The sequence below is a fragment of the Oryza sativa genome, chromosome 11, assembly GCF_034140825.1.
Source record: "Oryza sativa Japonica Group chromosome 11, ASM3414082v1".
In the NCBI taxonomy this organism is placed as follows: Eukaryota; Viridiplantae; Streptophyta; class Magnoliopsida; order Poales; family Poaceae; genus Oryza; species Oryza sativa.
Window position 1 is genome coordinate 3595118 of NC_089045.1, and position 56541 is coordinate 3651658.

A 56541-nucleotide genomic window follows, 5' to 3' on the forward strand; every position below is an offset into this window, starting at 1 on the left:
TAAGGAGGCCACACAAAAGTTTGGTAAAATTTGCTACAGAGTATCCTTCTAAAATTTGCTATAAGTTATACATTAAACGGTAGGAGATTTGCCGTATATATTAGAAGAAATAAAACCAAGAGAGTGCAGAAACGAAAACAACAACAGGCCACAACAAGTCCTGTGACAGAAATTTACAACCCAAGGGAAAAAAAAGACTGTGAACCAGGTTCTATCAACAGCAGTAGAGCCTGGATTGGTTGATTAGGTCTATATTCTCTTTAATTAGAAAGGCCACCTGAAGCTCGCTTTTTGAAGAATCCTGGAAAATCCTCCTATTACGTTCTAACCAAATATTCCACCACGTTGTTAAAAGGACACTCAGAATTTGCTTCCTTCGTGATTTAGGCTTGATCGTGCAGAGGGTGCTCCACCAGTCTTCAATGGAAGCTGCTGTATGTTGATGCGGTGCTTGAATGTCGAACCATCTACTAACATGGTTTCCAAACCAAAATCGTAAAGGGGCACTCTTTTGCTAGATGTGTGGCATCCTCGAAGGCCCCCCCTGCATAAACTACAAATCCAGTAGTTTACAGAAAACATGATTTTCTCTAATGATGTTACAGAGCGACAAATATTTATAGTTTTGCCGTTTGATTTGTTTCTTTTCATACGAGGTGATCATATTTAATTTACATCATGGATCTCCTAGTTCATCGTTCATTAAATTCATATATGAGGCCCCATTACAAATATTCAGACCGCTATGATTGGTGAATTTGTGGATAGATGTATAATGTAAAACAAAACCCGTTTCATATTATAAGTCGTTTAATTTTTTTCTAGTCAACTTTATAAAAAATATAGTATTATTTTTAATCAAAAAACAAACGTATTATCAAAATATATGTAATTTTATATCCAATAAAATTAAATTTGATATTTTAGATGCTGCTAATTTTTTAATAAATTTGATTAAACTTAACAATGTTTGACTAGGAATAATATCGAACGACATATAAATATGAAACGGAGGGAATACCAATCAAGGCCACTGCTATTTTTTTCCTTTCATCTTTAAAACTTTCATCCAAGATTTTATATGAAAAAGTATCCGCTAAGAATGCACGTTCCAAATACCAATCAAAGCGGCGCAAAAAAAAAAGACAGAATTGTAATTCTGGGCTTTACGTGGGCCGTAATTGGACCCGTCGATCCCCTTGACGGAAAACCCAACCGACGCCGCCGCCCGATCCATCGGCGGCCGGCGGCGGCCGGTGGGTGATGCTCGGCGGCGGACACGAGGTCGAGGACTCCTTCGACCCCTGCTTCACCGACGCCCACACCGTGTCGCCTTCCCGCACCTCCACTCCGCGCCTCCTAGCTTCCGCCTCGTCACTCCGCCGGCGGTGTCGCCCTACGCGACCACATCGCCGGTGGGCGGTGGCGTCAAGCTCTGTCAGGGCGGCCGGAGACTCCGCGCTCATCCGGATAACCTGCGGATCGCCGGATCATCTGCAGCATATACAAGGTAAAGTAAAACTACTATCTCCCATTTAATTGCTAGGTTACCTAAATAATTGTTAGTACATATCTGAATGCACTACTCTACGATTACAAGACGAGAAGGACTTATTATCTCATAATTTAATTGCAGGATTATTATTATGGAAAATTACGGGTCTGAGTGGCTGAGATTTTCGTTTCTGATGAATCTCACTGATGTTGAACAATGATCACAGAGCAAGTCGCCTGCTGTCGTGTCGTCGTCTCAGGTTAATCGTATCCCAGAATGGAGTTAACATGGGACCGATCAATCCACCAATTGTTAGAATCATATAAGAATTCCTTTCAAAAAAAAAAACAAAAGAGAGAAAAGAATCATATAAGAATTACTTGTGGAACTGGAAGTATAATAAAACCGTTGGCGTCATGTTGTCAAGGGTAGTATACTGTATACTGGAGACGGAGGCTACATTATTGGCCACTTGGTCATCAGGTGAGATGAACAAACAGGTTAGCTCTACATAGATCAATAATATAATTGCCTAATCAAGACAAAACTATGGACAAAAAGTTAGGTAATCCTCCATTTTCACTGAAGATTAGCCTCCTCTCTGAAGAAAAACTGGTGTTGAGTTGAATTCCATGGGCTGGTAGCTGGTTGAGTTGAAGGCCTTAGCTTGCCATGATAGTGCAGACGCCATGGCTCTTACTGCTACAAAAATGAAGCAGCCGACGATGGCCACGAGGCTGGCTGCAGGCTGCACCCTCTCGCTGGTAACCCCTCACGAATGCATATATTGATTGATCTTTTAATTTGTTTCTATGTTCATCATTTTGTTAGTTCCATGGAATAGTATATAAATGTTGGATCAATCGTCTGCTTTTGGGGATTGTATGGAATGAGCCTAACTATACCTACAGGCTTGTTTCTGTCTGTAAACTTATTGCGTACTAGATACAGATGATTAGAAACACTATATTTCCCTTTTTTGGTGAGATTGTCAGAAATTATTACTTCTGTGTTACCTAGAACTTATTTGTTCAGAATATCAGATAGCTTTGCTAGCTTTCTGGCTTTCGTCCTCCTTTCAGGTCTCTGACACTAGAGACTTTTATTTTCCACCGATTGGTGATCATTTATCTTGCTATAAGCCTTTATGTTTCATCCCTGACTCTTCTGTCTCAATGGCAGTTGGATTGATCAGCCCGTATCAGCAAAGGATTTTTCATGTTGCTGAATCTTGCCAGAGGAAAGGATATCAATTCTGTCTGTGGAGACGAAGTAAATAAGAACAAAAGCTTTCTTGGTACTTTACATTTGTCTATTTGCCAACATTCTCTAACCATCTAAAACAGCTTCTGAAATTTTAGGCTCTTGCATGTTCTTTAAAAAGGATTACTAACCGATATGTATTAATCCCTTTCTCTTTTGTCTATGCATATAAGCAAGACCTAAATTTATTCGTCCAAGGAGCTGGTCATGAAGATCACTGCAATTGGGTTGTTTTTGTTGGTGCTTATAGCGAGCTGTCCTGTCCAAATCTTCTGCAGTTCGTCGTATGGAAACGAGACAGATAAGCTCTCACTGCTTGAGTTCAAAAAGGCAATCAGTCTTGATCCCCAGCAAGCCCTGATTTCTTGGAATGACACCAATCACTTTTGCAGCTGGGAAGGAGTCTTGTGCAGGAAGAAGACACCCCTTCGTGTCATTTCTCTTGACCTTAGCAACCGAGGTTTAGATGGACAAATCTCCCCTTCACTTGCAAACCTAACATTCCTAAAATTTCTTTACCTAGACACAAATTCATTCACAGGAGAGATCCCTCTATCCCTCGGTCACCTGCATCACCTCCAAACCCTCTACTTGAGCAACAACACATTAGAAGGAAGGATACCTGATTTTACAAACTGTTCCAGTCTCGAGATTCTATTGCTCAATGGCAATCACCTAGCTGGACAGTTGAATAATAGCTTTCCTTCTCAGCTTCAAAATCTGATACTTGCAGAAAATAATCTTACTGGAACCATCCCTTCTTCTCTTGCCAATATCACAGGACTAAGAGGACTTAGTTTCATGTCAAACAATATCAAGGGAAACATCCCAAATGAGTTTTCAAAGTTCGTCATGATGGAGCTTCTTGCTGTGAGTGGAAACATGTTGTCAGGAAGGTTTCCACAACCCATCTTAAATCTCTCTACTCTCACTAATCTTTACCTTACTTTGAATCATCTAAGTGGAGAGGTACCATCAGATCTCCTTGACTCTCTACCTAATCTACAAGAACTTCTACTGGGTCACAATTTTTTTCGAGGACATATCCCTCTCTCATTGGGAAATACTTCCAACCTACGTTTACTGGACATATCAAATAACAATTTCACCGGCATTGTACCAAGTTCCATTGGCAAACTAACCAAATTGTCTTTGTTAAATACTGAATTCAATCTACTCCAAGCACACAAAAAGGAAGATTGGGAGTTTATGAACAGTTTAGCCAACTGCTCTAGACTACAAGTTCTTTCGATGGGACATAACCGTCTAGAAGGCCATCTACCAAGTTCGTTAGGGAACTTATCCACTCATCTGTGACAACTTATTTTCTCAGGAAATCAGCTCAGGATTTTTTCCTTCCGGCATAGAACACCTCTCCGACTTGAATTCTTTAGGACTAGATAATAATGAATTAACAGGTTCCCTTCCTGAATGGCTTGAGAATCTTAAAAAGTTACAAAAGTTAACCTTGCAAAACAAAAATTTCCCTTCCTGAATTGCAGTTATTCCGTCATCTGTTTCGAATCTGTCTCAACTAGCAGTTCTCGGACTATATTCTAACAAGTTGGAACGGCACATACCAAGCTTCGTAAACCTGCAAATGCTTCAACTACTAGTCATTTCCAGTAATAATCTTCATGTCAGCATACCAAAAGAGATATTTAGTATTCCATCAATAATTGCAATTGATTTATCTTTCAACAACCTAGATGGGCAACTTCCTACTGAGATTGGAAATGCTAAACAACTCGTATCTTTGGGACTTTCATCCAACAAGTTGTTTGGAGATATTCCTAACAGTTTGGTAAGTTGTGAAAGTTTGGAATACATCGCGTTTGACTCTAATATTCTCAGCGGAGGCATCACCACTTCATTAGGAAGCATGAAAGAGAGGATTAGGCTTTCGACCCAAAACGAGGAAGAATTTTCATTAAAATTTTTTAATTATAATGTATTGCGATCCCAATATTTCATTATATTTCTCATCCTCCAATAGCTATTGTATTACTTTAAAAAAACATCATTACCCGTTGCAATGCAGACATTTTTTTTAGTTTTATAAAAAGAAAAAAAAGGACATGCCTGACCTAGCAAAATAGATTTGTAGCTTGTTGTTGTTGCTGTAGTTAAGTACTAACACTTCTCTCATGCATAGATACATGATGCAACGGACCTCGGGTGCGGTAGACCCCGCGGTCTCAGGCGGTCCACTGTCCAGCAGCGGCGATAAGCCACCAGCCACACATGAAGAATCGGCAGTGGTGTGGAGCTTTGTTTTTCAAAGTCAACGGGAAGTCCTCGCGCCCAAGGACCATTACCAGATATGCCGAGCGCGCAATGTGGCTGTCCAAACCCAAACAAGCCTATCCGGTTGGTTATCAACCAACAATGTGGCGGAGACAATTGGCCAGAACCACTCATGATGGCCGCTCATTTACTCAATGGTGTACAAAACTACTTGACCGAAAGACGCGCACAAAGCTAGCTAGTTTCCTCTGAGATATGAATCTTTGATTCCGTGTAGCTTGGCAGCAACCTCCTGCATGCTGATGCGTTCAATCGGTGTTGTCTTGGTGCAGCAGAGTCCAATATTTAGCACACTGCGCAGGCAGTGTATGCCTTTCTCCTTGACTGCCATTGGTGTTTCTTGGCAAAGGTCCAGCTCGTGTTGCAGCTGGGGATCAACAATCTCTAGTATCCTGTCAGGGAAGTTCATCTCTACATGCTTTGCAATGCTCAATCCATCCATAAACATGTCTTCTGTTGGCCTTCTCCGAATAAATAATTCCAAGAGAACAACTCCAAAGCTGAATACATCTGAGGCAGTTGAAACTTGACCGCCCTCTGAGCATTCTAGAGTTTCATCCAGCAAGAGTTAAGTTCACACAAATCAGCATGTCAGATAATAAAATAAAACTTGCAGCGGTGTAATACAAGAAAAACAAACTAATACCTGATGCGATATATCCAATGGTTCCCTTTATTGCTAGGGAATAAGTTGAGCTTGAATCCCCTAGAGATGGTGTTGAAGAACCGGTCTTGAATCTTGCAAGTCCAAAGTCTGCAACATGAGCAATCATATCATCATCAAGAAGTATGTTGCTAGGCTTCAGATCACAGTGAACAATAGTTCCTTGGTTGTTATGGTGCAGGTACTCCAACGCATCAGATACATCGACCACAATGCTTATCCTCTGAGCCAATGTAATGTGGTTCAGATATGAAGTGTTTTCATCATTTTGTGCTGAGTGTAGTAATGCATGCAAGTCACCTCGTCCCATAAACTCATAAACCAAGGCCTTAAAATCATTTCCTTTTGAATCAATACTTGCACATGCAGTTAGGATAGGAACTAGGTTGCGATGCCGAACATTTCTCAAAGTATTACATTCTGCGATGAAGCTCTTTTGTGCTCCCCTTGTCTCTAGGTTGAATACTTTGACAGCAACCATATTATCATCTTCGAATAATTTTCCTCGATATACATAACTGTATCTTCCTTTGCCTATCAAATTGGATGTTGAGAACCCCCCTGTTGCTCTGAAAATCATATTGTATGAAACTTGGGGCAAATGCCTAGCAAACGAGGGCAAAGATAAAGATTTTCTGTTCTGTTTTCTTCTCCACATAAGCACAGTAAATTTGACCATAGAAATTGACACAATGCTGGCTATTGGGATCACTACTTTCAGTATTATTGATTTCTTGTGCTTAGATGAAACCAAAGCCATGATAGGACATGCTTGTAGGTGTAACTCAGGTGGCCCACCACAAAGGCCCTGATTTCCATCAATCCTGAAAGCTGTTGCATTCTTGAAAATTCCTTTCGTGGGAATCTCGCCCTTAAGATGGTTGAATGACAAATCTAGTTGCTCAAGAAATTGTAAATTGCCAATAGAACCTGGTATTGAACCAGTTAAATTATTGTTTCAGTCACAGTCTAGTCCGCTACACTTTTCTGCTCAACATGTCTCTCTTTGGCCTAGCCCGCAATTGGAGCTATAAGCCCAGCTCGCACATACTGTCGTGTTCAAGCTCTAGAAAGTAGTCCCATGCAATCCCCCCATCAAATTCGGCCAAATCTTTCTCAATTTTTTAAAATTGATTGAGGGCTTTTGATGCACTCGACCACTCTTTTTGTTTTTCCCAAAATTGAAGTGAATCAGTAACACTCGGGATAAAAACATCCAGGGAAGCTCCAGCTGCCGGCCATCATCGGCAACTGTTAAATAGGGGATTGAATTTGGTGAATTAAAGCAGTATTGAAAGGGAAAATCACGAGGAAAACAAAGATGGAGGAGTGAGGAATCGATTTTTACAATCAATTAAAGGAGTAAACGTACGGGGAGGTACATGATGTTGCGGTGGCTGAGGCGCGCTGCGCACGCGGATCAGACCGGAGGAGATCGAACAAAAACCGGGCAACGAAAAAAATGTTCCACGTGAAAAAAAACTGCGAAAAAACTAGACGGCCATTGAAAAAAAAGGGCGACAAAATAAAAAAAAAACGAGCGGAGACGGACCAAACCGTAACTCACGGTATTATGAATATCTAAGAAGTAATTTAATCAAATCTAAAAGTAATTTACATATATGATAAAATTAATTTAAATATATAATAAAATTAATTATATATATGTTTTTTATCAGAACATGACCATGTAACATCTTGCTATAAAAAATTATTTACAACGAATATAATGTATAATCCGATTGTTGATCGGATAAGTTATTTGAAAGAAATTTTATTTGAAGCTTACCTATTAGGAATCTTTTATTTATACTGTTGCATGCTTGCACACTTTGACGTGAGAAAAAGATATATTGCTACATTTTACCATTTATTGGTATAATAGTTGGTTTTGATTAATTAGTGCACATGTACTCGGAGAAAACTACACGTCGGGCGCTCGATCTGGGGGTGGGGAAATCGGGCAGCATGCAAAACTAATTTAAATTGTTTTTTCTCTTAAATTATTTATCCAAATTATGATCCGATTACACCATTAAATTCGTTGCAATTAAATCTTTGAAACAAGATCACACATGGATGTATTTCGACAAAATTTTTTTAGCTTATTATTGAATTATTTTTAAATGTTGCACGTTGTTCCACCAAGTATATCGGAATTGTTTCACTAAGTAGATCGAAAATGTTTCAATCGTTTAAATCGGTCGTTGTTTCACCTATATAAAAACAATGTTTTAGCAAATAGCGAAAGAATGTTTCAGATCACTGCAACATTTGATCCATACATAGTGAAACATTATAAGTACACTAGGTGAAACATTTTTGGTGGAACAAAAATTGAAATGAATTCCCTTAATAAAGGGTTTCCATAATATGTAGGTGATTTGTTGCAAAAGAATGTTTCAATTCACTGCAACATTAGATCTATACATAGTGAAACATTGTGAGTATACTATGTGAAACATTTTTGGTGGAACAAAAAATGAAACGGATCACCTAGTTGGACAACTGAATAATAATTTTCCCCCTAAGCTTCAAGTGCTGACTCTTGCATATAATAATCTTACTGGAACTATCCCTTCTTCCTTTGCCAATATCACAGGACTTAGAAAACTTGATTTCACAGCTAACAATATCAAGGGAAACATCCCAAATGAGTTTTCAAACTTCCTCATGATGGAGATTCTTCTTTTGGGTGGAAATATGTTGACAGGTAGGTTTCCACAAGCCATCTTGAATCTTTCTACTCTCACTAATCTTCACCTTAGTTTTAATCATCTAAGTGGGGAGCTACCATCCAATTTCCTTTACTCTCTACCCAATCTACAAGTACTTGCATTGGACTACAATTTTTTTCAAGGCCATATCCCCAGCTCATTGGGAAACGACTCCAACATACGTGTACTGGACATAACAAGTAATAATTTCACTGGAGTTGTACCAAGTTCCATTGGCAAACTAAGCAAACTGTATTGGTTAAATCTTTAATCCAATCAACTCCAAGCACATAAAAGGGAAGATTGGGAGTTTATGAACAGCTTAGCCAACTGCACTAGGCTACAAAGTTTCTCGATGGCTTATAACCGTCTAGAAGGCCATCTACCGAGTTCGTTAAGCAACTTTTCCGCTCATCTCCAACGACTTCATTTAGGAGGAAATGCAATATCAGAGTCTTTTCCCTCTGGCATAGAACACCTCTCAAACTTGATTGCTTTATCAGTAGGAACTAATGACTTTACTGGTACCCTTCCAGAATGGCTTGGAAATCTTAAACAGTTGCAAATATTAAGTTTATATGACAACTATTTCACAGGGTTTATTCCATCATCCCTTTCGAATCTGTCTCAACTGGTAGCTCTCACACTACAATTTAACAAGCTGGATGGGCAGATACCAAGCTTAGGAAACCAGCTGCAAATGCTTCAAATATTCAATGTTTTGTACAATAATCTTCATGGTGTCATACCAAATGCGATCTTCAGTCTTCCGTCATTAATACAAGTTGACTTATCTTACAACAACCTACATGGACAACTTCCTATTGACATTGGCAATGCAAAACAACTAGTATCTTTAAAGCTTTCATCAAATAAGCTATCTGGAGATATTCTGAATGCTTTGGGTGATTGTGAAAGTCTTGAAGTCATCAGGTTAGATAGAAATAATTTTAGCGGGAGCATCCCCATTTCATTAGGCAACATAAGTAGCCTAAGAGTTCTCAATTTATCTCTCAATAACTTAACAGGGTCAATACCGGTATCTCTTAGCAATCTACAGTATCTTGAGAAACTAAACCTATCATTCAACCATCTTAAGGGCGAAATCCCAGCAAAAGGAATTTTCAAGAATGCTACAGCTTTCCAGATTGATGGAAATCAGGGGCTTTGTGGTGGGCCACCAGCCTTACACCTAACCACATGTCCTATTGTGCCATTAGTATCATCTAAGCACAATAACTTAATTTTACTGAAAGTGATGATCCCACTAGCCTGCATGGTGTCACTTGCTACAGTCATATCTATTATTTTTATTTGGAGGGCAAAACTGAAGAGAGAATCAGTATCGTTGCCATTTTTTGGTAGCAATTTCCCCAGAATTTCATACAATGCTCTTTTCAAAGCAACAGAGGGTTTCTCAACATCCAGTTTAATTGGCAGAGGGAGATATGGTTCTGTCTTTGTAGGGAAACTTTTTCAAGAAAACAACGTTGTTGCTGTGAAAGTTTTCAGCCTAGAGACAAGGGGAGCAGGAAAGAGCTTCATCGCAGAATGTAATGCCTTAAGAAATGTGCGGCATCGCAATATAGTTCCTATCCTCACTGCATGCTCTAGTATTGATTCTAAAGGCAATGATTTCAAAGCTCTAGTGTATGAGTTCATGTCACAAGGGGACTTATATAATTTACTATATACAACAAGACATGATAGCAACTCTTCAAAGTTGAACCACATTTCATTGGCTCAGAGGACAAGCATTGTGCTAGATGTATCAAGTGCATTAGAGTACTTGCACCATAACAACCAAGGAACTATTGTTCACTGTGATCTGAACCCTAGCAACATCCTTCTAGATAAAAATATGATTGCTCATGTTGGAGACTTTGGCCTTGCAAGATTCAAAATCGATTCTTCGTCACCTTCTCTAGGTGATTCAAACTTAACATCTTCACTCGCAACAAGGGGAACCATTGGATATATTGCACCAGGTACTGGTTGGGATTTTATCTTGTTTGGTATATATTGCTACCTATTTTCTTTTTACTATTATGTGACATGCTGATGTGTGCGAACTCAAATATTGCCAATGAAATTGTAGAATGCTCAGAGGGCGGTCAAGTTTCAACTGCCTCAGATGTATTCAGCTTTGGAGTTGTTCTCTTGGAACTATTTATTCGGAGAAGGCCAATAGACGACATGTTTAAGGATGGATTGAGCATTGCAAAGCATGTAGAGATGAACTTCCCTGACAGGATACTAGAGATTGTTGATCCCCAGGTGCAACACGAGCTGGACCTTTGCCAAGAAACACCAATGGCAGTAAAGGAGAAAGGCATACACTGCCTGCGCAGTGTGCTGAATATTGGACTCTGCTGCACCAACCCAACACCGAGTGAACGCATCAGCATGCAGGAGGCGGCTGCCAAGCTACACGGAATCAATGATTCATACCTTAGAGGAAACTAGCTAGGGATCTCTCATAGCATTGTGTTCATCTTTCGGTCAAATAGTTGTGTACACCATTGAGTAAATGAGTGGCCATTGTCCTAGTGAAATACTGAAATGTGGCTTTGTCACCACCTGCGACAAATGTTTATGTTCTAATATACTGTTTGATTTGTTTCTGCTTGATATTAGGTGGCCAATACATCTTGCATCTTCCATAAGTCATTGTATTTCAGACCTCATGTTGGCTTAACAGTACCATAGCTTGTATAGTGAATGACCAAGAACACAAAAAATCACATGATGGAATGCTCATGTCCCGTCCTTTGCATTGTTAGCAGTTGGGGCCTTTGCATAAACATTCATCTGCTTGCTTGTCGTAGTTTATCGTCCACTCGTATAGCTTTGGCAGACACCGGTTACAGCACTTGCAGGTCGAAAGGCTTTGATCCTGCTCGAGGTAACAACGATGGAAGAAACTAGAAACTAGTTAAACTACATTGTGCAAGCATCTGACATGACCATCAGAATTTCCGAGTACTTTGCCCTGAACTGAACTGATAGTTGGCAGATGGCATTGCAGGATGCCTCAGCCGCTCCTCACTCACAGCGTGTCTTGTCCAGCTCTTTGGCTACTAGCAAGATAGCGGTGAATGCCGTGCGCCAGGGGCGGGGACGGGCTTGGCCGCGGCCGTTGCCTCTGTAGAGCACCGCGGTCTTCACTGCCAGAGAGGGTGGACCGGCCTCCACCTACGCGGGCCCTAGACGGCGTTGCCTCCGTAGAGCATCCGGCCTTCAGTGCTAGAGGGGGTGGACCTAACTCCACCTACGCGGGCCCTGGACGGCGTTGCCTCCGTAGAGCACCACGGCCTTTACCGCCAGAGGGGATGGACCAAACTCCACCTCTCATGAGCTCCGGACGGCGCCGCCCCTTTAAGCCACATGGTCTCCACCACCGAGGGACGTCGCCCTATCGAGCGTTGTCATCTGCCACGACTGAGGAGGTCGCCCCACCGTTCACTTGAGCCCCTTCAGTGTGGTCTCCACCGAACGTTGGGGTATCCAACGTAAACCTTCAGGCACACCACAACACCCGAGTAGGGGCTAGAAATTATTTGCTCCCCCCGAATCCCGGAGCCAGCAGATGAGGGGGTACCGTTGGGGAATAACCCCAAGCCTAGCATATACTATTAGAGAGGACCTCCATACTTAGGATGTTGTATAAACTAATATAATAATAGACTAGAACATCCCAATAGCATTGCCCCTCTAATGTAATTGATAAGGGTAACACTATAATTTTCAGTTACATATAAATAAAATGAGCCCTCCAAGTGCAAGGGAGGAGGATCTTCTCGCATGGCATCGAGGGAGGAGTGATCCTCTCTCCCCCATCTTCTCTCCCAAGGATTCAAGCTTGGGCTCTCTCCCACGGAGGAGGGGGGCCCTTGCCATGCATGTTGGACTTTGTTCCAATAATAACGCTGCTTGATCACCAATGACGAGCTGAGCCAAGGTGCAAAGAACTTCGGAGGTGAATGCAATAAGCACAAATGTCATTCATCGGCCTAAACGATGAGCAAACAGTTCGAATGGAGAGGGAAAATCATGTGGGGATATCACGTAAGTGTATAATAATTTAGAAAAATATTGGGGCCCTATTGAAAATTTGTAACTTTTTCTTTCTTTGCGAACACAAAATATGCTAACTTGGAAGTAGAAAGTTTCTATCTATATAAATTTCTTAAGAAATTATTCATAATTCATTCGTGTTACCCTCGAATAGGGATCACAACATCATTAAAAAAAGTAATTCAAAAAATCATTTGTATAATTATGAACAAACTAAAAACAACAAGAGAAACTCAAAATATTATGAATGTATAAGAAGTAATTTAAATCAAATCTAAAAGTAATATATATATATATGATACAATTAATTTAAATATACAATAAAATTAATTACAATATATATTTTTTCATCAGAACATTATCGTATAACATATTGCTATAAAAATTTATTTACAACGAATATAATGATATATTCCAATTGTTGATTGGATAAGTGATTTAAATGAAATTTTATTTGAAGCTTACTTATTAGGAATCTTTTATTTATACTGTTGCATGCTTGCATACTTTGACGTGGGAAAGAGATACATTGCTATATTTTTACCATCTATTGGTATAATAGTTGGTTTTCATTAAGGGTGTGTTTAGTTCTTTGGGTATAAAGTTTTTGAAGTACACAGACACACATTTGAAGTATTAAACGTAGACTAATAACAAAATAAATTACAGATTCCACCTGTAAATTAACTGTGAGACGAATTTATTAAGCCTAATTAATCCATCATTAGTAAATGTTTACTGTAGCATCACATTTTTAAGTCATGACGTAATTAGACTCAGAAGATTCGTCTCGCAATTTACATGCAAACCGTGCAATTATTTTTTTTCACATTTAATGCCGGATGTACGTGTCTAAACAGATGTGACGTTTTTGATAAAATTTTTTTATCTAAACAAGGCCTAATTAGTGCACATATGTGTCTCGAGGTTTTCGCAGGGGCTCGATCCGTGGCGCCGGGGAGTATCGCCTCCGCCATCGTCTACGTTGCCGACAACCAGCTCGGTCGTCGTCCTCGTCAGCGACGTCAGCTCGACTGGAGAAGACTGCTACTCCGCCTCTGCCAAATCGATACCCATCGATGAGACGTATCAGCTACGCCGCGCTGAACCAATAGCCCAAAAACTGAATCGTTTTCCCTGCCTCTGACCTACTCTCTCCGTTAAAAAAAAAATCTAGAATAGGTGTAACATATTATAGAACAACGAATTTGAACAGATGTATAGCTGTGTTTAGTTCAGCGCAAAGTTTGGATTTTGGTTGAAATTGGAGATGATGTGACTGAAAAGTTGTGTGTGTATGACAGGTTGATGTGATGGAAAAGGACTGAAGTTTGGATTCAAACTTTGGATCTAAACACAGCCTATGTCTAGATTCGTAGTACTAGGATGTGTCACATCTAGTACTAGGTTGATTTTTTATGGGACGGAGGGAGTACCATTTTGTCACTCTCTGTGAATTTGGGCCTGTCTAGATCCACTGGCAAAATTTTACACCTGCCACATCAAATGTTTAGACATATGCATGGAGTATTAAATATAAACGAAAAAATAACTAATTACATAGATTGAGTGTAAATTGCGAGACGAATCTTTTAAGCCTAATTGCGCCATGATTTGACAATGTGGTGCTACAGTAAATATTTACTAATGCCGAATTAATTAGGTTTAATAAATTCATCTTGCGGTTTATAGGCGGATTCTATAATTTGTTTTGTTATTATACTATGTTTAATACTTCAAATATGTATCCGCATATTTAATGTGACACGCTAAAACTTTACCCCCTTGATCTAAACACAGCCTTTGTCTCACGGAAGTATATCTGTTGATTGTTGACTACAGTAAAATCGTGGATGGATGTGTGGTTGCTGGTACATCACTCGTTACAGGAGGGGAGGGAGGACTGGAGGAGCTCCTCTGTAGCTCTGCTCCTTTTCAGCACAGGTCGTCTTCACAGGTAAGGCTGTATTAGTTCCACGTTAAAATTGGAAGTTTAAAATAATTGGAACAATGCGATGGAAAAGTTAGAAGTTTATGTGTAGAAAAATTCGATGTGACGGAAAAGTTAAAAGTTTGAAGGAATCTAAACAGGGCCTAAAATGAGCCAAAAGCCTGTCTCACATTGGGTTCAAACTAATGCTGCCTTCTTTTCCGCATATCTAAATGATAATTTTTTCCTTTTTCGTTATTATAATTTTCAAATTATTAAATAGTGTGTTTTTAAAAAACTTGTTTATCTTTAAAAAATTCAAATGAACTCAACTTTAGAGTTTGTAAAAGTTAACGCTTAATCATTGCTGCGCTAATGGCTTATCTCATTTTATGTGCCACCACCAAATCGTATATTCAAACTAGTCCCAAATCACTGGTTTTGAGCCCATCTTTGACTAGTAATGATATAAAAAAAGGGGGAAAAATATGATATCAGAAAATGGTCAGGACTGCCTATCATAGTTTTGGCTTCACATGGTTCTAAGTTTGTTTCTTGCGTCTTCACCGTGTTCGATCCGTTGAAGTTTCTACCAAGTCACATGACCAGCGTTTTGGAAAGACAACAAATATGGAGATGTTTTATTACAGCCTCAAGGAGTTGTAAAATACTATTTTGGGGGAGTTGGGATGGTGACAATTTCTGCAGGCTGAGGGAGACTGGCGCTGATTGGCTCCAGATTGGCCATTGTCATCCCTGTACCAATCACACCCTGCCCAACTCTGCTTGAGGACTCTCCCTTTTGGTTCTTGCAAATTTTCCATGTGGAAGATTTTTCCATAGCAGCAGCGAGGACCTGCTAGAAGGGACAGATTTTCAGATAATGCTTGCATCAACCATGGATAGAGGTTGAGAGGGGTTCTGAAGAGGAACCTATTCCCAAGCAAATGGCTATAAGTAGGTAGCAGCTGACTGGCACCACCTATGTACTGCACTCTGCACCAACTGCCCAGCACAGCGTGTACTCCTTACTTGGTAAGGTACACTTTTCGTCCCTCGTCTAGCTAGTATTCATCGGCATTCTATCTGATTGAGCTTAGTAGGTGCTGTTTGCCAAAATTAGAAGTTTGGTTGAAATTGGAACGATGTGATGGAAAGTTGAAAGTTTATGTGTGTAGGAAAGTTTTGATGTAATAGAAAAGTTGAATGTTTGAAGAAAAAATTTAGAACTAAACTAGGCATTAATATGATTCATGTGGGTTTTGATTGTGCGACTGGTGTAGTGGTGTTCCACATTACACTCTTCATTAGTGCCAATAGGAGTTAGTATAGCCATCCTTCAGGGGTCAATATTTTTCCTTTTAAATTATTTTCTGTAGGAACAACTAAGAAAGCAAGTTTTCGGATAGAGGAAAAGCTGAATATTAATTAATTCTTCCTATCTGTACTTCTTGACACACCAATATTAATATTTTTCGCCAAGATATTTTTAATCACATCCACTATAAATATAGTAGGTGACGATCTTCCATGTTCCTTCAAAAAGAATATCAGTTCATACTTTTTTTTTGAAACGGAAGCCAGGCTAAGCTGGAGTTATATTAAGGAGAATAGATAGTATTTACAATATCACCAACAAAGGTGAAAGAGAGAGAAAACAAGGGAAACAAGGAAGAAAAGCAACAAGGAAAACCTAAAAGAAAGACCTAAGTGGATATTCTCGCGATGTTTTTTTGCCCCACACATGCTCCAAAGTTTGATTTCATCTTGAATTTTGGCGAGTAGTTGCGGCATGGTTTTCTCTTGATTTTGGAAAACCTTCCTGTTTTGTTCACACCATATTTCCCATGCCACCAACATGTGGATTGACTCGAGTGCTTTGGCCTTGCTTTTGCCTCCTTGAGATGTTCTTCTGATCCACCATTCCAACAATACTTCGTTTTCATCGTGTTGGTGTTCTATATCGCTGCAGTTCAGTCTACTCAGGACCCTCTCCTAGATCTGACGCACAAAATTAAGTGCAATCTTTGAAAAGATGTTGGGCGGTTTCAAGGTTCCTGTAGCATAGTTGGCAGAAATAGTTGTTTGGCCATTGTCTGATCTGTAGCCTATCTGCTGTCCAAACTCTATTTTGCAATAGAAGTCATGCAAAGTGTTTGCATTTGGAAGGTGCCCATTGCTTCTAAATCAGTTTTGCAGCCGCTAAGCTTATCCTGCCATTAAACTGTGCTATGTAGGCGGACTTTGCGCTGTATTTTCCATTTGCTGTCCACCGCCAAGTTATGGTGTCCTCAACACCTTCTGTGAGTGCAACGCCGCTATTCCACACGTGGTAGAACACCTCGAAGAATTCCTTGACTAGCTCAACCGTGAGATTGTGCCTAATGTCTAGTATCCATTGGTCATTTGCTAGTCCTTCGTAGACAGTCCTACCTTTCCTTTTGGCATGGTTGTATAAGGCTGGGGCTAACTCCTTCAATGGTTGCTCTCCGATCCAATTTGATTCCCAGAAACTCGCTTTGCGACCTTCACCTATTGTCACCTTGGTGGCGGAGGCAAATAGCCTTTTGTCCATTTCGTCACAAGGGGGAGGTGTTCCTGCCCAAGGTTTGTTTGGGCTCTCCCAACTGAACCATAGCCATCGCACTCTCAAAGCTCGTGCAAATTTCTCTAAGTCCAAGACTCCCAGTCCCCAAGTTTGGTGGGTGCACATACTGTTGGCCAATTTACTTTGCATTTGCCCCCACTAATCTCTTGGTCGCCAGCCCAGAGGAATCTTTTTCTAATTTTGTCCATATCATGCAGGAAATTTTTTGGGGGTTTCAGTGCTATTAGGAAGTATGTTGGTATTGAGGTTAGTACTGAAGAGACAAGGGTCTTCCTTCCCACCTGTTGCAACAATTTCCCTTTCCAACCTGCAAGTCGAGAGTGGAGCTTGTCCATGACTGGTTGGAGATGCGCTCTCTTGATTCTTCCTATTGTCAAAGGTAGTCCTAGATATGTGATGGGGAAACCAGTTCGATTTCCATTGAAATTATTCAGCACGTCCTGAAGATCTATGTTTTCACATCTTATAGGCACCACTGAGCTCTTGCTTAGGTTCACCTGTAGCCCTGTGGCACGTCCAAAGTTTTCCAGCAAGGTGATTAGACTGTCCACATCAGCTCGACTTGGGTTCAGAAAGATTGCTGCATCATCCGCATATAGCGATGTTCGGAACTTTGCCACCCTGTTTGATATTGGCGACAAGATCCCTTGGTCTTTGGCCATATCCAGTATCGTTTGCAATGGGTCGATTGCTAATATGAAGAGGTAGGGTGAAAGGGGGTCCCCCTGGCGCAGTCCTCTCTTGTGCATAATTACTTCTCATGTTGTTCCATTCAGCATTACCTTAGATGTGGTGGTTGATAGAATTAAGGCAATCCAATCTCTCCACCGTGTACTAAATCCTCTCCACGGTAGCATTTCCAACAAATATTCCTAGGATATAGAGTCAAAAGCCTTTGCGATGTCCAACGTGAAAAGGAGGCTTGGTTTCCTTTTGTTGTGCATCGATCTGACCAAGTTGCGCACATATAAGAATTTACCTTGTATGCATCGTCTTTTGATGAAAGCACTTTGGGCATGCAAGACCAGGTCATCCAATCTCATCGCGAGGACCTTCGATATGAGCTTTGCCACTGAGTGAATTAAGCTTATTGGTCTGAAATCATGCACCAGTTGTGGTGAATCTTTTTTTGGGATCAATGCCAAAATGGCTTTGTTGATGCATCCAAAATTTCCGCCTGCGAGTCTAAAGAAACTATCGAACATCTGAGAAATATCATGTTTTATGATGTCCCAGCACCCCTTGAAGAATGCCCCAGTGAAATCGTCAGGTCCGGGTGCCCTCTCTGTCGGCGACCCTTTCACCACATTCCATATTTCATCCTCAGTAAAAGGACCATCCATTGTTCCTTGTTGTATTCTCTGCACTCATAACGCATCCCAATTAAGTGTGCATTCTCTTAGTTTCTTTTCGCCTAGTATGGAGGTGAAATGATCATGTAGCAGCTTGGCCTTGTCCTCATGTGTGTATACAGCTGCATTTCTGTGTTGTAAGCAGTGTATGAAGTTCTTCCTTTTCCTAGCATTAGCTTTTATGTGAAAGAAACGTGTGTTTGCATCTCCTTCTTTCAGCCACCTAACCCGCGATGCTTGTTTTATTATTGACTATCCATAATCTCTTGCTTTTATTATCTTTGCATTTAACTAAGACTTAGAATAATTTGGCAGAGAAGGCTGGTCATGAAGATCGCTACAATCAGACAGTATATGATTTTGCTTATGGCTAGCAATGTAGTCCAAATCATGTGCACCTCATTATATGGAAATGAGACAGATCGACTCTCATTGCTTGAGTTCAAGAAGGCAATCAGTCTCGATCCGCAGCAAGCGCTGATGTCCTGGAATGACAGCACTTACTTTTGCAGTTGGGAAGGTGTCCTGTGCAGGGTTAAAACTCCACATCGTCCCATTTCTCTAAACCTTACAAACCAAGGTTTAGTTGGGCAAATATCCCCTTCACTTGGAAACCTAACATTCCTAAAATTTCTGTTCCTAGACACAAATTCATTCACCGGAGAGATCCCTCTGTCCCTTGGTCATCTGCATCACCTTCGAACCATTTACTTGAGCAATAACACATTAGAAGGAGCGATACCTGATTTTACAAATTGTTCTAGCCTCAAGGCCCTATGGCTCAACGGCAATCACCTAGTTGGACAATTGATTAATAATTTCCCCCCTAAGCTTCAAGTGCTGACTCTTGCATCTAATAATTTTACTGGAACTATCCCTTCTTCCTTTGCCAATATCACAGAACTTAGAAATCTTAATTTCGCGTCTAACAATATCAAGGGAAACATCCCAAATGAGTTTTCAAACTTCCTCATGATGGAGATTCTTATTTTGGGTGGCAATATGTTGACGGGTAGGTTTCCACAAGCCATCTTAAATATTTCTACTCTCATCGATCTTTTTCTTAATTTTAATCATCTAAGTGGAGAGGTACCATCCAATATCCTTTACTCTCTTCCCAATCTACAAGTACTTGCATTGGACTTCAATTTTCTTCAAGGGCATATCCCCAGCTCATTGGTGAACGCCTCCAACCTACGTGAACTGGACATATCAAGTAATAATTTCACTGGGGTTGTACCAAGTTCCATTGGCAAACTAAGCAAACTGTATTGGCTAAGTCTTGAAGGCAATCAGCTCCAAACACACAAAAAGGAAGATTGGGAGTTTATGAACAGCTTAGCCAACTGCACTAGGCTACAAATTTTTTCGATGGCTTATAATCGACTAGAAGGCCATCTACCAAGTTCGTTAAGCAACTTTTCGACTCATCTCCAACGACTTCATTTATACGGAAATGAAATATCTGGGTTTCTCCCCTCTGGCATTGAACACCTCTCAAACTTGATTGATTTATCATTAGGAACTAATGACTTTACTGGTACCCTTCCAGAATGGCTTGGAAATCTTAAACAGTTGCAAATGTTAGGTTTATATGAAAACTATTTCATAGGATTTATTCCATCGTCCTTATCAAATCTATCTCAACTGGTATATCTTGGACTACATTTTAACAAGTTTGATGGACACATACCAAGCTTGGGAAACCTGCAAATGCTTGAAGTATTAAACATTTCCAACAATAATCTTCATTGTATAATACCAACTGAGATTTTTAGTATCATGTCAATAGTACAAATCGACTTATCTTTCAATAACCTACACCGAAAATTTTCTACTGACATTGGCAATGCGAAACAACTAATATCTTTAGAACTTTCATCAAATAAGCTATCTGGAGATATACCCAATGCTTTGGGTAATTGTGAAAGCCTTGAATATATCATGTTAGGTATAAACAGTTTTAGCGGTAGCATACCCATTTCATTAGGTAACATAAGTAACCTAAAAGTTCTCAACTTATCTCACAATAATTTAACTTGGTCAATACCAGCGTCTCTTAGCAATCTACAATATCTTGAGCAACTTGATCTGTCATTCAACCATCTTAACGGTGAGGTCCCAGTAGAAGGAATATTCAAGAATGCAACAGCCTTCCAGATGGATGGAAATCAGGGACTTTGTGGTGGGCTACCAGAGTTGCACCTACCTGCGTGTCCTACCGTGTTATTGGTTACATCTAAGAACAAGAACTCGGTTATATTGAAATTAGTAATCCCACTAGCCTGCATGGTATCGCTTGCTTTGGCCATATCAATTTATTTTATTGGGAGGGGAAAACGGAAGAAAAAATCCATATCATTCCCATCACTCGGTAGAAAGTTCCCCAAAGTTTCCTTCAATGATCTTTCAAATGCAACAGATAGATTCTCTACAGCCAATTTAATTGGAAGAGGAAGGTTTGGTTCTGTATACCAAGCAAAACTATTTCAAGACAACATTGTGGTTGCCGTGAAAGTTTTCAATCTAGAAACAAGTGGATCGCAGGAGAGCTTCATTGCAGAATGTAATGCTTTAAGAAACTTGAGACATCGCAATCTAGTTCCTATCTTCACACTATGCGGTAGTATTGATGCTGAAGGCAATGATTTCAAGGCTTTAGTGTATGAGTTGATGCCACGAGGGGACTTGCATAAATTACTATACTCAACCGGAGATGACGGTGATGCTTCAAATCTGAACCACATTACATTAGCTCAGAGGATAAGCATAATTGTGGATTTATCAAATGCATTGGAATATTTGCACCATAACAACCAAGGAACTATTATTCATTGTGACCTGAAGCCTAGCAATATCCTTCTAGATGACAATATGATTGCTCATGTCGGAGATTTTGGCCTTGTGAAGTTCAGGACCGATTCCTCCACATCTTTTGGTGATTCCAACTCAATTTTTTCCCTTGCAATAAAGGGAACCATTGGATATATCGCTCCAGGTAATTTGAAAATTTTATCTTGCTTTTGTATTACTACATATTTCTTTAACATACCTAGCTATATGAGCTATACTTTGGTCTTATATATGCATTTTACAGAATGCGCTGAGGGAGATCAAGTCTCAACTGCCTCTGATGTTTATAGCTTTGGAGTTGTTCTCTTGGAGTTGTTCATATGTAGGCGGCCAATAGACGCTATGTTTAAGGATGGACTGAGCATTGCAAAGTTTACAGAGATCAACTTCTCTGACAGGATACTTGAGATCGTTGATCCCCAGCTACAACAAGAGTTGGACCTCTGCCTAGAAGCTCCAGTGGAAGTAAAGGAGAAAGATATACACTGCATGCTCTCTGTGTTAAAAATTGGAATTCATTGCACCAAGCCAATACCAAGTGAACGCATTAGCATGCGAGAGGCAGCCGCCAAGCTGCACATAATCAAAGATGCCTATCTCAGAGGGAACTGAAGAAGTTTTTCTGGTAGGAATACGGATAAGGCTTGTGTATATTTGTATTAAGCTTGGGACTGAAGAAGCTAGCAGTGCTATTATACTTTGTTGTTTGTTTTCATTTCTCTATGAATACATTACAACAAAAATTATCAACGAGGGATTTCCCAGCTGGTTGAGTAGATCTCAACCATTGTCTCACTAAGACATTGTGTTCCCTTTCTCTTAGTTACACTGGAGAACAAATATTTATAGTGAAGAGTATTGTTTATTTGTTTCTCCTTCATACAAGGTCAATGAAGTTTGGCAAATCAGAAATTCAGAAAATACTCCCTCAGTCTTTTTTTATGTCTAACGCCATTGAATTTTGAACATAACTTTAATAATTGAATTTTGAACATAACTTTAATAATTGAATTTTGAACATAAATTTAATAATTCGTTTAATTTTAAAAAACCATATAATCATTTTTTATTACAAGTACATTAAGCATGGTTTCTATTTTTTACATACTTAGATTAAACGAATGGTCAAATGTATATATAAAAATCAGAGATTTGTTCTGGTCCAGCAAATTATACCTCAATGCACCAGTACTTGGTGGTACCTGATTGAATCTAACCGTCCAATGTCCAAGGGCATGATGGGAATGGATCGGGATCAGGTGCAGTCCCTATAGAGACTGCAACTTTGGCAGTAGCCAATCTGAACCGTTCAAAAAAAAAATCAGACGGCTGGCTCACACCACCGCACTAGCTAGCACCCAAAAGGTCATCTTCTTCCTCGAGCGGTAGAGCCCTCTTTCTTCTCCATGTCAATGGAAGTGCTCTGTGCTTCTTCTTACTTCATGACAAGTTGACAACTACGGGACCTTCGTACAAACCATTGTTGTGAAAGTGTTCAACCCGTCAAGGAGATTCTATTTTTCGTGCTTCATCATGATGTTCTTCTATGAACTCCCATAAAGTGATAATCTGCACTGCCACTGTCAAACGCCAAGGCAGTAATTAACCTGCGAGTAGACCAAGCCAACCTCGCCTCCTCCTCGTTCGATCCTACCTAGCTACCCGTCCAAATCACCACCAAACCACGAGCATCAGGCAAGTAACAAGCTAAGCAGCACAACTCCTGGCCTTGAGCCCTTCTCACCCATTGATACCTCCGCCTTGTTGGTGACCACGCTCCGGGTGCCGCCTCCACCGCTCCACTCTTGAAGCCCACTGGACATGGAGAGGACTAAAGGGTTGTTAATTCGTAGACGTCGGATGCTTCGTGGATGGTTAGATCAGGTGCTACTGCTAAAGTTGCAGTAACAATAGCAACTTCACCTGATCCGAATCCGATGGGAATCATCCTGGACTCCACGCCACCCATCCTCTCGCAGGCACCACAATCCCCCCAACACTTCTCCCCACTGCAAAATACTCCATGGGCGTTTGACGCTGCCGATTCATTCCCTCCCATCAATGCCGCTGCAGCACACCTGTTTTGTCGGCATGAGTAGTGCTGAGCCATCAGTTCCACCTACATGCAGGGGCGGATCTATAGTGCAATGACCAATGTCAGGCGACACTGATGGCTTTTGGTAAAACCTATAGCAAAACTGATTATCTATATATTATAACACCATGATCTAAACATAATTAGTATATTATGACACTAATAGATACGTTATGACACCAACGAATCAATTTTCTGGATCCACCACTGCCTACATGGTTGCACAAGAACCCACGCAGGCTTCCCGCCGATGTCGAGGTGCTGCAGCACGCCGGCGTGCTGTGTCGCGTACGGCAACCACTACTTCTAGACAAGCAGGGGCACTAGAGATGGTTCTCTTCTTCCGCTCCGTCGTCCGGCCGCGGTGGTGGGACAAGCCAGACCCCGCCTGGACGGAGGACACACAGTGACAATGCGATGCATGCACAGTGAGGATTGATTCGGAGTTTCTGACTAATGGTAGTACATAACAGATTAACAGATATATAGGTACATTACTAATATGGTACTCCCGAGGATTATGTTGCCATTTGCAAATCTCTGCACAATGTTGAATAGTTCCACATTGGTTGTGGAAGGGCAAATGACCTAAGATATAAGTGGGGGAGCTCCTCACCTCAATGGCTAGCTTTTAGGGTGGGAAAAACCCTTTACAATCCTACAATTGGTATCAGAGTCTGGCTAGGTTAACATCTCTGGCCCGATGGATACAGTGTGTGAAGGCCCAATGTGTGAAGGGGCCATGTACAGTGTGTGAAGGCCGGTAGGGCCCGAATACGGTGAAGGGCTGAGGGACACCAATGTGTGAAGGGGACATGGACATGGCCCTCGACCTCCCGCTTTAGGGCATATCGCCCAGAGAGTGAGTGCTTGTTTGCTCCATTGACGACGACTCCCAGGTGTGCTTGTCTTGGTCCGGCTCGTCTGTAGATAGGGACGACACCATGGCAGCGACGGCAGCCAAGGGTCACACAGCGGCGGCGGCGGCACGCATCTGGCCATCTGGGGGAGGAAAGACGCCGCTCCAATCCACTTCCCAAATTTTTTTTCTATGCGAAAATACCACCTTACCCTTCCACCGGTGCGGTACCACATAAACGACTAAGCAGTACATGGTGGTACCGATCAATATTAGCCGTTGGATCCGGTCCATCTAACAGCTAGGATTTGGTACCGCCCAAGCATGCTGGACAGTAAAAAATCTCACCTACATTTTCTTTTTGCTACAAATCAAAAGGACCTAATGTGGGCTCTTAATTCTCACTAGTAATCTCTCTGAGTCTGTAGTATCAGCACTGCTGGATGTAATTTCATTCAATGTAGGTATTGATCTGCAAACAATCCAGGTCGTTAACAACAACAACGGTTCAAAACAAGGAGCAAATTGCAAAAATACGTACTATCAACGACACAGACAGGGACCATTCGCTGCATCCCAGAAACAGCGGACGAATTATTACAGAAATCCATGGGCGTGAAAATTCTTGTCTTTTCAAATTAGGCTTGTTAAACGCATCTATAAGTTTTTGCATTCAATTTTTACCGTCCGTCTTATTTGAAATTTTTTTATAATTAGTATTTTTTTTGTTATGAGATGATAAAATATAAATAATAATTTACTCGTAACTCATGTTTTTAAATTTTTTAAAATTTTCAAATAAGACGGACGATCAAAATTGGACGTGAAAAACCATGGTTACGTACACTTAAAATGGGACGGATGTAGTACTTTGCTTCTACTACATGGAGCTGAGCCGGTGAGATAGATTGAAGATGAGGATCAAATCAACTTCGTCAAACAAGCAAATCATTAATTAGCACATAATTAATTAAATTTTAATTATCGTGAACTTGAAAAAGTTAGATTTATTAATAATATTTTAAAACAATTTTTATATAATTTTTTTTATAAAAAATACATTGATTAGTAGTTTAAAAAACATATTAGTAGATGCCGATATAAAATCTATATCTTAATTAGAAAAGAATTGGGCAAGAGTATCTATCCACATGATTGTTGTGGTGTCTTACTTCCATTTGATACCAGGGTAATCCATTTCATCATGCTCGTGGCGTGCAATGAGTGGACAACAGTGAACAGTTATTCCCCAACAAACTCTTTACGTATGTAGTTCTTGCCCTACTGCTACATAATAAGAGAGGCATTACATAATTTACAAACGATTAATTCACTAAAGGACCGTTATTTCTCCCAAATTGCTTGAAGACAAACGTCTGTGATGAGGAGTCACGTCGTCATTTGACTGGAGCAAGATCGAACCGTCTGAGTTGACTTAATAGCACTGATGGTAATTTATGCTATAGAACCGTTCCTGATGACTCAGTAACACACGCTTTGCAAATTTACACTCAAATGACCCGTCCGTGATGAGTACAACTTGTATACAGGACTGAAAGTGTGAAAAGAAGCGGGCAATCCTTAGCGGATTTGTGCTATGAAGTTTGGGCGTAAACTCGTAGCAAAATCAAGATTCTGCAGTAACTAATTAACGAGGTGGTGGAATAATCAATGGGGATGTTGCTGCCATCGCCACGACGATGGAAGCCACTGGGGGGTCCTGTCTAGATCTACACTCTCTGCAGTCGATCGAGACGCTTTTTTTTTTTTTTGGCATTTGCAAATTTGACACCGGTTTTTTTAATTTTGCAAGGGTGCCACTCGAATGGTAGTTCTAGTGGTATTTTTGGAATTTTCTAGTGGTATTCTTACAATAACGATTCAAAGTAGTGTTAAATTTGCAATTGCCCTTTTTTTTTTCATCGTTAAAACGACAATACAACTTGTTAAACGCCCAACAATAATGTCCTTTTCCTCTCTGAATTGCTAGTTACGAATTGTTTTAGATTGGATTGTTTGTGATACTAAGTTTTCAATTTAAATAGTTGTATATATTTGGTTGGATATAGAAGTCAGGTAAAATATACCCTTCTCTAAAAAAATAATAAAAAAAAGAAAACGAAGTCAACAGTATAGCTATGCAAACTAAGAATTAGTTGCGGAGTGCACAATTTGTTCATCATATTGCATCCGTTTTATTTACGCTTGGCATACATATAGTCCAATGAATATAGGAGTTCTCTATTTGTTGATTAACTGATTCTTTTAAATCTCAGTTACTTTTTTTAGAAACAAATACTTTTTTCATAATAACAATGTGTGCTTCAACATTATATCCTCACATTTTGGGATACCAGATTAAAATAAAGAGAGAATAAAACTGAGCTCCTCGACAAGGTGATATGAATAAATCGAGCTACATACATGCATGCATGTATGGTTGACTTAGACCAGTCAGTCGTCGATTGATATCGCCGATAAATGTTAGTCATGGCAATGTGTTAGCACGTACCGTGGTCCGTGGGTAGAAACTTACAATCTTATCCTTTTTTTTATAATAGAAATATATTATATCTCCATGCCTCATAAGACATACAACTATAAATTTGTTACAATCTTGTTATTTGGGATTATAGACGATGTATTAAATAATTAAAGCATATAAACCAACAAGATATACAGTACATCGTGATGAAATGTTTGCAGTACTTTTTATCTTTCGTGCTTGGGAAAATGGGAGATGAAACGAATGAGACTGGAGGGTGTACTTTGAGAACCAAGAGCTGTCTGTTTTGAGCACATATGAACAATAAAATTAAAAAAAATTGACTTAAAAAAAGTCAAGGGAGTATATTCTAAACCTACCTTTTGGTAGAAACTTACTTTTACAAGCATGGCAAAGATAATTCTTAACTATCTTCCAAAAATAAAATAAAAAAAGGATGCCAAACATGCACTCGCGACTGCCAATCGATTGATTAATTAGGTTGTCCTCATGCAATGCAAATGTCGATTGACGACGTCTACCCTTATCGGAATGACTTATTAGCAAATAAAGACTAATTTATGAGTAATTAGTAATTCAAAAGTAAATAATAATGTAAAATAAATTATGATAAAAGAAGTACAAAATCATAAAATTAAGTTATAAAATTAAAATTTTACTCCCTCCGTTTTACAATGTAAGTCATTCTAATATTTTCCACATTCATATTAATGTTAATGAATCTAGACATATATATCTATTTAGATTAATGTTAAAAAAATATCTATTTAGATTCATTAACATTAATATGAATGTGGAAAATGGTAGAATGACTTGTATCGTGAAACGGAGGAAGCAGTTCATAGCTATAAGCGTAAACGTAACGACGAGGCCAGTCAATCTCACAGCGACTTCTTCCACTTAAATTAATGTCGATCTCAAACTACCCAAGTCTGACGCCTTCCTACTAACCACCTTATTATTGTACAAGCTGCAACTCATCGCGACGTCGAAGCAAGGCCCGCAAAGTCAGTCAGTAAAGTAGTAGTAGACTGATGAGATTACGTTTCAATTGGTTCGTTGTGCCTATAAATTAAGGCACATACCATGCGTGCAAGTATGTATCATTCTGCCCTCGGTTGCTTTACTAAGCTAGTTTTGTTGCTCGATCGATCCATCGGTGTTCCGCAAAATAATTTGTTATTTTGGATTCAATCAATCAGGTCTTCAGTCGCCTTTAAACAATTGGACAGCTTGATTCGAGTGCCGGCAGCCTGCAGCCGACCTAGCTGTAAGCATCTCTGCTTGTTTGTTCCGGCTATTTCATTTCCATAATACATTAATAAAAGGGGTAACAATTAAGTATGGAAATTTTGTTATTTTTTACAGCCTAACCCTGACATAATATTTGTGTCTCGTTAAGTTTATTTTTCACCTATCTTACACGTACATATCAATATAAAATTAAAAAAAAGACTATAATAACTTTACTTTATCAAATCCCAATACAATAGCCTTACTTTATCAAACTTTGATGCAATAATTACTCTAAAAACAAGGGCCCCTTAAATCGTAGGAATGAAAAAACGGAGGAATAGGAAAATATAGGATTCTGACAGGAATGTAAATGTAAAACAGAGGATTGCAAAACACAGAAAAAATATAGGAATGATCGTTTGATTGGATTTCAGGAAAAACACAGGAATTGGATGAGAGAGATAGACTCAAAGGATTCTTACCAAGAGGTTAGACCTCTTGCTAAGTTTTCTCCAAAACATAAATTTTGTAGGATTTGGAAAACTTCAATACTTTGAATTAAAGGGCTACATAGTAAAATTTCCTATAGATTTCAATCATATGAAATTCCTTTGATTCAAATGTGCCCTAAACTTATTTAGGACAAATAGAAGGAGCTAAAACCAAACCTATTACGGAACAGAGGAAATGTATCACTACTTGGCTGAGTTCTTTACCCCACTTTCCCAACTCACATATCTCGTTTTCCGCGCGCACGCTTTTCAAACTGCTAAACGGTGCGTTTTTTTAAAAAAAATTATATATGAAAGTTGCTTTCAAAAATTAAATTAATCCATTTTTAAAAAAAATTGCTAATAATTAATTAATTACGTGCTAATGGATCGCTCCGTTTTTCGCGTGGAGGAGACGTGGGTTCCCAACCCGAAGGAGCTAACAGAGTGTTAGCTTGCTTTTCATCGCATGTGCCATTATGGAGCATAGTACTTCCAAGCTAGTGTAAGACTCTGCATCTAATTAGGTTTCAAAAATAAAAGACTCTGCATCTAAAACCTGCATTAACTAGAGGGATCAGTTCCTCAGACGAAGACGGGGGTGATGGTAACATCTTGCCATGGTTTGGTCCCAAGTGTTCCAGATGTGATTGTAGTGGTCATTTTTGGTACCATATTAAAAGTTCATGCGGATGAAGGCCTGTTTATAATCTTTGGTGCTCAAACCATGGTATATTAGGTTAACCGCCTTACACGAAACGGTTTACTATACATACGTGCATATCTGGAATTTTATAAACATGCTGTTACAGGTAACCATTATGCAATTGAAAAATGCTATGTGTCCACGGGGCGATAAATCATTGTCGTGATACTATAATATGAATAGATTCTTTTTTCTTTGATATTTTCGATACACCGTTTTATGTGACAGCCGAAAAGGTGTTTATTGCAACTATTGCTAACACAGATTCAGTATCACCATGATAGGAAAAAGTAAGAATTACAATAGTATGAATTACCCCCTAAACGACAAAAATAGACATTTGACATCTCCAATTCATCGAACCGGACAAATTACACCCCTAACCTGTTCCAGAGTGGTTTTGATCCTACGTGGTGTAAACTTGGTGATCCAGTTAGCTAAAAAAATTATAAAAATAAGTAGGCTCCAACTATCAGCTACATCTCTCCCATCTTCTCTTTTCTTCTGCCTTCTTCCCCTTCGATCTCTCTCTCTCTCTACCTCTGGACGGAGCAGGCAAGAGGGCGGTGGACTAACTCCCTCCATAGGCTGGCGATGGCGACAACCTCCATCCTTCAACTTGTGTGACTCCCTCCATGGAGCTGGTGACGGTGGCGGTCTCCATCCTCTACGGTAGAGGATGCCGCCCCAAATATCCATGCTGGAGGCAGTGACTGCAGAGCTTGCTGGAGGAGGAGGTGACGACGGAGCTTGCTAGAGAGGAGGCACTGGTGGTGGAGCTTGCTCGAGGAGGCAGCAGAAGTACGCGAAGCTCACTAGTAGACGGCATAACAAGCATGCTATCGTGTCGATGCTTTCCCGCCACATGCGTTCGCCGACGAGGGGGTGAGGGGATTCGTCCGGTTTGATGAATCAGGGTGTCAAATGTCTAAGTTTGTAGTTTAGGGGGGGTCATACGTATTATCCTAGTAGTTCAAGGGGTAATTCATACTTTTCCCACCACGATATGCATATGTTTCATATGATTTTAAGCTTGTTGCAACTGTTCTGAACACTAAAAACACTCGCAAAAAAAGTTATTCCTTTCGAATTATCTTTTGCTCGGCCACAAGTGTTTAGAAAGGAAAACAAATCCGAATCATAATTAATTCCTCATGTAGGTAACTAAGTACTACTTCTTAACAAATTAAAAGATGAATACACTTTTTAACACCTTTACTAGTAATATACTCCCTCAGTTTCATATTATAAGTCATTTGACAATTTTTCTAGTCAAACTTTGTTAAGTTTGACTACGTTTACAGAAAGATTCAACAACATCTAAAATATGAAATTAGTTTCATTAAATCTAACATTGAATATAGTTTGATAATATGTTTGTTTTGTGTTAAAAATAATACTATAATATTCTATAAATTAGTCAAACTTAATGTAGTTTGGCTAGAAAAAAAAGTCAAACGACTTATAATATAAAACGGAGGGAGTACTATTCTATTCGTTCGAAAATACAAGGTGTCCTTGTTTTCCACAAAGTCAATACTTTAAAATTTTGGCTAAAAATTAAATAAAAATACATGTGTTTAGTGTCATGTATATAGTATCACTAGGTTCGTATTTGAATGTATATAGTATCACTAGGTTTGTATTTGAAAATATTTTCACGTGAGGCTAATTTTGTAGTTGTTTATAATAAAAACTAATGGTTAAAAATACAATGTTGCAGACCATGTAGAAACCTAATACGTCTTATATTTTTAAATGGAGAGAGTAGGTGACATTTTTCCATGTTTCTTTACAAGAAAAAAAACTATTTCTTCACATTATGGACTATTTATAATATCTTACTTTAATTTATTATATGTAGAAATAACTAAGACCTAGAATTTGGCAGTGGTGGATTGGTCATGAAGATCATTATAATTGGACTGTGTCTTTTGGTGATTATGGCTAGCAGTGTAATCCAAATGTCACACCCTAAAAATCAAAAATATATAAATTGTTGTTTAATTGGAATTATTAGAATTTATTTTAAAAGCCTAGAAGAGAAGATCTAATTTTAATTAATAAATTCCAATATAAAATAGGGCCAGATAAAATTTCATTAAATACTTTACTTAACTCTATAATTCCTAGATTTTTCTGGGATTTATTTGAGCTAAGGAAGTATTTTTAATAAATGAAATTGCATTTCATGAATAATTTAAATTGAAAAAGGTTTTTAAAATCCTCTTTTGGCTTTGGGCCGAAAGTCGGCCCAAAACCTTCTCTCTCTCTCCCTCGGCCCAGTCGGCCCAGTCCGACCGCAGCCCAGTCCGCCCGCTCGCGCGCGCGCGTCAGCCCGCTGACAGGTGGGGCCCACCTGTCAGGGCCGTCGTCTTCCTCGCACCGTCGCCCGGCCGAACCTTAGCCAAGCCGCGCCGCCGTCTCCTTCCAAATCCGGCTGCCCCTTTCCGTTTCCGATGAAATTAGTAGAGGGGAAATGATCTTCGGGATCTTCTCTACCTTTTTCCTTTTGGAATCGATCGCCAATTCGGTTTGGAAATCCGTGGATTCGAGTTCGATTCGGATCGATCTCTCTCCTCCGAACCCTAGTTGTTCCTTCACGTCGCCGGTCGCCGTGGGCCTTCGTCGCCGCCTCCTTGCCCCTTTAAAAGGACCCCCAAGCCCGCCGCTACCCGTCGCCACCCTCGCCTTCGCCTCTCGTCGCCGGTAGAGCCCTAGCGCCGTGTAGCCTAGCGCCGCCGTCGCCGCCGTTCGTCCAGCCGTGCGCCGCCGCCACTCCAGTCGTCGTCGTCGCTCGGGAAGGCCGCCGTCGTGATCGCCAAGTCATCGCCGACCTCGTTCGCCCCTCCGTCGTCGCCGTAGGCCGCCGGAACACCGTCGCCGTCGTCAAGCCGAAGGTCGCCACCGCTTCTTCCTCGACGCCGTCGCCGTCCGTTGATCTACCGCCGCCGTTTTGGTCACCGGTGAGTTCGCCGCGTCGCTCTCTACGTGCTGGTGCCCTCCGTTCGTGCCGTCGCGCCGTCGTTCGCCGACGAGCATGCACGCCCGAGCCGCCGCCGGTGGTGACGTCGTCGCTGACGTCATCGTCGTCGTCCATCCGTGAGCCGCGGTGGATCCGATCGATCTTGGCCGTCCGTTTTGGATAGGATCGATCTCGGCCGCCCAATCTCGTGAACCGCCGCCGTGCACCCGATTCACCGCGAACCCTAGCCGCTGACGCAATAATTCCCTTTTCCTTTTCAAAAATAATTCATTATTGCGTCATAATTCAATTAAAATCCATATAAGTGTTTTAATCCGATTTAATCTTTGAAAATTCATAACTAATTCATCTTAGCTCGGATTTAGTTGGTTCAAGTCTCTAAATTTTTCTAAAATTGAGATCTACATGTTAAAAATATCCACATGTACTGTTCATGCTTGTTTATGTGCTGTTTTGGTGATTTTGCTCTTTTCTCTTTAGATTCCGACGTTTCCGGAGAGTCCGTTTTTACAGGAGAAGAATTTGAAGAGTTCCAAGGCCAGCAAGGCAAGTCACACAGATCCCAAACAACCCTTTGAGCATGTTGATCCTGTTTAAAGCTATTGTTTCTATTCAACTATTGCATTTATTTTCGAATGTCATTGGGTGGAATTAACTTATTGTTTGTTATAGCCCTTTTGTTCTTGATTACTTTATTCCTTGATACCTTGGGTTATTATAACTTGACTAGTTGGGCTTTATATATTGGTTCAGCTAGATATTAGATATGATTGCTTAGCCATGCTTAGAAACATTAGCACTATTGGGATAACTTATGGCTCACTATTATTTAATGATGGCTTAATGATAGCTCACGATGGTCAATCGTGATTGGTTAATTAATTAAATTGCCAACTAAAACCTGATAATGGTGAGTTGTGAGCACATGGTTTTGATGGTCGTGCTCATGACAATTAAGGACCGGTTCACGAGTTTCGGTTGTGAAACATTAACTGTGCCAACCACAAGCCAGCGTGGGCAACGGCTTTACCTTTTGTATAGTATGGTTCATTGCGGAGCACCAGACTGAGAAGTGGCGGAGATAAGCCCACGGGGGTCGCTGGGGAGTCCATGCCTTGTTTTATAAGGGGGTGATTATGATCCAGGAATGGTGCGCTGTGGTGGATTGTGTTGTGCGAGGGGTACTGTCACAGCTCCTTTCTGAGGTACCGTGGTGGTATTGAGGCGCATGGTGACATGTTGTGGGGCTGTGTCTTGTGGGTACAGTGGTACACCTCTAGCCAGAGTAAAACTATTCGAATAGCTGTGCCCGCGGTTATGGGCGGGTCTAACAATGTCTTTCGTGATTAGTTTCACACTTCTCACCATAATAAAAGATGCTATAACTGGTAATAATTTGTTTAGCTCCTGGTTTGGAATGGTATATTCCTGGTTTGGAGATAGATCTGTACAGCCGGGTATGGTTGTTCAGGATGGTTGGGCCTGAGCAGCACGGGTGTGCTGTTTAGTGTTGATTAAAATTGATGATTAATTACTCTACTGTTTTATAATTCTCAAATGTTTGCTAAATGCTGCTTTTGCAAATGAGCCCTATATTATGCCATTCTTTGGTATCCTTGTGCACTTGCATATTTGCTGCGTGGCTTGCTGAGTATGTCATATACTCACCTTGCAATCATTCATCAGAGGAGGAGTTCTACAGTGATGCTGCTGGTGTGGAGGATTAGGTGTAGCCCTGGTCAAGCTGCCTGTGGAGTGGAGTCGTCTGCGCCGTTTATCTTTTTTTTTTCCGCTGCTTAGATCTTTATGATTGAGAGGAACTATCTACCTCTGTAATGACATTTTATTCGCTTATTAATTAGAGTAATAATTGTACTCTATTATCAATTTGTTATTGTGTGCCTCGGCTGATTCCTGGACGAGGGTTCACACACATATAAGCGTTTGGAATTTTGGATAGAAATTCCGGGCGTGACACCAAACCATGTGCAATTCATTATATGAGAACGGGACAGATCGACTCTCACTGCTTGAATTCAAAAAGGCAATCAGTATGGATCCACAGCAAGCCCTGATGTCCTGGAATGACAGCAATTACTTTTGCAGTTGGGAAGGTGTCTTGTGCAGGGTTAAAACTCCACATCGTGTCATTTCTCTAAACCTTACAAATCGAGGTTTAGTTGGGCAAATATCTCCTGCACTTGGCAACATGACATTCCTGAAATTTCTCTCCCTATCCACCAATTCATTCACAGGAGAGATCCATTTGTCCCTTGGTCATCTGCATCGTCTTGAAACCCTCGACTTGAGCAACAACACACTACAAGGAGACATACCTGACTTTACAAATTGTTCCAACCTCAAGTCTCTTTGGCTCAGTCGCAACCACTTAGTTGGACAATTCAACAGTAATTTCTCCCCTCGGCTTCAAGATTTGATTCTTGCATCTAATAATATTACTGGGACCATCCCTTCCTCTCTTGCCAATATCACATCGCTACAACGGCTTAGCATCATGGATAACAATATTAATGGGAACATCCCACATGAGTTTGCTGGGTTTCCCATACTACAGATCCTCTATGCTGATGGGAATAAGTTGGCAGGTAGGTTTCCACGAGCCATCTTGAACATTTTTACTATTGTGGGTCTTGCTTTTAGTTCTAATTATCTAAATGGAGAAATACCGTCCAATCTCTTTGATTCTCTGCCTGAAATGCAATGGTTTGAAGTAGACTATAACAACTTCTTTCAAGGAGGTATCCCAAGTTCTTTGGCAAATGCTTCCAAGCTGAAGGTTTTTGATATATCGAGGAATAACTTCACTGGGGTTATACCTTGCTCTATTGGAAAACTTACCAAAGTTTATTGGCTAAATCTTGAAAAAAATCAACTCCATGCACGCAACAAGCAAGACTGGGAGTTCATGAGCTGCTTAGCGAACTGCACCGGCTTGACAGATTTCTCAGTATCTGATAACTGTCTAGAAGGCCATGTACCAAGTTCATTAGGTAACCTTTCTGTTCAGCTTCAACAATTCCTTTTGGGAGGAAATCAATTATCAGGGGTTTTCCCTTCTGGTTTCCAATACCTTCGCAACTTGATTAGCATATCAATCGATAGCAATAATTTTTCAGGAGTCCTTCCAGAATGGCTCGGCAGTCTACAAAATTTGCAATTAATAGGCTTATATAACAATTACTTTACAGGGATTATACCTTCATCCCTTTCAAATTTATCTCAATTAGGATATCTCTATCTACAGTCAAATCAGTTTTATGGGCATCTACCACCAAGCTTGGGAAATCACAAAATGCTTCAAGAATTGACTATTGGATATAAAAATATTCAGGGTATGATACCAAAGGAGATATTCAAAATTCCATCATTGCTTCAAATTGATTTATCTTTCAACAACCTAGATGGAAGTATCCCAAAAGAAGTAGGTGATGCCAAGCAACTCATGTATTTGAGGCTTTCGTCTAATAAGCTATCTGGGGATATTCCTAACTCTTTAGGTAATTCTGAAAGCATGGAAATAATAATGTTGGATCGGAATATATTTAGTGGAAGCATCCCCACTTCATTAGACAACATACTCAGCCTAAAAGTTCTGAACTTGTCTCAGAACAACTTGTCAGGATCTATACCACCATCTCTTGGCAACCTCCAATTTCTTGAGAAGCTAGATCTTTCATTCAACCATCTTAAAGGTGAGGTCCCAGTAAAAGGAATATTCAAGAATGCAAGTGCCATTCGAATTGATGGTAACGAGGCCCTTTGTGGTGGAGTGCCAGAGCTACATTTACATGCACGCTCTATCATACCTTTTGATTCAACTAAGCACAAGCAATCTATTGTACTAAAAATCGTCATCCCATTAGCTAGCATGTTGTCACTTGCTATGATCATATCTATCTTGTTACTTCTGAACAGAAAACAGAAGAGAAAATCTGTAGATTTACCCTCATTTGGTAGGAAATTTGTCAGAGTTTCTTACAATGATCTTGCCAAAGCAACAGAGGGGTTTTCAACATCACATTTAATTGGAAGAGGAAGGTATAGTTCTGTGTATCAAGGGAAATTTACGGACGAAAAGGTGGTTGCAGTGAAAGTGTTCAACTTAGAGACAATGGGAGCACAAAAGAGCTTCATCATAGAATGCAATGCACTAAGAAAATTGCGACACCGCAATATAGTTCCTATCCTAACTGCATGTGCGAGCACTAGTTCCAATGGAAATGATTTTAAAGCTCTATTGTATGAATTCATGCCACAAGGGGACTTGAATAAATTACTTCATTCGACCGGAGCTGAAGAATTCAACAGGGAAAATCACGGTAACCGGATCACACTTGCTCAAAGATTAAGCATCATTGTGGATGTAGCTGATGCAATTGAGTACCTCCACCATAACAAACAAGAAACTATTGTCCATTGTGATCTGAAGCCTAGCAACATTCTTCCGGATGACGATATGATAGCTCATGTTGGGGACTTTGGCCTTGCAAGGTTCAAAATTGACTTCATGGGATCCAATGACTCCAACTCAATTTACTCAACTGCAATAAAGGGAACCATTTGGATATGTTGCCCCAGGTAATGCTCATTTCCATATTGTGTTTTTGTTTCCCTCTAAATTGTGAATTGTTTCAGCATAGTATCATTTCGAGTAAACCGTTCCCATCCATGGCGGTCCATAGAGTATGCTGCAGGTGCTGAAGTGTCGACCTATGGAGATGTCTTTAGCTTTGGAGTTGTTCTACTAGAAATATTTTTACGAAAGAAACCAACCGACGATATGTTCAAGGATGGCCTCGACATTGTCAAGTTTGTCGAGGTGAACTTTCCAGATAGGTTACCGCAGATTGTTGACCCAGAATTACTACAAGAAACACATGTGGGCACAAAAGAAAGAGTCTTGTGTTGTTTAAATTCAGTACTAAACATTGGACTCTTCTGCACAAAGACATCCCCATATGAGCGCATGGACATGCGAGAAGTGGCTGCAAGGCTTAGTAAAATCAAAGAGGTGTTTCTCAGTGGCAACTAAGGTATATGGCCTTGTTATCTATATCTCCATGATTGTTTCTCATATTATATGTGCATTGTTCTTTCCTTAGTAAAATAACAATTAAGAAGGAAAACTGATGCTGAGCTTACATTGCAGATATCCCAAAATCTTAAGTCTGTGGACTGGACCCTGTAGACTCTGTACTTGTCAATACATCTTTGGCAACTGGGATGAGTGCCTGAAGCTACATCTTTTATGTCTCGCTATATATACAACTAGCTCTGTACTCCACGAAGTTGATTACATGCATTTTATTTCCCTTTGTGATGATGACCACAAATTATTGTACTTGATTATATTTACTAAACTACTTCTTCCGTCTCACAATGTAAGACTTTCTTCTAGCATTGCCCATATTCGTTTAGATGTTAATGAATCTAGACATATGCATGTGTTTGATTTATTAACATCTATATGTATGTGGGCAATACTAGAAAATCTTACATTGTGAAACAGAGAGAGTATCATTGTGAAATGGAGGGAGTATAATTTAACGGATGTCATGACACATGATTTATGTAATTTCCACCACCGAAATAAGTTGAGTAACTCATTTAAGCATCTTGTAAGAGAAGTGACTAAATTACACCCACCTCGCAAGTTATAGTCTTGATGTGTTTTACTGTTTTTTTTATAAAACAAATCATAGTGGTAGAAAACAGAGACTTATTTGCTAATATCCTAAGCGGCCATGTTTGTGGGGACCTAATAAAAAATAGGACTACCTATTAATCTTTCGATAGACTTGAGCTTCAAATCTTACAGAATTTTCAACCAATGGATATAGCTTATTTTGAAAGAATTAACAAAAAGAAAGGGATAAACATTTCAAAAATCATAAATTTAGAGAAAAAAACATTTGTAAAATCTAATTTTGGTGCATTGTAATAGAGCGTAAGTGCACTATAACTAAGTTCTGTAACTTAATATAACTACAAGTTGCCCAGCGAAAAAAATATAACTACAAGTTAGATCTACATAAACACAAATCTTGATGCAAGATCTTACGGACAAGAAGAAAAATCGAAAGACAGGAGCCCAAAAATCTGTAGCAAAGTGAAATAGCAAAACCGATAAAAAAAAAAGCATTCTTATATGGGCATCAGATAGACTGTTCAGCTCTGCGGCGAGCCATCGAACGGCGGCGGCGGCAATAGTGAGGATGCGTATTGGAGCGTGACGGCTGGAGCTTGTGCTAGCCGATGCCACATCCGCCATGCGAGCCGGAGTTTTAGGTCTCCATCCAGGATCGGACGACGTACGGCTACCAATGCGGCGACCTAGCCATGCATGGCCGGCGGCGGCGATGAGCGACGATTTTCTCCGCTTTCTCTGGCCCATATCTCACGGAAAATATATCAATCCGGCGGCCGCGGCCTCGATTGATCACATCGCCGGAAACCAGCCCGACCTGCTCCTTGTCGGCGATCTGTAACCTCACCAACGCCACCGCACTGCAGCAGGCTTCTACTCCTGCATTTTCTTCGAATCGACGACACCTATCAGCCAGACTGGGATTACAGCGCTGAGGTTTTTGTTTTCTGAAACTCTGAACCATTTTGTCACTCTGAATCTTCTTCAGAACTCTTACTTTGTGAATTGGTCTCGCAGAATATGGTGATTTGTTAACTACAGTGAATCATTTACAACTTGAGTTCAGCAGCTGTATATCTTTTTAAGATTGGATTAGGTAGTTGCTCGATCTGTTCTATAAGCTTCAGTGCGAAGTGACAAAGGACATCAGACTAAAATATTCAGTAGTACATATATACTAATGTTACAATTCCATGTCCTTGATCAGTGAAAGTGTACTGAATATCAGATGTTACTAATATATACTACACTAATTTTACAATTACATATGTATTTGATCAAGGAAAGTACTAACCTTAATCCAACACAACAAATTCCAGGGAAGCAGTAGAAAGACTTGACGAAGATGGACAGGATAGGTGGGTGACTATGTCTTTGATCAGTGAAAGTGTGCTGAATATCGAATGTTACTAATATATACTAATTTTACAATTCCATATGTATTTGATCAATGAAAGTGTGCTGAATGTTACTACTAACCTTAATCCTACACAACAAATTCCAGGGAAGCAGTAGGAAGAAATGACAAAGATGGATAGGATAGGTGGGTGACTGAACCTTGCGCACTCTGGTACATACAACACTCATTACAGGGAAGCAGAGTGCATGGGAGTGGAGATAGTGCTAAAGCCATCGACGTTCGTCTTCACCCACAGCCATGCGAGTGGAGCACTTGACTGACAATCACGATGTGTTAGGCAGTCCTCCGCACTTCATGTCTTCAACTGCAGATTGTGCATCCTTTCTGAAGAAAACTGGCGCCTGATTGGAATCTTTCGTGCAGTTGACTGCAAATCAAGTCTTTGCATGCCAAGATTGTGCTAATTAAAGCCACGGTATCCTTCTGTTATAAAAGGAAGCAGTCGAATTGTCGATGACCATGAGCCCCATGAGACAGGCTAGCTGCTCCTCTCGCTGGTAATCTCAGTCATGCATATCAATCTTTCATTTAATTCGTTTCTGTTCATCATTTTGTTGTTGGGATAGATTGGTGTATGTTGGATTGCATGCTTTTGGGGATTTGTGTGTAGAATACATCTAATTATATTCACAGCACATTCTGTCTAGAAAGGTAATGCATATATATACAGATGATTTGAGACATTTTGGTTCCATTTTATCTGAGGTGATGATCAGCAATTACTAAATACTACTAGCTCTGTTTTTTTAATATATGACGTCTTTGACTTTTTGACAAACGTTTGACCATTCGCCTTAATTAAATTTTTTATACGGATACAAAAAAAAGTTAAGTCATGCTTAAAGAACATTTGAAAATAAATCAAGTCATAATAAAATAAACGATAATTGCATAAATTTTTAAATAAGATGAATGGTAAAACATATCTTAAAACGTCAACGGCGTCATATATTAAAAAAACGGAGGGAATAATACTTGAGATTTTACAGTGTGTGTCATAACCACAAACCATATTAGTTTGCATGTCTAGCATATTATTACAGTGCAAAGTACATTCAGCTCATTAATTGGCACCTAGGAGCTGAGGGTTTCCCATAACAATACTCCCCTATATGTTGATTATGAAGTTCGATGAGCGAGCTGACCTCTAAGAGCAAGTTTTATAATTGAGGTGGCTAACACCTCTAATTCCATACATATCATCTCCGTATAACTTAAAAGGTAACTTATATAATAGGTAACCTATAACACACAAACCTCAATAACTCTAAAAGAAAATCTAAGAAGTGCTATAGACAAGCGTCTCAATCTAAGAAATGTCATTGATAAATCTAACTTCCTAGAAATACCATCATATGAGTGCCTTTGTCCCAAAAATGTCATCGCCATTAGATTTTCATTAGCAGCCCTTCATGAAATGCTATAAAAAGATTATTTTACCATACGAATTGTTGAAAGCCGATGAAAACTTCCGCCTTTTCCGTCAGTTTACACTAATTTGTAGGCTGCTCTTTACACTAAATTATTGTAAGTTAACGAATGGGAGAATAGCTACTTTAGTCCCTAAAGTTTCTCTGTAGGATCAGTTTAGTCCCTAACCTTTTAAATGGTCCAAAGAAATCCTTAACCTTTGTCATAAGGCCTATAATAGTCCTTGGGTCCACCAAAATCATCATATGGATATGCCATGTCATCATTCATGCAAATCTATAATGAATTGTCCAATATACCCTTACGTATATCATAGAAAAATAAATATAAGGGTGAATTAGACATAACCATAGGAAAAAAATACCTCTTTTTTCACCCTTTTGAGGTATATTTTTGCTCTTACATGTACCATATATATTTTTTTAACTTTTTTCTTTTGTTTTTTATTTACCTATGCATAGGAAGGTGACATGGCATGTCCATGTGGCGATTTTGGTGGGACCAAGGACTATATTAGCCCACATAACAAATTTAAAGGACTTGTTTAGACAATATGAAAGATTAAGGACTAAAATGATCCAGGAGCGAAACTTTAGGGACTATATTAGCTATTCTCTCTTAACGAAAAGAGCAAAAGTTTTAATCGTAGGGGTAAAATGGTCTTTTTAAACCACTTAGCGGATGGCTGCTAATGCTACCTAAAGGCGATAGCATTTCTTGGACAAAAACACTTATAGATGGCATTTCTAGGAAGTTGGATTGGTCGATGGTATTTATTGGATTGGGGCACTTGTTGATGGTATTTCTTAGATTTTCTCAAACTCTAATACTCCCATATTTGTATAGTTTGTATAGGGGTTGCCCCTTATATGAGGGATGGTTCCTTCCCTCTCTCCTTTCTCCCCACCTCATCAAATAAGTCTACAAGACATCTTAGGAGATTTATAGTACTTGCTCTAAGGTATTGGCTCTTACTACTTGGGTTCGAGATTTTCTAGAGGATGATGAGTTGTTCCATTTCCTGTAGTATCCCTGTTTGGGGATGTCAGTCATTTAGAACCGAACAGAGACCCTTGGATCGATGCCTATATTTGCTCTAGTTGCTTACTACTCCCTCCGTTTCACAATGTAAGTCATTCTAGCATTTTTCACATTCATATTGATGCTAATGAATCTAGACATATATATCTATCTAGATTCATTAGCATTAATATGAATGTGGGAAATACTAAAACGACTTACATTGTGAAACGGAGGAAGTAGAAATCTAGAATAAGGAAAGGGTCTTGCAGAAGGAGAGATAAGACAGAGGGATGAAAACCAAATATAAATTGAGTAGCAATTTCACAACTCATCATCATAATACCAGATAATGTAACGATTGTCACCCATTTCACTGCAGGATTTTGAAGAAAATTTGCATATCTGAATTGCACGGCTTTTAGAGGACTAGAGTTACATTATTTCACATGCAGTGGCATAAATCATTGGTTTTTTCTCAAATCTTATTGATCTAGAAGAGAGAGCGTGCGTTCACTTCAGGAAGTAACCATTGAAATCCCTCAGGTACTTCGCATGTCAACAAATAAATATTTGCCATAACACCAGTTTGCAATTTAAGTTTCGTGCCTTACTTGTATCTTAACCATGTCATCAGGCACTTCGTTTGCTAGCCATGAAGTTTATTGAACCCGGGAAATTTCTCTTGGTGTTCTTGGTTTGCAGTGCACATGTTGTCATCTGCTCCTCTAATGGAAATGAAACAGATCGGTTATCACTGCTTGAATTCAAGAATGCTATCACTCTTGATCCACAGCAAGCCCTGATGTCCTGGAATGACAGCAACCATGTCTGCAGTTGGGAAGGTGTCAAGTGCAGGGTGAAGGCTCCACATCGTGTCATTTATCTCAACCTTAGTGGTCAAGGCTTAGTAGGGACAATATCTCCTTCTCTTGGAAACCTAACATTCCTAAGATATATAAGTCTCCAAGAAAATTTACTAGCTGGACAAATCCCCCTGTCACTTGGTCATATGCATCACCTCAAAGTTCTCTACTTGAGTAATAATACACTCCAAGGAGAGATACCTGACTTTGCAAATTGTTCTAATCTCTGGGCGTTATTGCTGAATGGAAATCACCTAGTGGGGAAAGTACCTACAGATGCCCGTTTGCCGCCTAACCTTTATTTTCTCTGGATTGTACATAATAATCTGACTGGAACCATTCCCACCTCTCTATTTAACATTACGACATTAACTAAACTTTCTATAGGATTTAATCAAATCAATGGTGAGGTTCCCAAAGAAATTGGAAAATCACGCGTTCTGCAACTATTTGCTGCTTCTGGAAATAAGCTTTTAGGAAGATTTCAACAAACCATCCTTAATATCTCTTCCCTTGCTGATCTAGATCTTGGGTCCAATTATCTACATGGAGAGTTGCCATCCAGTCTTGGTAGTTCACTGTCCAATCTACAGGGGTTGGCTTTGGGCAACAACTTCTTCGGTGGGCATATCCCAAGTTCCTTGGCAAATGCTTCTAAGCTATCCATGATTCATCTGTCAAGAAATAATTTCATAGGGATGGTGCCTAGTTCCATTGGCAAACTTCAGGAACTCTCCGTGTTGAACCTTGAATTTAATCAACTACAATCAAGTGATAAGCAAGGCTTGGAGTTCATGAATAGTCTCAGCAATTGCACCAAACTACGAGCATTATCACTTGCAAAAAATCAACTAGAAGGAGAGATACCAAGTTCATTCGGCAACCTTTCTATGAAGCTTGAACTCTTATACCTTGGAGGCAATAAACTATCAGGGCGTTTTCCTGCAGGCATTGCAAATCTTCACAGCCTGTCAGGTCTAGCACTGAATTCAAATCGTTTTACAGGTCCAGTTCCAGATTGGCTAGGAAATCTTAAAAATTTGCAAATAATATTCCTAGCGGCAAACATGTTTACAGGATTTATTCCATCATCCCTCTCAAATTTATCTCTACTAGAAAATGTTGTCTTGGACTCTAACCAGTTCTATGGCCATATACCCCGAGGTTTGGAAAGCCTCAAAGTACTACAAGTACTGAGCATTCCAAACAACAATCTTCATGGTAGCATCCCAAGAGAGCTCTTCAGCATTCCTACAATAAGGGAGATTTGGCTATATTCCAATAGATTGGATGGACCTCTTCCTATTGAAATAGGAAATGCTAAACAATTAGAACATCTTGTGCTTTCATCAAATAACCTATCCGGTGTTATTCCTGACACACTTGGTAATTGTGAGAGTATTGAAGAGATCGAGTTGGATCAGAATTTTCTCAGTGGGAGCATTCCTACATCATTTGGCAACATGGAAAGCTTGCAAGTGCTCAATATGTCTCATAACCTCTTGTCAGGATCAATACCAAAGTCTATTGGTAGCTTGAAGTATCTTGAACAACTAGATCTGTCATTCAACAATCTCGAGGGTGAAGTACCAGAAATAGGTATATTCAACAACACAACGGCCATATGGATTGCTGGAAATAGGGGTCTTTGTGGTGGGGCAACAAAGCTACACCTACCTGTGTGCACTTATAGACCTCCAAGTTCAACTAAACACTTGCGATCCGTAGTACTGAAAGTTGTGATCCCCTTAGCTTGCATAGTGTCACTTGCTACGGGAATATCTGTCTTGTTGTTTTGGAGGAAAAAACATGAGAGAAAATCTATGTCTCTCCCTTCATTCGGTAGAAATTTTCCTAAAGTTTCATTCGACGATCTTTCCAGAGCGACGGATGGGTTCTCCATATCCAATTTAATTGCCAGGGGAAGATACAGTTCTGTGTACAAAGGGAGATTGTTGCAATATGGAGATATGGTTGCTGTGAAAGTTTTCAGCCTACAAACTAGAGGGGCACAAAAAAGCTTCATTGCAGAATGCAAAACTTTAAGAAATGTGCGACACCGAAATCTTGTTCCCATCCTAACTGCATGCTCAAGTATTGATTCTCAAGGGAATGATTTCAAAGCTCTAGTATATCAATTCATGTCACAAGGTGACTTGCATATGATGCTATACTCAAATCAGGATGATGAAAACGGTTCAGCTTCCATCCATATTGCATTTGCTCAAAGGTTAAGCATTGTAGTGGATGTTGCAGATGCAATGGAGTACGTCCACCATAACAACCAAGGAACTATTGTTCATTGTGATCTCAAGCCTAGCAACATTCTTTTAGATGACAGCCTAACAGCACATGTTGGAGACTTTGGCCTTGCAAGGTTTAAAGTTGATTGCACTATATCATCTTCCGGTGACTCAATTATTTCAAGTGCAATTAATGGAACTATTGGATATGTTGCTCCAGGTAAATCCTATTTTTCATGGTACACTATGTTTCGTTGGGAGTGTTCTCTTCCTATTTTAATGTTTGGACTTAACTATTCTCATGTGCTATATGCTCTATGCAGAGTATGCAACAGGTGGTGAAGTTTCAACCTTCGGAGATGTTTATAGCTTTGGAATAGTTCTCTTCGAAATATTTTTACGAAAGAGACCAACACACGATATGTTCAAGGATGGTCTGAACATTGCAACATTTGTCGATATGAACTTTCCTGACAGGATATCAGAAGTTGTTGACCAAGAATTGTTAGAATACCAGAATGGTCTATCCCATGACACTCTTGTGGACATGAAGGAAAAAGAAATGGAGTGTCTACGTTCTGTGTTAAACATTGGACTTTGCTGCACAAAGCCATCCCCCTATGAGCGCATGGACATGCGAGAAGTGGCTGCAAGGCTGCGTAAAATTAAGGAGGCCTACCTCAGCAGCAACTAAGGTAATTAACCTAATTCAATGATATGCACTCGCTGTACATATTTCCAAGGTAGTTTATCATAATGTGTGTTTGTATTATCCTTTTCTTAGCTAGTAAAATGCATGTGTAAATAAACATAGGGCTGATGCTAAGCTTACATTGCAGATACCCTGAAATCATCAGCAGCATGTGGACCCTCAGACCCTGTATACTCTGTATTCTACACAATATTGGCAACTGCGATGATTGGACGGAACCTACCTCATGTGTCTTGCATTTTCCATTGGGTGTTAATATGGCACTATAAGCTTTTTTTTATGGCAATGTAACATACATTTTACCAGTATACATTTACGTTGCAGTATTTCTCTTTGTGTATTGAGGAGAGATATAAAAGAAATCACCTTTCTGCTTCTGCTTTCTTGTTACGAACCAGAGATGAGATCTGAACAATAGAGGTAGAGCAGAGGAAACAGGGGAGACAGAACAGAGTTGGTAGCTTTAGGAGGAAGGATTGTTTGGTTATTTCATATTCGATGCTTTCTCTCCTATTACACGAGTGCTTATATGGATGCACTGGTTACAGCTGTCGAGCCAACCCATTCAGGCCCAGAGATCCGAACATTCGCCTGTCTCACACGCTTAGGACGCGCCTGATGACGAACCGGGTTTGAAGACGTAGTCGTTGTCGGATCACAAACAGTAGCCGTAACATTTCTGGATGGGTGTATCGTGAAAGTCTGGATGGATATCAATGATAGTGGTACATAATACCATAAAGAGGACTTGACTGATAACATTATGAACATTCCAGTAAAACAAAAATATTGGGTCATTGCTAATCTGAAACGCTTAGGCCTTGTTTGGCTAAGGGGTTATTAGAGAAATGATTTCCCATCCACCAAAAGATATCTTTAAATCCTAACTGTTCATTCTCCCTCTTCCATTTTATCCTAACCCTTCACTTATTTTCTTATCCCAATCCCACTTTCTTATTACATTATCCAAACAAACCCTTAGTATAATACTACCTCCATATTTTAATGTATGACGCCGTTGGCTTTTTATCCAACGTTTGACCATTCATCTTATTCAAAAAATTTATACAATTATCATTTATTTTATTGTGACTCGATTCATCATCAAATGTTCTTTAAGCATTTATCATGATATAAATACTTTCATATTTGCATGAAAATTTTGAATAAAACGAATGGTCAAACGTTTGTCGAAAAGTCAACGGCGTCATACATTAAAATACGGAGGGAGTAGATAGTAGGAACTTGTTTTTGTAAGATGTTCGGGCTGCCCTCATTAGTTGTTGTACGAAATACAAACAGGGTGCCCCATATGAAGAGTCTTTAGGCTTTACATGGGCCATGATGGGCCACAGAATCGTCATCGTGAGATTCCATCTCTGCAGCAAAGCCAGCGGGAGGCAACAGCGGCGAGGCAGACGCGAAGGTTTGAGGGATCTGCTGGCCAATGCGACCCACATCCTGAGATTGCATGGCTCCGTCCAGGAATGGACCACGGCTGGGCTACCAGAGTACCAGTGCAGCCACGACCTTGGGATGTTGCCGGCCATCGAGACGACGTCCACCTGGTCCTCTTCCTCGTCAGTGATGTCAGCTTCGCCGACATGTGGCTGACCTCCACCTCCGCCGAATTGATACCCATCGAGGAAACATATATCAACTGTGCTGGGATTGGATTACTGCTGAGGTTTGTCTGTTTAATTTGATCATTAATCCATATAAACTTGGTAGCACACGGATCGGACAAAATCAGGCGATATAAACTGGCTTTGGGCTTTACATGGGGCTGTGATGCAGTCGAGCCGTGCGGCGATCGGCGGCGGATGGTTTCAGCGCTCCAGCCAGGAACGGACCTCCCGGAGGCGATGAGCAGCGCTCCACGCCCTCCGGATCAGGTGAATCCTACTCTCATGATATAATGTTTCCCTTTTAAGTTGGGAGCGTTTTCTTCCTATTTTAATGTGTTGACTTAACTACTCTCGTGTGCTATGCTCTGTACAGGGTATGCAGTAGGTGGTGACATGTCAACCTACGGAGATGTTTATAGCTTTGGAATAATTCTCTTTGAAATATTTTTACGAAAGAGACCAACAGATGATATGTTCAAGGATGGTCTGAACATTGCAACTTTTGTTGAGATGAACTTTCCGGATAGGATATTGTTGGGACAAAATCCAACAAGCATATATGTGTATCACTTATGTATTCAATATGCCCAGCTGTGAGCAATGTTTACATATTTATACAAGGATGTACAAGGGGAAATTATATCGCTACCCTAATCGCTGATCTATCTAGGCGGCTGGCTGGTGGGCCAGCTTTAGGGCTCTTTGGTAAGCTCCTCGGTGACAGGAGGGCTGCGCCCATTAAGGGAGCGCCGCCGATTCCCAAGGGCGCCTGCTATTACCCGGGTAAAGACGTGCTCCGGGTAATAGCGTGCGCTGTCTGCCCTCGTTAGCGGCATCAGAGGTGGTTGGCAGATGCGTAGTGCGAATTTATAGCGTCCCACTACGCATCTGATCACCCATCTTACGCCCAAGGCTCTCGAAGCTCTAGCTTCCTCTGGAGCCCTCAAACAGCTCCGGAGAACCTAGAAGGCTTTGGAGTCCTTGGATGGCTCCGGAGCCCACGGGCAACTACGGGACAAACCTACAAAGGGATTTTGCACTCTCGCAGCGAAGGCAGACGATTTACAATGCAAATCAATAAAGATGGACGAACTAGGCTAGAACTATGTGCAATATTGAAAAAGTGATTCAATTGGCTAAATTAGATTGTGTGTAGATTCTTCTTCCAATTGAACTAGCCTTGTCCCTTATATAAGGATATAAGGGTTGGTCTTGCCTCCTGCAGATCATCCTCCACGCCTAACTCAGGATAAAAACCAATGGAAACCCGAAACATACCCTCCTGAGTAAGGAGTCCTGACACCCAATGAAAATATAGACTCGGTATCGGACTCTACCGGTCTGACCACGCGCACAAGTAGTGGTCTGACCGGCCAACATATGGCGGTCAGACCGGCCTTGTGAGGGAAACCAGCACTCTTCCAAATTTTGGTAATATTTTCCTAATTTAAACCTAGGTGCCAAATTTAGGTGTAAACAAGTCCCACCTTAATTTCTCTCCCCTATCCACACACATTGTGTTATATTATATGGTTACAACTACTATGGCTTGATAAAGGGTCTAAACACTGTTTCCCACTTCAGTTGAATAAATTGCTATTCTCGAATAGCATGAGTGGTTTAGTGCTAAAAATAATTTTGTACAAGTACTGAGTTGTTATATTTAGAATTAAGTTTGAATTATGTTTTAGGGCTAAGGGAGTAGACGAAAACCAAAGGCTTTCAATTTTTTTTTTATTGTAGATCCACGGGGTTAGACCGGAGGGCACTTGTACATAACTGCATATCTGTGACGGTCTATCCCGTGTTTGGTCTTGCGCACCATCACACCGTCATCATCTTTAATGGATCGAAATAAACACCGATACAAATATACTTGTTCATACATATTTCATGAGCATATATTACGAGCTCGTCACCGATAAGACCTATTGGTGACGGACTTATGTTTCGGCACAAAGTTTATCTTTGTCGGGTCCAAACCTAACCACGTGGTGCATGCAATAACCGTGTGCCCCTGTGGCCTGTGCAGTGTGCATCTATCAGCAGCGCATGTGTTCAGCATTAATTTGTTCGACGATCAATTCTCGACCCCAATCTCCTACAGTATCAAGCTTGATGCATGCTTATTGACTTGACTCAAGACTCTTCAGATGGTCGATATTTAGCTAATTAATGAGTGACGATCGCGATCAATCCTAGGAAAGGAAATGGCACTCCGAGGTACAATTGATTTTAAAAAATCACATATACGTAACAACGATAATATTTACATTATCATAAACACACATAGGATATGACAACTAAAAATAAAACAACAACAGACTAACAGGGATACTATCTTGATAGGCAGGGGCGGATCCAGCATGGGTGCTGGGACTCAAGTCCCCTCTATCCCGCTGGATCACCATTGATAGAAGAGGAGATGAAAGGGGAAGAATATGGAGAAAATGAAGGGTAGGGGGACTCAAGAAGAAATTAGGAGATGAGTCCCCTCTTAAATCTTGTTCTAGATCCGCCCCTAATGATAGGCACTAATATGGGATATGAACCAAGACTCCACTTAAAACTTCTCCAAAAATACTCTCGCTGTAAAGAAAAATTGAACAAGAATAAGTACCATCCACAATACTCAGCAAACAACATCGAAAAAAATATTCTCTCCATTTTAAAATATAAGACACAACCAACCTTTAACCCAAAGACCAAGAAATAATTATTATCACCTCATAGTTTGGATTACCCTGATAAATAGAATACATGCACCCAATAAAATTAGAGATCTTCATGGTGGATGATTTAAATAATAATATTTTAGTGAAAAAAAAGTGGTAGTTAATGATATGCATGCATGCTCACCTTATATTATAAAACAACTTTAAAAAGTAGTTATGCCTTATATTATGAAATGGAGGGAGTATATGAATAATGCAAGGGTATAAGGAATTGTATTATAGGGATGTTTTGCAGTAAATAAGCATTTTAAAGCAGTTGATTATTTAAACATTTTAAAACAACCATACTATTTTTTTCTTTTAACCAGAAAACAGTACGGGAGCCCCACTATATACTAATTATAAGCAATTACAGGGTTTATGTACACAAGGAAGATTACATAGCGTCCATCCACGGAAAACATTGCTAATTTGCTGCCTTCACTACTGCGAAACTGATCTTTGCTAGGTCGACCCAAAACCACAATAGTCCCGGTTTCAAAAAGAATCGGGCCTAAAGATCATCTTTAGTCCCAGTTTAAAACCCCACAGCCATTCTATGACCTTTAGTCCTGATTGGTAACACCAACCATCTTTAGTCCCGGTTCATCCCAAGTCAGTGGCCTGTCAGGGGGCTGAGGATCTTTAGTCCAGGTTAGTGTCACAAACCAGGACTAAATATCACCACTTTAGTCCCGGTTGGTATTACCAACCGGAAAAAATTAAACGCGTAGTATATAATCCCTCTCTCTCTCTCTTATCCTCTCCTCTACAACCGGCCTCTCCTCTCCTCAGATCGATCCCTTCCTCCTCTCCTCCCCTCCCCTCTCCTCCTCCCCCCTCCTCCCCTTCCTCCTCCCATCCCCGGCCCTCTCCTCCCCCTCCTCCCTTGCCATCCGGCGGCTGGCGGGGTTGCGCTCGGCGGGCAGGCGACCGGCAGTCGGCGGGGCCGCACACATGGCGAGTGGCGAGCGGCGGCAGGCGGCAGCCGCTACCAGCATCCTTTCTCTTTTTTTTTCAATTTGTGATTCACTGAGATATATAATTTTGTGATTCGTTGCATGGATCTGAGATGTATAATCTGTGATGTATTTGATTTGTGATATATTTGATTTGTGTGTATAAGTAACTTAAGATCTGTGATGTGAATGTTTTGTGATGTTACTTTGATTTGGGATTTGGGGATATGCATCCCACTCGATTTGGGAGAAAATACAGGATTAAACTATGGCTAGAGAAACAATGAAAAAAAAAGAAAAGGAGACCTACGCACTGGTACTGCCGCTGCCCTCTCTTTAGTCTCGGTTGGTGTTACCAACCGGAACTAAAGATACCTTCTCTCTAGTCGCGGTTGGTAACATCAACCGGAACTAAAGAGGCATCTTAAGTCCCGGTTGAAAAACCGGAACTAAAGGGGGTTACCAATAAGAAGTATAAACGGTTTCTCCACCCGTGCTTTGAGCAGTTACTAATGTGGTTCAGTGAGATATTTATGTATGTATGATGATTGTTTGTTCGCCTGTGTATATTAAGAAACCGCCAGAGTAAATGTAATTTTGTCGCATATTAATCCGGTGATATACATTCTAAACAAGGGAGACATCCTGTGCATATTTTTCCGGTGATTTGTCCACTGAATAACGGAATAATTCAGCGGATTACCAAGTGTACGATCGAAGTCGCGAGCTGGGCTACGAACGAAACGTATTGGGTCAAAAATGGACCTACAATAGTAGTCGGACTCCGCCGTCGGACTCGAGGCCACCATTACCGCTGCTAACTAACGGCTCGTTTGGCAGAGGTTTAAATTCTAAATTTAACTTTAGAAGAAGTTAGATTTGAAGTGAAGTTGTATAGCAACCTAAATTCAAACTCCACCTTTTTAGTTTATTTTATGATAGCGCTCCACCCAATTTCGCTCCTATTTTAGATAAAACTAAAACTATTTAGCTAGATTTGAGCTCCAGAAGAGATGGAGTAGGAGTTAGAGTCGTGCCAAACATACCATAACTTTAGGTCTTGATGCCATCGACTCCAATATATTTGCTGTAAAATTGGTGATTTAAGTTAGTAATTGGCTGATTTGCTGTTGGCTAGTAATTGTTGCTGCTAAAGTATTATTTGTAGTGTTTGGTGCTATACGGCTATGTATTGCTGTTGATGGTTAAATGGTTAATCTTGGTTGGCTTGTTGCTGCATGTTTAATGTGTGTTACTACTTGCTCCCTCCGTCCTATAATATACTGGCTCTGTTTGACCACTTGTCTTATTCAAAAATTTTGTGCAAATATAAAAAACGAAAAGTTATGTTTAAAGTACTTTGGATAATAAAGTAAATAAAAAAATAATAATTCTAATTTTTTTAATAAGACGAGTGGTCAATCGGTGTAAACAAAAATTTAAAATCCCTTGTATTATAGGACGGAGGGAGTACTAGTGTATTCCTTATGTAAAATCAAATGTGTTTTTGATTATTATTCTGTGATAAACAATTGGCATCGGAGATTATTGGTTTTGTTATTTGGAATTTATTTTCGAAGTGGTTTTGGAGATGATTGGATTTCACAGGTGAATCTACATGTACTGCTGTCATTTATGTGTCCGGTCAGACCGGGCAGTGGTTGCCGGTCAGACCGGCGTGTATAGGGCGGTCAGACCAGCGCAGCCCACGGTCTGACTGACCGACGCTGTGTCGGTTTCGGTTTCGGGTCATTTGTTTGGATATCCGTGATTGTTTCATGATTATGGCTTCTAGATGGATACTATACGTATGTTGATACTGTTGTTTGCTACTAATGAGTCAAGTTGGAGATAGTTTGGTCTCGGAATATGGTTTCTTTGTTTATTTCATGTGTAGGTGACTCGATGCCTCGGGAGAGTATTTGCGGTGATGGACCGGGAGTCGGCTTGGGGATAAGACGACGTCTGTGGTGGTCAGAGATCATGCGGGATACTTAGGCTAGAGTTGATGCACGTGGTTGATGGAGATTTCATATGGCATACGATGGAGGTATTGTGTGTGTATGGGATGCGGAGCCGAATTTGGAAGGAGTCCAAATTTGTTATGATTGGTTATGTAAAGTTTGTTTCTTGTACTAGAGGGTTTCCTAAGGTGTTTAAAATTTTTAGTATAAGTTTGGTTCGTGGCTTTAGGCTGTCTATCTCGGGTATAAATAGAGGGAGAGCGTGAGGCTTCCCTGTATCGCTTTTGAGAGCAATTGAGTTGAGTTTTTCAATTAGGGTTTCGAGTTTAGTCGAAATTTTTGTAAGGAATGCTGTTGGTGCACTTTGTAAACACAGAGAGAAGTAATAAAGTCGTCATCCACTTTAAGAGTTCTTCGATTTGTGTTTCACCGGGTTTCGATGGTCTAACCGGCGGTCAGACCGGCGGCAAGCGGCGGTCAGACCAGCGGCAGCGACAGGCGCAGCAGGCGACTTCGGCGGTCGGACCTGTTGATCTATACCGGTCAGGCCAGCGGCATTCGAGCGGTCAGACCGGCAGATCAATCTCGGTCAGACCGATCTCCATCGATTTCGAGGGTAACTTTTATTTCCGCCAAAAGTTTTCAGTTTTTGGGTATACCACCCATTCATCCTCCCTCTAATTGGCTTAGTTATTGTGATTTAATCCTTCACCTTACTGCTGCCTCCTTCTCCCTTTGAGGTTTAATTTCGGGTATGGGCACCTGGCGAATGCCTCGTACCCGTATGAGGACGGCCGGAGACGGGAAAACCCCTCCCCGTGTGCGGGGATGAGGATGGGAACGACAGAAATTTCTCAGTCCGGTGATGGGGATGTGAATCCGACGGATACCCGATGCCCAACTCGCAGAAAAGATTAGTAGTAATTGATTTGATTTGAATTGACAAGAACGCTACCGTTGGGCGTTGGCCATTAATTAGCAAACTGGTGACAAGAACCTGCTGACAGCCTGCCTTGGTGCCATTTGCCAACTAGCATGAGCTGCCCCTGCACTGCACGGTGCACATCGACGCAGCGGGGCCGCTATTTTCTCTTTTTATTTTTATAAACATGTTTCCTGGTTGTTAAACACTCCCTCCATCCTATATTAGTGGTCGCTTTCAGTTTTTTATTTATAAAATTTGATTATTCGTCTTATTTAAAATTTTTTTAGAATTATCATTTATTTTGTTTGTGATTTGTTTTATTATCAAAAGTACTTTAAGTATGACTTATCATTTTTTTATATTTGCTCTAATTTTTTAAATAAAATGAATGGTCAAACGTTACAAACAAAAAGTCAAAGCGATAAGTAACGTGGGACGGAGGTAGTAGATTGTAAGATATTTTGACTTTGATCAAAATCAAACTATTTTAAGCTTGACTAAGTTTGTAAAAAAAATAATAACATTTTTAGCCCATGACAAATTTATTATGAAAATATATTCAATTATCAATTTAATGAAACTAATTTGGTATTATAAATATTACTATATTTACCTATAAACTTAGTTAAATTTGAAATAGTTTGACATTGACCAAAGTAAAAACGTCTTATAACCTGGAACAAGGAAGTAGTATGTTTGGTAAAAAAATTTTCTATAGAGAACTATTTAAAATAAATCCATTTCGTAATATTATAATAATTAATACTTGATTAATTATATGCTAATGAATTATCTCGTGTTATCTGTAAAAAAAACTTTTAGACAACTAAACCGATCTGAACTTATCCGGCTTTGTGCTGTTCCTGTTAAGGTTCCTTTGGAACTCGCTATTCATCTACTTTCTCTGTTTTATATTATAAGTCATTTTAATTTTTCTAATATTTCTTAACATTAAATAAATATATTATTAAAATATATTTAATGTTATATTAATTAAACTATGTTGGTATTATAGACGTTACTAAATTTTCATACTCTCTCTATTACATAATATAAGGGATTTTCTGTCACATCCATACAAAATCCCTTATATTATGGGATGGAGGGAGTATAAATTATTAGGCATATCTTGAAAAGTTTGATTAAAATAAGTCAAACGGCTTAATATAAAACGAGGGTAGGATTTTAGTTGATACATGAAGCTAGACAAATCATTAACGGTACGAGTAATAAAGTACTAATAATTATTACGAACACATAAAATATATTTATTTTATATTTTAAAGAAAATTCTATATAGAAATTTTTACATAAAACATACCACTATAATACCATTTAGTAGTTTATGAATACTCGCATAGAAGTTTCTTTCTCCATTTCAAAAATATAAGACATAGACCACCTTTAACCTAAATAAAAAAATAATTATTATCATCTTCTAGTTTAAATTACCCTAATAAATACTCTATCCGTTAAGTCATTTTGAGTTTGGTCAAAGTCAAACTATTACAAGTTTAATTAAGTTTGTAGAAGATAATAATAATATTTTTAACTCAACACAAATTTACTATGTAAATATATTCAATTATTGATTTAATGAAACTAATTTAGTATTATAAATATTACTATATTTATCTATAAACTTAATTAAATTTGAAGTAGTTTGACTTTAATTTTAACTAAAGTTAAAACGAGTTATAACCTTAAACGGATGGAGTATAATACATGCATCTAATTATTAGAGATATTTAGTGTGATAGATCTTAAAAAAAGGAATAATTTAGTGGGGGCGGAGGGAGTATACATGCTTGCAAATATGTATACTCAAAATCCTATAATATAAGGGATTTTAAGTTTTTATTTGTAACGTTTGACCACTCATCTTATTTAATTTTTTTTTTGAAATTATTATTTATTTTATTTGTGACTTGCTTTATTATCCACGGTATCCACGGTACTTTAAGTATAACTTTTCGTTTTTTATATTTGCAAAAATCATTGTAAGTAGGGAGTACTAAATAGCCGTACTTAATAGCTGGTCAGTCTTTAGCGTGACTTCGGCGTCAACCATGTCACTGCACCTTGAGCACTGTGTAGTGTGTACTATGCATGCTGACAACATGCACAGACATGTTGGTCTTCTCGCCAACCGAAAGTGTAACCGATTGCACGAACCTGCATGACTTTGGGTGCTTTGAGTAATGTGCATGCACTTTGAGGCCTCTTTATTTAAAGGAAATTCATATAAATTTTAAAAAAATTTATTCCTAATGAAATTTTTCCTATATAGCCCTTTGAATCAAAGGAATGGATCTTATGGAATCCTATGAAATTCCTATGGATTGCCTAATGCCATGCAAGTTTTGGAGGAATTTTAACATGAGGTAAAACCTCTTGGAAACTTTCCTTTGAGTCTTTATCTCTCCTCTAATTCCTGCGTTTTTCCTGTGGTCCAATCAAACGATCGTTCCTGTGTTTTTCCTGTGTTTTGCAATCCTCTGTTTTACACTTACATTCCTATCAAAATCCTGCGTTTTTTCTATTCCTATGTTTTCTCATTCCTGCGATTCAAAGGGGCCCTGACTATGTCAATGGCCATAAACCACACGTTTATGATTACGTTAGATACGCAACCTAACCAATATAAGGATGTTAGATGGTATATTTTTTTTAAAAAAAGTATATATATAAGTTATTTAAAAAATTAAATAAATCAATTTCTCAGTTATATAATAGTAAATAATTAATTAATCATGTGTTAATAAGTTTTCTCGTTTCACATGTCCTCGAAGGTTATGTTGTTTCTCCGCCTTTCCCAACTCACCTATCTCTTTTTCCATGCACAC

At 39.7% G+C, this 56541-nt stretch overlaps 4 protein-coding genes and 1 pseudogene across 5 annotated transcripts; 4 read left to right on the forward strand and 1 right to left on the reverse strand.

Annotated features, from left to right (window-relative positions):
• Positions 1-1147: 1147 nt before the first annotated feature.
• Positions 1148-10989, forward strand: LOC9268179 (putative receptor-like protein kinase At3g47110). The gene is given in 7 exon segments (XM_066305944.1): positions 1148-1510; positions 1637-2259; positions 2678-2767; positions 2936-3218; positions 3300-3654; positions 8447-10434; positions 10545-10989. Coding segments are annotated over 4 exon segments (2964 nt in total). The 5' UTR covers positions 1148-1510; positions 1637-2259; positions 2678-2767; positions 2936-2965; the 3' UTR covers positions 10913-10989.
• LOC107275781 (probable LRR receptor-like serine/threonine-protein kinase At3g47570) lies at positions 4823-6684 on the reverse strand. The gene is made up of 2 exons (XM_015760631.3): positions 5712-6684; positions 4823-5611 (listed from the first exon to the last, which is right to left on the reverse strand). The coding sequence occupies exons 1-2, from the start codon at positions 6487-6489 to the stop codon at positions 5244-5246; spliced, it is 1146 nt and encodes a 381-aa protein (XP_015616117.3). The 5' UTR covers positions 6490-6684; the 3' UTR covers positions 4823-5243.
• A 7751-nt stretch (positions 10990-18740) lies between the features above and the next one.
• Positions 18741-21878, forward strand: LOC107279442 (putative receptor-like protein kinase At3g47110). The gene is made up of 2 exons (XM_026021246.2): positions 18741-21411; positions 21511-21878. The coding sequence occupies exons 1-2, from the start codon at positions 18741-18743 to the stop codon at positions 21876-21878; spliced, it is 3039 nt and encodes a 1012-aa protein (XP_025877031.1).
• A 5948-nt stretch (positions 21879-27826) lies between these two features.
• LOC4349905 (probable LRR receptor-like serine/threonine-protein kinase At3g47570) lies at positions 27827-37572 on the forward strand (annotated as a pseudogene).
• Positions 37573-39693: 2121 nt separating this feature from the next.
• On the forward strand, positions 39694-45882 carry LOC4349906 (probable LRR receptor-like serine/threonine-protein kinase At3g47570). 2 transcript variants are annotated; one of them, XM_015761248.3, is made up of 5 exons: positions 39694-39730; positions 42067-42230; positions 42322-45013; positions 45117-45488; positions 45633-45882. In XM_015761248.3, exons 3-4 carry the CDS (start codon positions 42340-42342, stop codon positions 45485-45487), a joined length of 3045 nt encoding a protein of 1014 aa, XP_015616734.1. In that variant the 5' UTR covers positions 39694-39730; positions 42067-42230; positions 42322-42339; the 3' UTR covers position 45488; positions 45633-45882. The 2 variants fall into 2 exon arrangements, with proteins under 2 accessions (XP_015616734.1, XP_025877002.1); XM_026021217.2 differs by having other exon boundaries at positions 39715-42230.
• Positions 45883-56541: the final 10659 nt, after the last annotated feature.

Coding starts and splice junctions, on each gene's coding strand:
- LOC107279442 (XM_026021246.2), top strand. CDS start 18,741: ATGAAGATCGCTACAATCAGACAGTATATGATTTTGCTTATGGCTAGC. Junction 21,412..21,510: donor CATTGGATATATCGCTCCAG/GTAATTTGAAAA, acceptor TGCATTTTACAG/AATGCGCTGAGGGAGATCAA.
- LOC107275781 (XM_015760631.3), bottom strand. CDS start 6,489: ATGGCTTTGGTTTCATCTAAGCACAAGAAATCAATAATACTGAAAGTA. Junction 5,612..5,711: donor CATTGGATATATCGCATCAG/GTATTAGTTTGT, acceptor ATGAAACTCTAG/AATGCTCAGAGGGCGGTCAA.
- LOC4349906 (XM_015761248.3), top strand. CDS start 42,340: ATGAAGTTTATTGAACCCGGGAAATTTCTCTTGGTGTTCTTGGTTTGC. Junction 45,014..45,116: donor TATTGGATATGTTGCTCCAG/GTAAATCCTATT, acceptor TGCTCTATGCAG/AGTATGCAACAGGTGGTGAA.